A 62013-nucleotide genomic window follows, 5' to 3' on the forward strand; every position below is an offset into this window, starting at 1 on the left:
TCCAGCCAAATCACTTTTCTCCGATGGGTGGACAGGGAGCGAGAGATGGACAGCAGAGGTTTCGGAGAAATTAGTAAATCGCCTTGCGATTTCAACACGCTAGCGAATACAACACGCCTTTTCCCGCAGACGGGCTCCCCATCAGGGGACTAGGGGAAAAAAAAATCCCTAATACTTTTACCTTTGGAAAATTGAAAGGTCTGCGTGTGTATCTGTGTGCGTCTGTGTGTTAGTGCTGTCGCTGCCAAGCCCAGAATTTTGTTTTCTCTCCCAGCATGCGTTGATGACATCACGAAGTGCCCCTTCTTTGTGTGTCAGTGATGTCACCAAATGCAGTGTGGGGGACAATGGAATCCTGAACTCCGGGCGAGGGCGAGTGGGAAGCGGCTGCTCCTGCTGCTGGTTCAGGGCTGAGCCGGGGGAGGGAAGGGAGGACACAGCTGCTGCTTTAGGGCTGAAACAGGTGAGAGACGGGAAAGCTGCCGGGGATTCCTTTTGCCTGGATCGGTGGGGGCGAGTGGGCTTTGGGCTAGGCTCTCTCTTTTTTTTTTTTCTCTTTCTTTTTTTCCCTTATTGCTTTCAAACTGAGACAGGTGAGAAGTTGCTGCTGCTGCCGGAGGGACAAAGCAGGTGAGGCAGGGGAGAAGCTTTGGGGTTGAAACAGTTGTGAGAATAGGAGGAAAGCAAGCAGCTCCCGCGCAGAGCCAAATACCCCCCTCTGAGCCTTAAAGAAAAGCAGCCCCGGGAGCTGCCCCTCTCCCAGCCACCTGCTTCCACCGCGTCCCCGCGGGGCTCTTGCACGGCAGCAGCAGCAGAGACGGGGAGGGCGCCTGTCCCTCTCCCCCCCGACACCCTTCCAGGTTACTTTTCAGAGGGTCTCCATTAAAAACTCACGTCCCCCTCCGTGTGCCCCTTCTTCCCTACCCGGGGGGAAGGGAAAGGGAGGGGGCCGTGGCGGCCAGAATCCCCCTCCATCCCCGGAGCTGGGGCTCTGCCGCCCGCCCCCGCCGCCCCCCGCTCCGCTCCGGGTGCGCCCCGGCCCCGCCGCCCCCCAGCCCCGCTCGGCGGTGGGGGAGGCAGCCAGGGAAGCCATTGCCTGTTTAATAGTTGCTGTTGCAGCACTTCCGCTTCTCTCCCAGCGAGAGAGACACGAGTGGCCAGGCCCAGCCGCACCGAGGAGGAGCAGCCAGACACAAAGGGAGAGGTAGGGGGACGGGGCACCCCCCGCCGCCCTCCCCGGGGGCAGGGGCGAGGGGCAGGGCCGGCCGCGGCCCGGCGATGGGGCGGCAGCCGGCGGGGCAGGGGGGTCGCGCCCGGGGCTGTCAGGTACCGCTGTCCCCCGGCCCTGCGGGCCCGCGGCCGGGGCAGCTCGGCCGGGCCCCCTCCGGCTCTCGGCCGGCGGGGCAGGGAAAGCTCCCCGGGGGCCCGTGGCCCTGGGAGGGAGGCGGCCGTGTGTCGCCACCCCCCCTCCCCCTGGGCCCACGGCTGCCCCTCGAGCCCTTCGCCCGAACTCTCCCGGGGTGCCCTGCCAGCCCCCCCATCCCTCCCGACGGCTTCTCGCCCCTCTCGGCTGCGGACCTGCCCTCGATAGCCCGCCGTGCTCGCCCTCCTCCCCCGTGCCCCCGGGGTGCCCGCATGGACCCGGGCTGCCTCCCCTTGGCCCCCGCTGCCCCCCTCCCTGACACGGCCTCCCCGGGCCCTCCTCTCTGGCCCCTCGTAGGCCCTGGCCCTCCTTCCCCCCACGTTCCCCCGGCACAGACCCTCTGCTCCCTTCCCCCTGCGCTGGCAAATGCCCCTCCGTGCACTGGGCCTCGGTGGGTGCCACCAGTGCACCCCACTCCCTGCTTAGCCCTTCCCCGTGGTTTGCTCCCTTCCTGCCCGCCTCCCGTCACGGCTTCCAACACCCGATCCCACAGACAGGGGTTATCCAGCAGGCAGGGGTTTCCCCACCGCAGGTCACACATCTGCCAGGGTCTTCCCTGTGTTGCCAGTGATGCCCCACTTCCATTTTAGAAGGGCGACGGTCACCCCCCCGGCCCCATCCCTTCCTGCCTCCCCTACGTGCCTCCCGGGAACCCAAGGGACCCGAGCTGTTCCATTTTTATCTTCTACACCCCTAGGCTCGATAGTGGTGGGTGGTGATGGCTCCTCTTGTGTGTGCAGTTTGGGGGAGATTAGAAAGAATTGCTTTGAGCTTCCCTGATCCTCGCAGTTGTCCTCGTTCCAGTCTCCTCTCATTCCGCTCTTGCGTTCTGAGAGGAAGCTTTTAAAGTCCCTTTCCCCCTGCTCCTCTGTGTTAGTAGTGCAGGGGAAGCTACTGCTCCTCCTGCTATGGCTGTAGGGCCTAGATAGGAGAGGGAGACACAGGATCCTTTAAAAGGAGCATGACCCAAACACAGAGCGAGATTGTCGGCAGCCTTTCTCTGTGTGTGTTTGTGTTCACTGTTTGTTCCCCACGCCCCATGGTGTCTCCTCTCCAGGTTGGGGTGTGTGGTGGGGGGGTCGCTATGTCGGATGACGATTCGAGGGCCAGCACCAGCTCCTCCTCATCTTCATCCTCCAACCAACAGACAGAGAAAGAGACAAGCACACCTAAGAAGAAGGAAAGCAAAGTCAGCATGAGTAAAAACTCTAAACTGCTATCTACCAGTGCCAAGAGGTGAGGCTGCAGTCAGTTTTCTCACTGATTTGTTGCATTTTCCCTTCTTCCAAAATTTTATTTTGCTCTGTTCCCCCGCTGCTCCCATTCCTCATCTCTAGCCCTTGTGCTCAACCTTTGTACATGAAGCTGCTATTGTCTCACTTTTTTCAGTGTCTCACTGCAGTGAGTGTCTGCCCAACTTCACTGCTTTCTGGTCCCTCTTCCTGCTTTTTCCAAATATTTTCCTGTCTTTTCTTTCTCTGGGCTGGTATTCTGACCCTCAATTATTTCTGTCTTTTCCTTTTTCCTTACTAGCATTTGTTATGGGAATGGTGTAGGATTGACATTTAGACCTTATTTTTTTCTGTGCTTCTGGAAGCTATATAGTCCCAAGTAAGGCATTACATTTCAACATCCGTTTCCCTCTCTTGTGGTTTGGAGTCTAGAGTGTCTTTTTTTTTTTTTTTCCAGGACTGATTTGGAGATTAATTAATGTTTGTGAAGTTTTGAGTTTGCTTGCTTTGGAGGAGTGCACTCCAGTGCAAGGGGTTTAATATAGCCCCAGATCTTTACCAACAAATACATTATTGTTATTTTTGTCTGCTCATCACTTATATTGAATTTTCTGTGTATGGTTGGATACTGATTGGAATAAATAATCCACAGCAGGCCCAGTTGTGGATATTCTGCTCTAAAATAGTCTTTGCTCACAGCATAGAGTGGGTTTGGGCTTTTTTTAAGAATAAAGTAATTTTTATTCCAGAATAATATGTAGGGAGGGACATCTGTGTAGAATAGTAATTCCAGAACAGCTATGTCAGTCAGTTTTGTTCACTTGGACAGGCTCTTGCAGCTACTCATCTTAAAAAAAAAAAAAAAAAAATTTGTTACCCTTTCGTACTTATTCTGTGTGGCACCTGAATTCAGCATCATCCTGCTGCAGGGAGCTAAACTGACAAATGGAGGTTTTCAAGCAAACTTGCAGTACTTCAGTAAGAATAATAAACCATCTCACTGAACAGCTTTGCCAAGCAGCTGAGAGGTTGTATCAGTAGGTGTCTAAAGTGACTGGGGTTTTATGCAAATGCCCTGTCGTAGCAACTAAGTTCTCTGGCTTTGTAGAATTTAGGCAGTTTGGTTATTCCAGATCTCCACTCAGCAGGTTTCCATGGTAAACTGACATAGATAGTGGCAAGCAGTGTTTACGTGTTGTGCCCTTCACTCTTTTAAGGAGAAGATTTTTAACTGCCTCCTGTGGAAAGGCTGTGGTTCTTGTGTGTGACAAGTGGCAGGAGATGCTGGCTGAGTTTAAAGGAGAAGGAAGGCAGGCTGAATGCTGGGTGGGGAAATCTGGAAGGAAAGCCTGAGTGACAGTAATGGGACTCCAGGGAAGAGGATGATAGCTGTTTGGGCGTTTTGTGGCAAAAACAGTGTAAACCCAGAATAGTCTGGGCCGGGAGGACAGGGTGTTGGCTGAACACAGTGGAGAGAGGGAGCGTCTGGAGTCCTAGGGAGGGGACATGGGGGTGTTGTGTGTCTCTTGAGGGTGAAGAGAAGAGAGAATTGAAGGTGGTAGGATTGTGCAGGAGCCTCAGAAATAAATATTCACCTTCCTTAAAGTGTCCTTGAGAATGGCGCAGTTATTGTCTCCCTCAGGGCTGTGGTTTTTTTTCCTCAGGATGGTGATGAGAAGCTGGGGGAGAGAGGAGGGAGCCAATCTGGCAATGACTGTTTCTCTCAGTCCCGTAAGACAAAATTCCTTTTCAGACTGCAGTTTCCTCTTGGTGCATCACATTTGCAGAGGTTTCCCCTCATTTACAGGCTGGTTGGCAGAGTAAAGCGGACAGTCTTTTCCACTGCATGGTTGGCATCTTTGTGGGAGGGCAGAGCAGTGCACCTGTCTGGGTTCAGTGCACGATGCCTGTCTTCTTTCCTGGCTGTCTCTTTAACAGGGCAGGGTGCCTGTCCTGCCTAGGGAGTTTGGACTGGTGGGAGGCTGCAGCTGAGTGTGCCTCTTATATACTGTGGCAAGCTCACAGTGACAGTACGTCTGCAAGGAGAACTGCTGTCCCACACAGTGACTTACCTTTGTTCCTTCTTGCTTTATTGCCACAGGATTCAGAAGGAATTGGCTGACATCACCTTAGATCCACCTCCCAACTGCAGGTTAGTGTCAATTCCTTACCTGAGGAGGGTGGGGGAAGGTGAGGGGCTCAAGTGTGCTGGTGTGTTGTAATTGCCCTCAGAGGCTCTGGATGGAGCAGAGGAGCGGGCTGTTCAGGTGGCCAACAGTACTTTTGTGAATGCTTGCATGACTTTAAATAGTTTCCAGGTGGAGGTACCTCCAGAGATTGTATGTGTTTTGACCAGTTTTCTGTTTGTTTTGGGGATTGTTTGGATTTTTTAACAATTGCCTTTCAATATGTTACACTGGTTTTTTGTGTGTGTGTTTCAGAAACTAGTGTATAAAGAAGAGTGTGAAAACTTTCTCCTTGTTTGTTTTTGGTTTTGGTTTATAAATCTAATGCTTGACTGCACTAATCTTATATAAATAAGAGTCCTGCCAAGGAAGCAGAGAATGCTCTGAGGTTTTTAGCTCAGAGTTCTGTTGTGAACAGCAGCTGACAGTGAAGAGAAGTGTGAATTCGTAACTCAGTGGGTGCCCCACTGGAACATACATCTTAGCTGATGAAACAGAAAGCAGGAATATTCTGTTGCCCTTTACAAAGCAGCTTGTTTTTAAGTATGTTTTAGAAACTTGTATTGGTTTTTTCAAACAGCTAGCAGGTTGTTTTGTTTCATTGCATGGTGTCCCTGAATATCTTTGCATTTGGAGAGGAGGCAGTAGTAACATCTTTGGTTATACTTGCTCATTCAAGAGAAAAGAGGCTTTTGCTCTGGTCTGTTTGCTGTAGTTGCCAACATATAGCTCTGTTCCCGTCTTCTTGCTGTAGCTGAGGTTTGATGTCTTTTTGATGTTGGTAATAGCAGAAATCAGAGAAAATTATGTTTATAAATAACTGTTTAAATTGGTCATTTTAGTATTGAGTTTCCACCCACAAAATGTGCATGAACCTTTTTATTGAAGCTTTTGGCCACTGTTAGTCTGTGGGGAGGCATTAGCACAAGAGTTAGCCTGACAGGTCCAGAGCCACCCTTTCAGTACCAGTTCCTAGGATCATAATTAATTAAAGGAGAGATTGAATGTGATGTGTGACATCTAATCTGATACTAAGAAGATTTTTGTGCTGTTGGGATGATAACCAACAAGTTTTGAAATATTTAGCTGTGACAATGTTGTTTTAGGGACAGTAATGACTTACCTGAATATTACAAAATTTCCAGTTCTTGGGCTGGAGATGTCTGTCCTGTGTGCATCCCAGCTGTGTCAGGATGAAGTCTGCACGCTTTTCTCTCCTCCTCCAGTTTTAACCTGATTTTCACGGGAAGGAAACACAAAAGCACATCTCAGGCACTGTTACTTGCTCCTAGATAGCTGAGTATGGGTGGTCAAGGTGCTGGGACTTCAAACTGAACTTTGGAAGTCTATCCAAAAGCTGCGATAGTGTGTTTCTTCTGAAGGTTTTTGTAAATGATGCTAGAACCTAAATTTATCTTTTTTTTTATTGAATTAATTCGCAGGTAAAGAGGAACTAGTAGACTACTTGTCAAAATGTGGTATAGTTTTGGTTTTTCCTTTTTAATTACATAGCCATGGAGAATAATGCACTTCAAGACCCACATATTAAGCTTGTTATTTCAGCCTTTGCAAATATTTCTAATGGTAAAAATTAGTTTGTAGTACAAATAGTGATGATTAATCTTCATCCATAGTGGAGTTACAAGTATTCTGCATTCCTTTTGACTTTCAGACGAGTAACAGTGAAGGCTGGCAACTCCTGCCAGTAATGCATGAAACTGGTGTAGTTGTTACTGCCTTTTAATATGTTGATAGGTAGGAAAACGTGAGTGGAGGGGTTTGCTCTGTGTGTGTGTGACCAAAGGAGTTTTGATATTGCTCATCTTGGGGTGAAGTCGTCTTACTTCTGTAAATGCGGTGCTGAGAGCGAGAAGAGCAGCTCTGCTTATGGCTAACAAGGCTCCAGTTGTGCTGTCAAGCACTGGGAGTTTGCCCCTGTAACTGGTTTGTAAAAAGGCAGGCAGGTGCTGATTGCCACAATAGTGAAATTCAGCTATTGCAGTTATGGGGAAAGTTCACCTCTTGTGAAAAAAAGAAATAGAAATAGTCAGTTTATGACTGTGAGGAGATTAAGCAAATGAGAGACTCTGGTTGCTGCATGATGTTTAAGCTTGCCAAATTTTTTTCTTGGGAAGCATGCTAAGTGTCACTGCTTTCCTTTATATTTTTTCCTTTGGTATGAACATTACTGGCTGGCATGCTGTGAAGGAGGTATTAAGTACATAGTTCGAGAACTTAGTTTCAATTTCCTGCCTTTATGACTTTGCTTATTCTAACCTTTCCTCTGACCTCCTGCCCCTCATATCTCTGCTGCCTTTGTGCCTCTACAGACTTTTTTCAGGTGTCACTGGAGGAGAGGCCAGTCTTCTCCTTTTAAGCATCTTGCTCTCTCCTGCAAGTTTAATCTTAGAACTTACATATTCAGGGCATTATGTATGATGCCATGTACTGCCTGTTGTGCTGTCAGTTTCAGGGGTTGCCAAAGCCTCAAGTCACATTTGAAAATGTTTGTCCGAGACTGTATTCTGTGTTATGTTGGAAACATCATAATCTTTTTTCTCTCTCTGGACATCTGTTCTTACACCCCCCCACCACCATCTTGGTATTTCCCCCTGTTCTGTGCCCAGTGCTTGATATAAGTTCATTGTTGGCTGTGCTTTAATTTTTGGTCTTGCTGTTTTTCGATCTTATTTCGGTAATGGGAGTTCAAGATATTTAACACATCCCAGAGTAGCTCTGAGTATTGAAAGATAAAGGTTCAGGTTGTGAATGATTTTTAGTAAGAACTGTTTTACAACATCTTACATGAGGTATTTTTCTTCTTATAAAATGAGACATATAAGATACAATTACAAATAATGACAACCATTTGACATTTCAAACAAAATAGCTTAAAAATAAATGTTTCATTTTTATTTTTGTAGCTTTCAGTGACTGTATTTTCATGTATTTAACCCACAGATCATCTGTTTAAAAAACAAAAGCCAAAAAACCCAAACTCCAAGCACACTCAACACCCTGTGATTGAGCAGCTGTGTGGTTTTTACACATATGTGGGTAATATGAGGGGAAGTTTATTCCAGAACTTCCTCTCTCATCAGTACTTTCCTTGCTTCTGTTTTTTCCATAGCTTGTCTGCATCCCCCAAAAACTTACCTGGGCTTATGTCTCATTGGCTGGTTTATTTCTCATAGTCCTTTTGCGCTTGTGTCTCCTTCCTCAAGCTGTGATTTTGATTTTCACAGGCTAGCACAGTTAGTTGTGCAGAGGTGCAGAGCATGTGCATGGAAACAGTCTTTGTTTGCATTCAAAAAGTAGATTTTTGGACTTGAAAACATTTTCTAAAAACATATATTTAATACATGTCACAAATTCGTGGGTTCCTGCTGGGAGCGATGCTGTCTCATAAGTGTCCTAATGTAATGTGTGTTTGGCAACTACTTCTGAATGGATTTTAGTCCTCTTCATTATTTTCAGTGGACCAGTGCTCTGGAGGTCTTTAATTTCTGCAAGATGATTTGACTCCTGATACTAATACTGAGTTATGAAAGTTAAATATGACTTTCAAGTTCAAAAGGTGGTTAGTGGTTAATATGAATTGGAGAATGACTGTTTGGACCTAAAGTGTTTTAAATCTTTTAAGAGTGTATCTGGTGATCTCTTCTCCTACTTTGTTTTATACCAGACAGTTTAGCTCCTGTTTTAAAACTCAAAGATGATAACTAGGAGCTTCTTACTTTTGGTCTTTTGTATATGCTGGTGACAGAGGAGGTGTCATGCCTTTGCTTTGGGTCTGCAGATGTCAAAATATCGTTCCATCTTGCTATGTAGGCAGCCCTGATTTTTGTTTGCTGTTAAGACTTAGGAGTGGTGTGCAAAAGCTTTCCTTCTATCTCTATGATGAAGTGTCCAAAGCTTTAAGAGAAGTTAATTAAAGCTTAAAGTTCTCTTTATTTGCTTTGTGTCCTTTTTTCAACCTCTGTATCTAAGCAGCTCCTGATGGTAGATCTGCTTATTGATGTGAGGTTATGGAACAAGTGATTTTCTCCATTTTTAGGGGTGGGGAGTTGCAGCACACAAAAACAAGTGACTTGTTCAAGGTCATGCAGGAAGTCTCTGGCAAAGTGGAGAAATGAATGTAAATCTCTTTTGTTTCAAGCTAACTTGCAGCTGAGCTGTTTTGCTGGAACTGTGTGCATCAGTTGCATTATGAGCAGGGCTTTGAATTTGTGCTTTATTGAGTGTCTGGTATTGACTGTATGTAAGCATGGTAATATAATGTTATTTTTCCCATCTGTGTAGAGGGACCAAAATGGATATTAATTAGAATTAATGTTTTTTACTCTATCTTAGCCAAACTGAAACAAGTTTGTCTCCACATGGCTCATTTAAGTCCACATAGGCAAGACCAGCTGTTATTTAAACAAAAATAATTTTCAAACTTTTGCTGAAGGAGGCATTTGCCTGCAGGGCTTACCATTGCTTCAGAGTAAAATGCTGTCACAAATTCATTATTTAATAATAAAATACAGTTGTGTTTCTTGGCACCTTCATCCCAGTTTTTGTAAATTTGCAGAATAAGGACCAGATCTCCTTGAGAGTCTCGTGAAAGTTAGCTGTCACCACTTAATAAATATGTGTCCCAGTAAAGGTGGTGGGGAGAAGTGCTCTCTGTTATAACGTACAGAATATTAATAGTTTTCAAAACTTTGCAATGTGGAATTAAGATTTCTTGGCTGGAGAGAAGTCTGCATAAAATGTGTGGCTCAAAGGCAGTTTTGAATTCAACAGCTTCATATTATAATTAATATATTTCATCTGCATACCATGCAAGTCTGGCATTTGTCTTGCTTACATTTGTTTTTTATGGTGCTTGTAATTTTTTGCAAAAGTATTTTTTCAATACTTTCAACTCCAGTAATGCTTTAAGTGCTTTTGCTTTTAAATCTAGTATATTATCTAAGGATGGATTGTCACTGTTAAACTCTAATATCAGTGTTGTTTTTGTTATTTTTGTGTGTGAAATAGCCCTTCCTGAACACAATCATATTCTATAGCATAAACTTTCCAATCTTACATTTTCTAAGTAACAATTTCATTATGACTTTTTTCCTTAATATGCACAGTCAGATTACTAGGTCAGGAATGACACAAATGCCAGCTTTTGCTTCCTTGTAGAAATAAAAAATTATCACCACCTTTAAGGAAGGTGAAATTATCAGCTTACAAAAGTGGCTTTAGAACTTTTTTTCTTTTTTCCCCTCACGCTGTGTTGATAATGTGAGTGTTTTCTGTGAGAAGTTTCCAGATGTAGGATAGGAAGGACCTTCGTAATTAGTGCTGTGTGTAGTTGAAAAATATCTTTTGTCATATAAACTACCAATGGTTCAACATTCCCTCTTTGCTTTGTTTGGCACATGATCCCTGGAGAAATAACTCTTCCTTTTGAAATGGTGTGTTAACTAATTTAGAGATCCTCTGCAACTGTGTATGGTCTAGCTTGCAAACCATAAAAATAATACATTTCTACACTGGCTGAATTTAAGTATGTGGAGGTAGCAACTCCTGCAGGCGAAGTCCTCTACCCGATGTGCTCAGACAAAGGCTGCACAGGAGCAGTTTCTTTGCTGAGGATCGATTAGTTAATATGACAGGAATTAACTTTTCTGAAGCCACTTCTGTTTTTATTTTAAGTGTTAGAAATGTTTTGATGGCCAGGCTGTTCAGACACTGTGGCAGGAGCTGGCTGATGCGGTGGTAGATTTTGCTTGGCACGTCCTGGCTCGGTAATTCCCAAATGAACTGCATTCTGTGCTCTTGCATGCTAAACATGGAAACGATGAATCTTGAGAGCGGCTGTGAAATTTTATCATGGCTAAGAACAAAGAGGATTGAAATCCCTTCTGTGCACACTCCCTTGTATATCACTTAATTTTGTTATTTGACTTTCAGTTTTGCTGCCCTTGGAGGGCACTGTGCAACTGTGTTTATGATGCTGCATATATGTTTTATCTGACAAATTCTTATGTTTCCTCTTGGTTACACAGTCTTGTTTGGTTTTTCAGTTGTATTCCAGTGCTGCTTGTCTAGATTTTTATATTGGATATGTGTAAAGCAGCAGTTTATATGTCTGGTTTTGTTTTAAGAAACATACACTGTATGTGTAAGATACTCCATAGCTATAAATGGGAAACAATGTATGTGCGCTGTTTATACTTTAGGGTTTGAGTCTAACTTGCCTTTTAATATGAAGACAAAATTACCCGTGGATGACTGGCTTGTCTAGGGGATTGAGGAGGATGGATTTGTGTTTGAAGATTTCAGCAAGAGCAGGTTGCCAGAGCCTTGTGGTTTCTGAAGAGTGGGTTGGTTTTGAGAGCGGGTGTCATTGTGTCTGGCAGATGTTCACTTTGGTGCCACTGTTGGAGGGGGGTTGTGCTGGGGATGGAGACAGAGCTCACCTGCACCTCAGTGGATTAAGGTTATCAGTGAGTTTGTGCATAGTGAAACTTCTGCAGCCTCTACCTGTGCTCTTCTGTAATTGTACATGACAGACCAGCCTTCCATGCTGCACCTTTTCAGAAGCATTTAATGTACTAAAAAAAAGGAATACCATTTTATGTGAATGGGTTAGGAGGTTACTGCACACCTGTGCAGACACATATCCCGCTCAAAGTTAAGGGCTATGCTTTCTCCACAAAACCAAGTGCTTCAAACTAAGTTCAATTAATGATGCAATGTAGTCATTATAAGTAAAATCTTGCCAATCTGTGCATTTATTTGAATGAAATAAATTTATACTTATTTTTCCCTCTGAGGCTTAACAGTGGAGGTCTAAATACTCACTTCATTATATTACAAAATCGAGGAGAGAACATGTATTGTCAAGTACTATAAATAAACTACAACTGTCAAAATAAGCACAGTGCACTCAGGAATTCAGAGGGGGTTTCTTATTTCTCTTGCGAATTTGCAAATTTCAGCAACATGCAATTAAAATTCCAAGGCATTTGGGGAAAGTGTATTGATTGCAGCCATGCATTTAATACATGTTTTTTGTGTGTAAGTGGCTAATTGACATTACAAGGAGGCGTTGCAGAGCTGTATGCTTAACTTCAATATCCAATTTGCAGTGTTCTTTATTAACCTGAACACTGGGAGAAGGAAGTTGGGGGAGAAAAGGAGAGTTGGGCATGTAGACTTTAGCTCGGGGCAGATGTGGTGTTTGAATCTCCCCACTCCCTCCAGTCTCTTCCATAATTTCACAACTGAAAATATGGGTCAGGTAAGATGAAATTGAGCTGTTTTGAGAACTGGGTCCAGGCCAAGTTTTGGCAGTTAATTTGTTTAAGAGAAAATACAAGGTAATTGGATTAAAGAGACTGTACGATTAATAGTGTAGGGTCCTGTTAGATTTCTTTGTTTCTGTGTTTCTGTGAATCAGTGTAGAATTTAGGTCTGAATTCCTCCAGGAGCTTTTAGACTTTTAGAGTCAAAAGTGAGTGTGGACCTAATCAGATAAGTATGTTAGTACTTTGTATCAATGTAAATGACTGTTTAAAAAGATTGCTCATCTCTCCCTTTGAGGCTACTGGACTTGCTGGAAACACAGAGAATTTTGATTTGGTACTGAGAATTGCAAAGCAAAATGGGGAGGAACTTTCTGGAGCAGGTGGACTGGTAATATTTAATGCTTTTTCTGCTGTGGGTATCTATTTTGGACAGTGTGCTAATCCCAGTGTCTCACTGGGAGAAATCAGGAGAGGGGTCTTGGTGTGTTTTCTTTTGATGCCTAGGATCATACAGGAGTTGCACACAGGAATTTAGACCCCCAAAGATTAACAATTAATTCTGAAATCAAAAGTATCTTTTCACAATAGGTGAATTGATTCAAAAAAGCCAAAAGCAACCTATGTCTGGTATGGTCTAAGAACTTTGTCAGATTTATTGGAGGCAGTGATTATTCTACAAGAAAAACTGCCAGGGTAACTGCCTCAAAGGCTTTAGATGCAGTTTGAATATCTTCACTGACATTTTATGGTGCTAATTTAGGTTACAACTGTTGCAGATTGTTGTATGTTTGCAGTTTTCAAGTGGACAACTTCTAGAAAGTTTCAGTGTGCTATTTTATATTCTGAACAAGTGTAGCTGGTCTGGGAAGTGGCCTATAAATGGTGGCGAAAGTAGAATTTATTTCATTAATGCAGTGTTTAGCTGCTGCAGGTGGCTTTGAAAGATTGCTAAAATGTGCACAGTTGTAATGATACTGTTTTAACGTAATTAGATTATACTGTAGTATACCACAAAAGGTAATTTTATCAGAATTTTCTGATCACATTGTTGTAATACTGTATTTGTACAGTATTTTCTGTATGTCTTAGTAACCTTTTTAAAGGAGGTAAATTAGGTGATACATATAAGCCTTTATAGTTAGTGCCCTCCTTGTCTTCCTTGTAAGTTATTTATCCACAAGAATTGTCAACCTTTCTTTTTGATGGGGTAATTCTGAATTTGAGATTCTCATCATATTTTGTAGTGCTTCGAGTTCTGGTGCAGTAATTTCAGATTATAAGCCACACCATTTTGACTAAAATTTTGGTCCAAACCCGGAAATGCGGCTTGTAATCCAGAACGGTTTATATATGGACAACGTTCTGAAAGTTGCCAACCCCGAAGTGAGACCCTGTGGCAACCCCAAACCAAGCTGGAGCCCGACTGACCCCGGCAGAGGCGGGGAAGCCCGACAGTGGCAGTGCAGGTGTCGGGCGGGGACGAGCGAGCCCAGCAGCGGTGGCAGCGCCGAGCTGGGCCACCCGGCCCCGTTGGCAGCCCTGAGCGGCGCGAGGCCGCCCGGCCTCGCACCGAGCCAGTAAACCCCGCGATTCTGTTACTAATTAGCAACTCTGTGAAAGTTGCACGCGGATCCTCGCTGCGAACAAAAGTGCGGTGTACAATCAGGTGTGGCTTATATATGGAGGAAAAACAAAACGTTGCTGACACCCCGGAAGTGCAGCTTATAATCAGTGCGGCTTGTAATCGTGAAATTACTGTATTTGTGCCTCCTTACACTTGGGTGACTGTAGGAGAGAGAAAAGAAGGCTTTAAATACCTATGCTAAGTCTCAAAATATCATGAATCTCACTGAGTTCTCTGTTGCATTAAAGTTGGGGTGATGCTTTCCTTCCTACTTTAAATTGAATTTCAACAGCACCATTGTAACCTAGGAAATCAGGCAGAAAGATGTACAGTAGCGACAAGAATGACCTAGGAGATCTAAGTTTTGAATGTAACTAGTGCCAGGCCTTCAGCTGCCCTGCTGCTTGATTTCAGCTGCATTCCAGGGTTGAAATCTCTAGTGAAATCTTAATATTTTCTTTAGAATAGCATCTTTCCAATTTTTTCCATCCCCTCACTCCTCTTGTGAGGTTAATCAGATTGCAGGTATTGGTAAGACTGGGAGATGAATGAGTTGCAGATGAGGAACAGAAAAGGACATAAAACCATTCAAGGCAGCAAGACTGTACAAGAAGGGACATCAGAGAGAGGTGGTCCATCAGGATGACTGAAGTGATTTTGCACTGGTTGCTGGAATGCTTGCAGCAAAGTTGGAAGTAGAGACAAGACTGATGCTTTTTCTGCTCCAGCAATTTAGCTCTGCTTTCTGCTCCTTGCACTGTGAGGCATCCTCCTCTTGATGGGGAGGACCATCCATGGGCCACCCTCTTCCTAGGCATGAATAGATTTTTGAAACAGTAAACCATACAAGCTGCAACAATAGTTTTTCTGTGGTGATTGTTTTACGCCCCCACTTAGGAGATGAAATATTAATTTAGTAATAAAGTGAATGCACTTTTATGATCTTATAGTGGGAACAACATACTATACCTTGACGAGTATGTGTAACAGGCACCCCACTGTATCTTTGCAGACCTCCTGGAACTGCTACTTGAATCACATGTGACTCTTGAGCCATGTCGTCCTGGAAGCACATTAGTGAGGTGTGAGGAATGGGGAAAAAAAACTGGGGAAGTAATAGCAAGCAAAGAAGCAGAGGGAGTGAAAGGTAGCAGAGAAATGGAGGAAGAGGGCAAAAAATGGAGAGAGAAACAAGTGACTCGATCAATCCCAACCAAACAGACTAGTATTAAAGATAGGAAATTGCAAATTAATTTTGTTGAAGGCCCTGTGAATCTCAATATCCTTAAGGAACACACCTTGTTTTTGTAGCAACTAGAAGAAAAGTATGGCAAAAGCTGTTACTCAGTAAATTCCATATTACTGGAAATACATATTCACTGAAACTGTTAAAAGATCATTTTAGAGCAGATAAGGTCCTCCTGCCTAGTAGGCAGTGAGGTTCTGGAAACTCTTCTGCAGGAAGTTGTGGAGGCAGACAGTATCAGCATGTTCAAGGGTGGGCTGAACAAATTCATGAGCAACAGGTCCATAAACAGATACAAAGAGAAAAATCAGGCATGTACCCTTTAGCACCCTTAATCCAGTGGGTGTGGATTCGGAAGGAGTACAAAGGGAATGGACTACAGAGAGTGTCCACCATCACCTATTCTGAGGAGTAGGCTCTTACCACTGCCTGCAGTAGGGTGCCGAGTTAAATGACCCCAAATGGTCTTTTTAGGTTCTATGTGGAATACCCACAAAATGACCTCCTTCCCCCACCCCATTGTCCCTCATTCCACTCCACTAACTTCAGGCTCTTTTCTGTTTCCTTGTTCCAATTGACATGGCTTTTAGCCACAGAAAAATGCTCAACTTCTGCCCTTCTTGCCTCTCTTCTTTTTATGCTTTGCCCTTTAAAGCAAGCTCTTGTTTCCTGTCACTTAACCACTTCTCCTTGCTTTTGTGAGGGATTAACCTTCATGCATTTGTGTTGCTGAATGTAGACTGTAAACTTTTCAGAGTAAAGCACTTCTTTAATTTTTGTCAGTGTTGGTAAAGTGATATGTAAATTTCTGTCTATGTTTAAATGTTCCTTAATAATGAAGTAGGTTTAGTCTTTGGGCTTGTAGGTGTCACTCTATCTTCCCTTCCCCAAAATCATTGTGCTTATGTTGCAAAATTGCCTTTTTTTTTCCCTTATCTGATAGATGTAAATAAGTGAGTTGTTTTATTCAGCAGCTGTTGTATTATCTTGAATATGTGATTTGGTTATTTTCCAGTTTAATGCACACCAAGGTTATCACAGCTGATACTTTGTGATGCTACTACTTTGTAATAGGATAGTGTATTTTGAGATATATTAGTGTTGGGGCTTTTTTCTTCCAGGATAGTGACAGAGAAATAATGAAGCTGTCCAACACTAATCTCTTCCTTTGGTGTCTTTGTACTCCTGCTTCACCTTCCACCTCAATATCTAGGAGGACTGTAACTATTTGTTCGGGAAATATGAGTTAAAATGCACAGCTATTACATGTGTTGAGACATTCCAGTTTCAAGTATTTAGTATTCAGTGTGTGTACTCTTAATGACTATGAATATTGTGTTACATATGATGTTTTGTAATGTATCGGGTATGTGTTGTGAATTATTTTTCCCACAAAAAACGCAGATTTTCTAACCCCATAGACTGTGCACTCTCTACTTTCTGCATTGCATTTCAAGGATTTTGACTGGTATTTCATAGAAGAGTCTTATTTATGAGGAGATGTAAAGTCCAGACAAATAATTTAGCATTGGGATTGTTCAGATGCACATTTCACTGCATGCTGAGTAGTGCAGAACTAACCATTTAGGATGTATTTATTAACTAGCACTGGATTTTGTCAGGAAAGGCTGAAAAGTAGGGATTGAATAGCTAGCAGAGGCTTGTGTGGTAACACCTTGCAGTGAGGATACAAGGTGGCAGGGTGCAGCTATAAGTGGTAGCAGCAGAGTGAAGGGCTGTGGGTAAGTGGGGATGTGCCATGACCTCTTCATGGCTGGCTGAACAGCTGGGTGAGATTTGTTAGTGATTCCTAGCTGGACTTAGAGAGGTAAGGGTGGAATGCTGATTTAGCTTTGGATCTGGAAAGGAGAGCTATCTTTCACCTACCGAAGTCTGTTCTGTTTGCAACAGTCTTCACCGAACAAATGAGGAAAAAAAGGATGGAACTAGAGTTAATGACTGAACTGTGACATACCAGGAAAGAGTGAAAATACAGGGTGGGATTAGATGTAACTCTTAAAATCAGGGAACAAGAGAGAAAAATTGTATATTACCAGATCCCTTTCCACTAATAAATCTTACAGTATCTTGCAGAGACTGAGCAATCTCTATACTTTTCTAGGTTTTCCTTTCCTTTGTCATAATCCAGTTTGTTCAAGTCACCAGTGTGGTGTTAAGTTCTGGAAGAAAGAGCTAGAGTGCCTGTTCTGGCCCTTGGGTCTCTCTGCAAACCATCTCAGCCTTGTCAAGAACAGTGCTGGTGTCTCCTGCCTCCTTATCCTTCTGAGCTGAGCATGTTCAGGTCCTTTCTCTTTCCTGATGGCTGCACTGATCCTTCAGCAGTAAGCCATTACATCTGTCAAAAGTCTGCAGCCCATGCTTACAGAGAACTGAAGAGGCAAGGTTGTGCTGTTGACAAAAATAAAATGTATATTAGGAATTTAAAAATAAGCAGACATAACCATCCTTGTTTTATTAATTTACTTGCAAATGAAGTAGCAGTGATCAGCTAAACTACTGAATGTGTATATAGATTTGTTTTTTAAATTGGCAAAGTATCTGGTCATGAATCAGAATAGCTTGATGAAAGGGAAAGAGGAAAGTGGTTTTAAAGTACTTAAATGGGCAAATGGGATAATCCTGAGTTGCAAGGTAATATAGAAATTGAAATTTGTCATCCTTCTTTATGTTGTACTCCTTGGTCATTGGAAAAGTATTTTATTAGCTTGAAAGGTTTCAAGTCAAGAGGATACATCTAAACTTCACTTGGGAGTTATGAGGACATTTGACTGTGTAGAAGGTGAGCCTCTATGAACATTATCCAGCAGACAGCTGTATGCCAGGCAAGTGAAAGATTCTTTGGTCAGTATTTTTACTAATCCTTCTCTCATGTACACACTGAATGTCATCTAGAAAGTAATTTAGTTGCTGTTTCAGCAAATTATTTCTTTTCAGAGGGAGAATCTCTTTTTTTTTTTTATATTAAAATAATCTAAGCAAACATTATAGTTCCATTGACTTTCCTGAAAGATAATGTGTCATATCCTAATGACACACTAGGTCCAGTGTTAAATTTCAGTCCTTGCTAGAGATGGTGAATGAACTGTGTCTAGAAATAAGTGGGTTTGCATGTCCCTGCTTATATTACTAGAGTCCAAGGTCACTAAAACAGTTCTGTAGAGTTTAATGTACAGTATGTATTATTTACCCTTTTTTTTTCTTTGAAGTGCCAAGCTGTTCATTGAACTGTGTGCACGGTTCACTGTTTTATATACAGGCAATGATTTTCTCAGCTGGTTATGCATAGAGGGTAAGCATTTTTTGTCCTTTTTTATTATTTATTAAGTATGCTGAGACAACTGGATGGAAGAAAGCATTCTTGCCTTTGGCATCTGAAGGAAATATCTCTATTTTTGTTTAATGTGCTAAACAGGGCTATTTTCTATTATGGGTTGTATAATATGATTATGAAGTCATCATCTCTTCCAGAGGGTAATATATGTGATCTCTGGTCAGTACAGAGAAACATACTTTTCACCTTTCTGTCTCTTTGGACCTATTACTTGTTGGACATAATGGTCTTTCTAAAATTGCTTAATTGTTCCAAAGAGATCATTTGTGTTTACTCAGTTATTGCCATTTGATGCTGCCTCACTACACACTGCCAAAAGTCCGTGGTATATTACATTTTTATTGTTATGTAAAGCAGCTGTAAAACAAACTGTGGTTGCGTAAGTGTATTTAAAATCTTTGGTATTGGCTACTTTATTTTTTCCCTTTATGTCTCTATCTTTTATATTTATAGTTTTGCCACCACAGGGAGCTAATGAAAAGCATACATATAGACTGTTAAAAAAAAAATTAAGGTAATACTGTGCACAGATTCACATTGCTTCCTTACTCATATCTATTATACTGTTTCTCAGTATAAGAAAAGATAGGAAGGACATGCGGTGCTGAGGTGTTTTTTGGTGGGAGGATTGGGAATTTTGTCTTTTCTTTGCATTGCTTTGGCTGTTAAAGTCCTCCGATTTTAGGAGACTTCAGGAACTGTAGACCTAGTGGCCATACAACAGACAAAGGAAGAAGATAAACGTATGTGCAGTAAGACATTGATCTAGTTGAGGGTGGGTCTGTTTAACTCCTTTTCTTTAATACTTGCATGCCTGTGGGCAGTCAGACCCATGTGCATCCTTAGCACATTCACAAGGTTATGAAAGGTGATATCTCTTATGTGTTCAAGTTTCTCTTTACAAGTAGTACTGAAGAAAACAAGGGCTTAAATTGTCCTGTATTTTTGATTCTTTCTGTATGTCTTTCAATATGTAGTATAACACTATGTCTTGTAGGAGTAAAATTATGACATGGATACATTTAAGGGTCTGACTTTCCACAAAAACTATTTCCAGTGAGAATACTCCTTGAGATGATGAGTCTCTTGGTCATTCTTTGCTCTAGTGGGAAAAGTGTGTGAAACCAGCACAACAACCACTGGGCAACCTGTCTTACCATTTCTCATCCATGCTGGTCACAACTGCTAAGACGTTTTTAATAGGTAGGCTTTTTCTTAGTTTAAGCTGTTTTTCTGCTTTAATTGGAGCTTGCACAGCTTAGATCTTGCTTTCCAGTCTTTTCAGAAATGTACCTGAACTCAGTCGACACTGAACCAGAGCTGCCTTCCCTCTGTAACCTGGGCTGGGGAGACGTACCTACTTGGTGGGGGTCTGTTCTACATGGATTAAAGGAACAGAAACTATAAAGATTAAAAGATGCTCAGGAGGGGAACGTGTACTTGGATTTTGCCAGCAGTTAAAAGTAAATCCCTTACAGTAAGGAAGACTCTAAATGGTGCCTCTGGTGTTCTGCAGTAGTTGCATTGTTCAAGAAGACTGAACCACTATCAGACTTCTTTGAAATTATGAACAACTTTGAAATGATGAAGTAGGTTTTAGCTTGATTTTTATTTTGCCAACCATTTCATTTTGCAAATTATGAGGTAATTCGTAGTAATTTGCACATTTTAAAACTCCTAGATACTATCTAGGACAACAGCTCTAGGGGAGCAGTGTTGAATCAGATCTGCTTTTTGTCAGCAGTGTGTTTAAAGCATGTATATGTGTGCAAACACATATTTTGCATTCCCTTACCACAGTGCAGTTGAAGTTTTGAGGAAGTAGGGGTTTTTTTTCTTCACTTTTTCCCTCCTAAATGTGTAGAAGTAGCTGTGTGGAAAAGAATTACTGTAAGATCAAGTGTCCTTTTCTTCAGCATTTAATTTGACTTGTAGAAATTGACAGTGTGCGTTTTCCTAAACTACAAGCATTGCATCACCCAGGAGAAGAAGCACACGTAGGAAAGTCTCTTAGGAGTGTCCAAAACAGACTCCAAGGGATAACACTGACTTGCCAGTTAATACCAATGGTATAAAAGGTAAAGTCAAATTTTGTTACTGAGAGGGGATCAGTGCTGCCATAATGTATATTGTTGTCATTATTTTGTAGCAAAAATGGTAATACAATTCTAGATCCACTGTAATGGAATACCCTATAGGAGTGTGTGTGTTCATGTGTCACTGAACAGAGTGAGTACATCTATGGGGGTGTACAGGTTTTCTGTACTCCAGTTTTAAACATGACGTAGTGTCTGTATGATCAGAGCTGGATATAACAGGACCATTATCACACAAATTTGTTAAAAGATGTATGATGCTTTTAGAAAATTCAATCTGAATGTTGTCACGCTCAATCAGGACACCTCATTTTCTGTATCACCTACCTGGGTTTCCTTTTTGTATCTGATCCTGTCATCAAGTAAGAACTAATTGTGCTCTCATGCCCTTGGCTAATCATAACAGACTAGTGGCTTTCTTCCAGTCTTTGCAATGCTTTGACTTGGAAAAATGAACTTCTAACTGTATAAGAACACTATTTATTTATTATCTGTTTCACTGTTGAAAATACACCTTTAAAAAAAATCTGATCCAAAGGATATATATTGTCAACAAGGGTTTCTCTGCTCCAGAAATTTGTTTTCAAGTCCTCAAAACCGGGCAATGTAGGTGAGGCCTTTTCATATGTATCAAGTGTGTGCTAATGAATCTAAAGATCAAGGATCCCATCATCCTGCAGAATGAAGCATTGAAGTGTGTATTTTTCCTTCAATTGAAGTGTTATTTCCATTAAAATAAATGATGAAATTTGGAATCAGGTGTAGTAAGATGAAGTGCAGGCTGGTAGTGGATCTAAGGGTAGGCAACCTTTGTATTTAGAGACCAGTCCTATAGCTGAAGTAACATAAAAGCTCTCATTTCTCTGAATTGTCCTTTCCTGTCCTGCAATAACTAAATCAAGCAAGGTTTCCACTGAAATTGTAACACCAATGTCATCAGTCTGCAGTCTGGTGAGTTGCCTCTGAAACCTACTTCCGCCAGCTTTTACAAATTTGATGCCTCTACATGGACATCCTTATTTAATAAAGTGTTTTGATCAAAGTAATTCTTTTGTTTGATGCAGCTTACACCCAGATAATGGTAGTTACACACAAATACAGATGTACACACTTTCTGTGTCCAGAAATGTCATTGCAAAATGATGGCATTGATCCCTTTTTAAGCTGTTCATCCATGACCCTGATAATGGTACCTGAGAACTTGCTTATGCTCACAAAGGAAGCTGCAACTGTTGACTGTAATTACTTCTACAGTGAGATTTAAAGTAGTATGCTGAGTATGTGTGATACTAGAGGTTTGGGTGACATTACATATACAGTTCTGTTTTTTTGCTTTAATTGTCCCTCTCCCTCACTAGCATCTTCAGGCATACACGCTGTACTTCATTTGGTTAGTTTGTGGTTCCTTGGGGTGGTTTGTTTGGTTTGGTTTTTTTCCCAAATATAGACACACCAGCATCAAATAGGGGAGCATTTTTAATGCTTTTGGTATTTGTTTTCTCATTTTCTGTCATAAACCTTAAGCCTAAAGTTCATAGGTTTGAATTTCTTTACTTTCTCGCTCATCTTTCTCTCATTCTCCTAGTAGATAGGTAAGCTTACTCTGGAAGAATAGGCATTTACTCTGTCTAGAAGAACACAATCAGGATGAAATACTTCAGTTATTTAACTGCTAACTTCATGCTGCACTGAATTTTAGTGTAAGACAAAATAAATTAGAAACATCTGTTTTCTTTTTCTCATAACAGAAGAACTAAAAGATGTTAGGTTGAAATCAAAGATGGCAAATAGAAGAGCAATGAAAAAAAGGTATTATATGTGTATTTCACACATATAATTAGTCTCTGGAACTTACTGTCATTGGAAATCATTGAGGCAAAGAACATAACAGAATTTGAAACAGAATTGGGCAGGCATGTGGCTACCATCTATGTTCAAAGTCAGTGTTATTAATTATGGTGATTTGGGAGCAATATTAAACTCAGATTCCTAGGTTTAAGCAAGATAACCTTGAGATGTTGTATCAGAAGAGCATGGTGGAGGGATTTTTTTTGGGACTGGGGGGAGTTGTTTGTTTCTTCCAATTAAACTTGCCTATAGACTAAAATCTGCTTTAATTCTGAGCATTACATTGAAATCTTAGTCCAATTCCAGCTTGCACAAAGAGTGTTTTTTTCCCTTCCTTCCACGTACACATGTGCACACCTCTCTTGTATCTCTTTGGGATCAGAAATCCTGCTCCCATACTGGCTTTGTCCCTTTTCATGCTCCTTTTCCACATCCCTTTCCATATCGGGTCATCCTAGAAATGACTTTTGTGCATCGTGTCTGATCAGGTTGCAAAGGGAATGCCTGTGGAAATGACCTACAAAGTGAGCAATAGAATCCGAAGGCTTATAAATGATTAATACCTACACAGAGCAGAAGCTACAGTGTTGATTAAACTTGAGTGTGCTGTAATGAGTGAAATCACTATATTTCTGTTAAGGAAGTGATGATGGTAGCAAGCTCTTTACTATGGCTTGCTTTTTAATAAGTGGCACTTCAGGTTACAGAATTAATTCCACAGAGTGGAAAAATATCAGGAGTGAAGAAATATGTGAAAAGACTAGACTATTATATTTGACATTTATGCCTGCAAATCTCAGCAGGACTTTAAACTACACAGTTACTGCATGTTGGGGCTAGGGAGGAGAAATATCTTGATATGCTAAAGATTTTTTTTTTTGTTAAAAAAAAAAAACCTCCAAAAAACCCAAACCCAAAACCACATAACAGAAAAACCCAACACAAACCCACAACTGTAGACTCAGAAAGAAAAGAAAAAGGTGGTTGAGCAAAAACTAATAGAAACAAAAATTAGAAATAACTAGGCTTTAGTCAAAATATTCCTGGCCTCTAAATTCTCATATTGGGAGTGTAGGAAAAGTAATTTGAATAAAAATGTATCTTTAAACAAAAGAACCTTAAAGAGGAGTTCAACTCTCTGCCAAGCTCTGTGCTTTCCTTAAAAGGTTCTGCTCTTCTGTTACTATCTATAAATTAATGTCAGTTTAATGACAGAAGCAAAGCTTGTTTCATGTTTTGAAGATGCTCAGCAGCAGCATTGATTGATAACAAACTTTTAGACTTTGCTCTTCTGTAAAAAAGTACAGTATCTTGTCTTCTCATGGGATGCAGGTGGAACAAGGATACTTTCAAAAGTGTTCTTTGCTGACAGTAGGAATTAGGAATGCCATAATTACTGGCTGGGCTAAGTGTGATGAAGCAGCCCCCCAATCCAAGTGCTCTGCAGTGATCTGGCTTTTGCAGTAGCTGCTGGCTTTGTTGGGAGCGTTTTGCTGAATTCCCAAGAGATTTCTGTGCCCTGCATTGCATATGAATTAGTCCTGTTGAACTTGATGGAATTTTTGCCATTGACTTCAGCTAGCCCAGACTGATACAGAAGTACTTGCTTGTAGAAAGAGACTTGACAAATATATGCTTACAGGATAGATCTTTAACAGTGTGTGGTTTGCCACAAACTTTGAAGTAGGAAAAGAAACTTGCTCTTTCCTGGCCTTGTGCTCACTAGGGATATTATCACCTATGGTAATAAGTTCTCCCATTTTGAAAAAAGGATCTTGTGAATGAGAAAAAGGCTTAATTCAAATACACACAAATTAATGGCTCATCTCTCAGCTTCTGTGGAATGCTGTCTGCTTAATCTAAAAGAGTATGTTGGAGAAGTAAGTGGATTGTGGAGAGAGATGGAATTTATTAAAAAAGGAACTGGAGGACTTATCATGTGAAGATACAGGGATTGTTTCCTGAAAAAAACCAAACCAATAAACCAAACCAACAAACATAGCATTTACAGAACACACCAAGTTGGAAGGGACCTACAAGGATCATCAAGTCGAACCCCTGGCCCTGCGGAGCACCATCCCCAAGGATCACACCATGTGCCCAACAGTATTGTCCAAACACTTCTTGCACTCTATCAGGCCTGGTGCTGTGACCTCTTCCCTGGGGAGCCTGTGCTTTTTCTTTATTTTTTTAACCTCAAGAGAAAATAGAGAGGAAGGTTTCTTCCCTCTTCTAAGACAAGAACAAAGGCATGTGGAATGAGATTAAAAGATAGTGAAATTTAATTTGTTGACTTTTTACAGAATGAAATGCTGTATTACGTTACTGAAAGCAGGAATTAAGCAAGCCTCAAAGAGTGTCAGGCTTCTCTGGAAGGCAAAATCAGACAGAATTACTGCAGCTTATTAGTAATACTGATTTCAGAAGGAAAACATGGATGCCTGGTGTTGAGGCTCAAGCAGTAACCACTGCGGGTGTTGCTGTGGTGGAGGAAAACAGAAGGCTTGGCAGAAACCTTCTGATGCCCATCTCTGACCTATTTGACACTGGAAGCCAGTGAGATGCGAGCTGTTAAACTAGGTGGACTTCAGATCCAACCTGGTGGATATGTAGTTCTTCTGATAAGCTAGTAGATAAAATTTACACTTGACCTGCGATCAAAATCTTAGCAGTAATACTATCTCTAGTATGCTAATGTGTGAACTGAACTTTATTTTAACATTGTTTTCTAGGAGGAAAAATGTGTTTAGAAAAAGTCTTTATAAGTCATGTTGTAAAAAGGTTTGTGCTGTGTGAAACACTCATATATGTGTGTATGTATATAACAAAACTACTGTTAAGAGTGATTTCTGAAAGCATTTTCTGTTATGTTTTTGTCAAATTAATATGTCTCTTAGAGAACTGAGTTGTAAAGCACAAAACAAGGACTCACTTTGGTGTTTTACTCCAGTACTTAAGGTTGACTTTGCCTGATCAGATTTCAAGTTTCTAGTAACATTAACTCATGGCTTGAAAGTTGCATGAGTTTTGTGTATATTTATATAGAGTGAATTAAAAAAAAAATTAGTGTTGATTGGTTTGCTAATCTATTAACGATACTGTCATTGAGATGACTGTTTTGTGAGTGATGTGTTCTATTCTTCTGACATGTACAAGCTCAGCAGAAGTTATTTTCAGCTTTTTTACCTTAATTGGGAAAAAAGTTGGCTCATCATAATCTGTAACTACATTTGATTAAAAACCCAATATAATTAAAAAAAAAAAGGATAAGTCACTTTTAATGATGAACATGTCAGCTACCTTTGGAAATTGCCTATTCTCACTAATTTGTTAAGCAGGCTTTTTGTGTGTACTCTAAGAGTTTTGTTTACTGGCCTTTCTGAACCCAGGTCTTGACATAGAAACTTAAATGACAAAATACCTGCTTATTATTTTATCTTGAAAGTTCAGATGGGGTTGTCTAGACTGGATAAGAAATTTTCCAACATAGCATGAATAGTGTAACTATATTTACATTGTAAACGTATTGCTGTTTGAACATCTTTATTTCACAAGAAATACTTAAAATACCTTTTAGTAACAAAAATCAAAGCTAATTAATCTGGAGTGACTGGAAACAAATCACTTTTCTTTGTACTTAGAGAGATTTTTTTCCCTTCCTTCATACCTGAAAGCCCTGCAATTTGTAGCTAGTGAGAGATTTATTTCTCTTATGTTGTTATGTATGTAAAATTGCATCAAGCATGTGTATTAAGGCTGGCAATTCTTCCAGGTTTTTTCACAGTGGTGTTCTTTTCATACCACTGTGTGCTATTTTGCTGTTTTCACATTTGTCCCTAATTAGAAGCAAGATGTTCAGTTTGTGTTGAAAAACTTTATAGTGTAGTATTAGGTGCAAACTGCTCATCTGTCTCTATGTCAGTTTTGCAGTTTCCTGGGCATTTATGGAAATGGTTACAGCATAACAAAAGCAAGGCTCAGCTCTCAAAACATACGCCTAATCTTGTCACTCTTGCTTCAAAGTATAACTTGTAACAATGCTGAGGTTAGAAGGTTAGAAAACGTGTGCTGTGCTCTCTCTCTGAGACACTTGCAGGTTTCTGTGACGTGTGCTCTCCTCCTTCTGCCTCTGCAATTTAAAGCTTCCTGCTAGAACTACTGCCAATTAAAATGTTGCCACCATCCAGTGAAGGAATGCATATTTTAGAAGTTTTTTGGTAAATTTCTTGGATTGCACCAGAAGTTTGTGAGAAAACATCGTTCTTTTTTATTGACTCAAAAGACCTCCATGGAAGTGTGAATCTAGCATGATTACTTTTTTTTCATGGCACCGAAAAGTTTAAATTTAGTTTAAGCTAAGAATGTCAGTGATCAGCTGAAGAAACAAGTTTCTAAGCCATGTGGGACCAGGAGTGATGTTGAGGAGGATGCCTGAATTTCTTGTGCTCCCTTGCAATTCCCTGTTCCCCGGCTGCCGTGGTTCCCTGTCAGCAGAACTTGACTGCCACATATGGGAATTGTCTTTCAGCTTATTAAATTGTTGCTAAGTCATCTCTCTTTGGTGGAAATTAGGGAGGAGAAGGCACCAAGTGTTGGCTTGTGTGAATGTAACGTGTTTTTCATAAGAGGTGTAAGTGATATCATGCCCTAAGTTGAAACTGTTACTGCCTGTCACTTCATTGCTTCATTGTCATTAATGTTTTCTTATTTGGGACATTTGCATATTTCCAAATAAAAGGGTCATGAAGTAAAGGTATTGGCAACTTTGAAATTCTTCTATGAGTTTTTGCATTGCGTGGAGAAGTTGCTTAATATCAATTGCCAAATAAGGTTCTGGAGAAAAAAAAAAAGATAATTTCTGAAGGACTATATGTGTTCTTCAAGTTAAAGCATGCAAGTTGGCCATAAAACTGTATACATTATTTAAAAGCCCTGCTTAGTCCTCTTGTGGCTTCTAATGTGGATTAAATTTAATATTTCTTATGCAAACAAAAAATTTTTTAAAAGTTTGCAAAGTCACTGTTTAGGCTATCCTTATGCATGTGAATCTGCTGTAGAAAAATCAAAGTTCTGTTTTTCTTATTAAATCTCCTTTTAGATTTTTGGGGGTTTTTTTAAGGTTTATCCCTCTTATCAGCTTCAAACTATTTCTATCTGCTACAGTAAATGTTGGCTAGCTATTGTGACTGGCTCATGTTATTAATGGGAACAACTTGCAGTGGTATATAAACAATTTTTAGTGGCTGCTATATAGTTGGCTGGCAGCTGTGCTGTATTATAGTGTAGGTAATATTTTTTTACTTAAAACAAACTCTCATCTTAGATTTCTGTTTCTAGTCTGTGCATGCCAGAGTTTCAAAATTCAAAGGCAGTGTTTTCAAATTACTTTAACTTTTCTGCCAGGTAATTTTGATAGTTTAGAACCGTGAAAATCAGGAAGGAGTTGCTGTGGATAGTACAGCAGAGTTGAGAATATTTTGTTGCTGTTTTGAGAAGAGTAACTAAATTTTGAGCTGTTATTGGCTGGTTGTGTGGTTTTGCTGTTAGCACCCACAGTGAAATAGGTTCATTCAAATGCAGTGATCTTGGTTTTTTTAGTGAGTGGCAAGGAAAGGAGGTTTAATGTAAGTAAAGGAGAAGACATTGAGATTCGACTTCTGCCGTTCCTTTCTGCCGTTCCTTTCTGCCGTTCCTTTCTGCCGTTCCTTTCTGCCGTTCCTTTCTGCCGTTCCTTTCTGCCGTTCCTTTCTGCCGTTCCTTTCTGCCGTTCCTTTCTGCCGTTCCTTTCTGCCGTTCCTTTCTGCCGTTCCTTTCTGCCGTTCCTTTCTGCCGTTCCTTTCTGCCGTTCCTTTCTGCCGTTCCTTTCTGCCGTTCCTTTCTGCCGTTCCTTTCTGCCGTTCCTTCCTTCCTTCAAGACATACTGTATTTTGTTCAGCAACATAATGTTATCTTGGATGATTGGCTGATGGATTGTTCTAATTTGTAACATGTTTTTAGGGGCAACTTGGTAGGTAGGTAGATGATGGACAGGTAAATCAGTTTAGGAGCATGTGGTACAGGAGCAGATTTTTTTTCTTAGGTTATGTTCTCTTGAAAACTTAAAAGTTGCATGTAAACTAGTAATTTTAAAATACTACTTCATCTGTTCTGAGTACAGAATTCCTGTCATTCAGTGCAAGGGAGATGGTAGCGTATGACGTTGACTCCTCTCTTTCAATTAGCCCTTTTCCTCCCCATAGAAGTGAGAAAGTTAGCTCAAGGAGGCAGTTGAGTGAAGCCTTAAGAACCTTGTCTTTGAGGAAGCTCAGGAGTCTTGTTTGCTTTCAATTTTCGTCATAGCAGAGGCATCTTACCAAGCGTTACACATCATCTTTAACTTTCTGGGACTGTTTTTTCAAGCTGGTTTGTTGCTGCTGTTGCCCTTTCAGTTTAACTTATTTAGGGAATGCATTTCTTGATCTACACAATTATAATGAAATCAATAGGGCAAATGGATGATAAAGCCCAAAATAAACAGTCCACTATGTTACCTTGGTGCTGGATAGGTATGCTTATTAAAAAGGTGGGATCCTCTATTTTTTTTTCCCTAATAGGATAAGCAACTTGTGAAGCTACAGAAGCATCCAGATCAAATTTATTACTTTTACAATTGATGTACTGCTGGGCTCCTAAATATTTATGCTGTACTGGGGGCCTTTATCTGCTTGGTGAGATCACCTTCCGTATTCTCGCAGTGATGAGAACAGGACAGGAGATGGGCATGATAGACAGAAACACAGATGTAGGTCTCAGCTTGATTCTGGAATGGCAGGTTAATTGTAGTAGATTTCTGTTTTCCTTAATGGATAAAGCACAGTATTTAGCAAAGAGACCAGTTATCATTCAGTGTAGCACTTTTAGGGCTTATGGAGGGGAAGGGGATATTTTTGAACTGTTTAGTTGTCAGAGCAGGATAGTTTCCCTTCCATATACGAAGAACCTGTTATATCCCAGTAAGTGCCAGGATGAAGTAGGTCTGTTTTCTTTTCAGGAGTATACCACATTTGAGATTAGTGACATAAGAACTTTCATATGTGTTAGTGGTATCGATTGTCTTTTATTTGTCTTTAATTATAGGTCTGTCAGTTTGATGCTAGGCAACCAGTTTAGGGTATGCTTGCTTCATGCAACCTTTAAAATTACAGAAATAAATGGGTTCGCTAGTTATATTTCTACACCAATTTCAACATACTTGTTGGAGTATGAAAAGGCTCCTTAAAATGGTGTAGTTGCAGAAATAGTGCATTTGTGAAACTGCCTGTTTTTGCTTACTAACTGTAAATTACACACCTGTGCTATAAATACATAAATAATTTGGAAATAAGGTCTGATGATGTGCAATAATTTCTGTCCCTGTGTTGGTAGTTGAAAGTCAACAGACAAATGGAGAAAGGAAACTGATTTTAAAACAACATGAGATTATGTTGGCAGACCACAGATTCTACCATCACATCTTCTTGTCATTTTAAATGAGATGTTGCTAATTGTTAGGTGTGTCAGATTCTCTATTACTCTTTCCCAATTTGTTTTATTGTTTCTTATACAGGGTATTATTTATGGGACATGTAATGTCACATATAAGCTGGGACATTTTAATTTATTTAATTTTTGATCACGGCTGCAGACTAAATCTATGAGAAGAAAAGAAAAAGATTTGCATGCAAAGAAAATAATTGCATTGATTACTTAGTCTGGCATTTTCTGTATTTCCATGCTGTACATACTAAAGCCTCAGACTTCCAGAAACAGCCTTTCTGCAGTCATGTTTGACACTGAAAATGTTCCCACATGTATGTAGTGGGACAGACTTCCAGTACTTTGCAGTAGAGAAGGCTACAAAGAAGCCACTGGAAAAAAAACCTGAAACCCTTGAGAACTGAGCAGACTGGATTTATTTTCAATTTTGAAACCAATGCTAAATTGATTAATTTCTCTTGAACCTTTTTATAAGGATTTGCTCCTAAATTGGAGTGATTATTGTTAAACTAAGTAGAGCTGCAGCACACTCCTTAGAATATCATAAGTCTCCTCCTGACCTCCCTGAGGTCAAAACTGAGATTTTATTTTAAATCTTTGAAACCTGATTTAAAAATCAAACTCTGCAGTAAAATTGTTTAAGAGGGTTGACCTTTTCACCAGTATCTTAGTAGTAACTTCACAGTAATATTTTGCAGGGAGTGAAATATTTCAGGTAAAAGTCCTAAGTTTGCAAGTACCCCATGGCATTTCTGTTCGAAAAAGAATGAGATCTTGGCTGTGGTAACTCTTGGTTGTTGTGTGATCTTATTGCCAAGTGGTTTTTATATAAATTGGAAAGCGTAGTCTTTTTTTTTTCTTCCTACAAAGAAATCCTCCTGATCAGTTTTTCTTGAAGTCCCATAAATCCCTGCATTACACCTTATCAGCTCCATTATCAGAGCTATTTAGTTATTTAGTTCCTCTTTTAACCTAGTAAGAAAGTAATTCACTGCACCATTTATCCTCCAGTTTAAGATTTGTGCAATTGTTCAAACCTTCCTAATTTTGCATTAGGCTGATACTTAAGGGAAAAGCTTTCCCAGGTGCTAAACCAGAAATTTTGTGCATGAAAATGTAGAGAAGAATGATATTGTTTCTAACTCTGTTAGAAATGTGGTGGGATTTGTAAGGCACTTATGCTTGTGCATAATATTGTGACTGCATTTTAAACTGAAGACAGAAAACAATACTTTCAATGACTTGCAAGAAAAATAATAATATTTTCAGGTTTGTACTTGAAAACCATATCCCTGAACGTGAACTAGGAGAATTAAGTTCTATTTTCAAAATTTTATGTTTGGATTACTGTAGCAATATTATATTCCATTTTGCTCACTTACCTCTTTACCACCTTTGCTCCCTTCTTATGTTTTAAGTAAAGCTGGCTGCAACTTTTTCTCTTGCTGTCTTTTCCCGCTGTCTGTCACTGAGCCTGCAGGAATTTCACCTGATATCAATCCATCATTTTTCTGTTAATACAGGGGAGCAGCTTGGTTGTGTGTAATGACAGTGGGCAAAAATTGCCACTGATTCACGTAGGCATGTGGTAATTCAGTATGTTACCTTTAATTTACCATGGTTGCCCAGGAGTGATTTTCTTGTGTTGTAATTATTTTTTTCCTTTATCTTCCTTTAATTTCCATTCTGTGACTTAAAAATGAGAGGCGTCTCACTGTTAAACTACTTTCCCAAAAAAATAGCAATTGAATGGATGGCCCTGGATATCCTTTTAACTACAGTAAATTCATGAATACAAGCCGCACTGAGTATAAGCCACATCTCTGGGTGTTGGCAAATATTTCGTTCTTTGTCCATAAATAAGCCGCACCTGAATATAAGCCGCTCTGTCGTTCGCAGCGAGGACCCGCGTGCAACAAAGTTGCCAAATACTAACAGAACTGCGGCATGGCGGGGGGTTTACTGGCTCAACTAAGGCTGTGCAGGCTCGGCCCGCTAGGGGCTGCTGACAGGGCCAGGTGGCCCAGCTCGGTGGTGCTGCTCGGGGCTGGCCGCCACCTCTGGGTTCGCTCGCCCTGGCCCCGCTCCCGCCGCGGCACCGGCCGGGCACGGAGAGCGCGCCCCGCTCCCGCCGCGGCACCGGCCGGGCACGGAGAGCGCGCCCCGCTCACGCCGCGGCGCCAGCTGGGCACGGAGCACCCCCTGCTCCCGCCACGGCGGCGGAGGGCGAGGGCAGAGATCCCCCCTCTCCTCTCTGAGCCGCGGCAAGGCGCGGGGCCCCCCCGTCTCTCCCCCGGGCTGCGGCAGAGGAGGGAAGGAGAGAACTCTCCTGCCTCTCTCCCTGCCCCCCGTGCTGCCTGCAGGGAGCCAGGGCAACAGAGTAACACTGTAACAATCGCAAACTGCTATCTTTTCCTGGCAGGTACTTGGCTCGACGCCCTGGCTGGCACGTCTGGGGTTGTAAATGTCAGAAAATTATTCACATATTAACCGCCCCCGAGTATTAGCTGCACTTCCAGGTTTCCACCAAAATTTTTGTCAAATTGCTGCGGCTTGTATTCGTGAAATTACTTCTGTTTTGACTGTTTGTATTTCTTCCTTATAACTGTGTAATGTTTTAATACTTATTTTATAATTTAAAAACCTTTGTAAATTGTGTATAAAGGTCTTTGGATTGTATTGTAGCAGACTTAGCATAGTGGGGTCCTGCCTATGAATGGAACGTCTTGGTGCTATGGTAATAAAAAAAATAATAATAGATTTTGGTAGCTAAAGCCTGTGTGGAAGGTGACAATTTATTTCTAAAATTAGAACTGTGCATTAATATGAAGGTTTTGAAATGATGTTTGGGCCAAAGGATTAGCTGCATTTTGTTTTGTTGGTTTTCACTCTGTCCTTCAACGCTCGCGTTTTAAGACAACTTGCTTAAAGATCTGTAGAGCAAAATTTCTTTGAATGGGGGATTGGGTGTTTGTTTTCAATGGCTAAGATGGATGAGCTGTGCTGCTTCTTTGTAAAGGCGGCACCTGCCTCCCCCAGTATTTCTGGGGTACTTTTCCTATCTCTATACCAGATTCAGCTTAACAATGTAAGTGAGCAAGTTCAGGGTGGACCCACCTGGTGAGCTACAAGAAAAGAAAGTATATTTATCCTGACTTCAGGAGTGGGGGGTGGGTTAGTTAGGAAAATCAAGGTGCAACAGAACTTGATATGAGAATGATATGCTGCCTGCTTGGCATCCAAAACTTCTAATGTGTTTTGAACTTGCATCTTTGGAGAAGAAAGAAAGGCAGGGGAAAAAAGGGACCTTCTAACATTCAGCTATTTCCTAGAACTGCATAATAAGTCCATAACTAAGATGCACTTCCGTGTTCAGCCAATAGAAAACAAAGCAACAGCAAAAAAAAATTGATACCGTTGTCAGGTTGTAATGGTGCAATTTTACTTTGGAAATCATTAGATTCTCTGCCTCCGTGAAATTCCCATGTGCTGTTAGTATGTTGTTTGCTTTCTTATTTGAGGTATGTCCCTTGGAAAAGGTCAGCTCTGCAGTGTTTTTAGAATTTACGTTTATTTTCCTCAAGTGTGCAACTTCAAAACAACTTAGCTACTAGCATCAGACTCTTCATGTTTAGGGCAAAATAACCTCAAAAATAGCACCTAGGGATATGGAGTAGTTGGTGTATGAGTTCATGGGTTTGTTGCTTGCAGTTTCAACTGAAATATATTGTAGATTTTCATTAGGTGTTACTTCTTTCATCATACCATGGAATTGCCCTTCTTCTCATCACCCTGACAGACTGCAGTCTCCGACACTTCTAAAGTACTCTGCTAAATTAGTTAGCTTTTAAAAGGAATATGTGCTGCTTTGGTAAATCAGGGTATTAACCTAGTGTCTGTAGGATCAACTATTTTGATTTATGACTTCAGTGATCTGCTATTGTCTTTTGTATCTCAAAGAAAAGAAATTAAACTATTTGCCAGTCTGAATTTTCACTAAAGAGAGCACTTACATTGTCATTGAGTCAACTCCTAGAAAGGACCAGGTAGTTTCCAAATGAACTAGCACATTTACATAAACAATGACTCTTTCTGATTCATTCTCCTGGAAAGTACCATCACTGTGCTCCCAGGGATTTTCGTACATTGGCTATATGTGTGAACACCAAAAAGTCCTGCCTTTCCTCCATGGCATAGGCATATTTTGAGTGATTTGTCCAGGGTGCCAGGGCAGAGGAGGAAGCTGAGTTTCTAAGTGCAAAATGTCAGGGTGGTATTGTGTATTTCAGACCTGTGATGGAGGTTGTATCTGACTGGCTTAATATGAAAAAGCCACAGGCTGGGTGTCCTTGCAGACTGTCATTTCAGCTTTTTCCATTTGTGAAATTGAGTGTGTGTGCACGGGTGTGTGTGTCTTCTTCCTGAGCACTGAATCTGAGACCGAGTTCTGTGTTTACAGTTACTCAGTACTGCAAGGCATCTGCACCTAATTTGCCTAGGCATCATTCTGCTCCCCAGCCTCTGCTCCAGGCGTTTCTAATTTACCTATTGGATTTTGAAGTTGGGAAAGAATAGGGCGCCTGCCAGCGAAGAGAAGCAGAGCAAGATCAGGTTTTTCCAAAGCAGCGCAAGGCTGGTTAGGACTTGGCCCATGCAGGACTTTGAGCTTGGTCTCGCTTGTGTTGAGACTTTCTCCCTGCCTTGCGTCTACCAGGTGGTAATGCTTTGCATTTTCCTGCTTCTAGACTTGGAAAATTCGATATTCCTTGAACAATATTTTGGCTCTGGGAGGTTTCCCAAGGAGTGTTTCTGTCATAACGTCTGTCTAGGGGATAAGCCAGCATCACTGGGAACAATCAGGATCAGTTGTTACAGCAGGTGCAGTGCATCTTCACTGAATACATCACTGTTTTTCCAAGAGAGATCTCGGTGGCACTGCAGTGTAACACATGCTGCTTGATAGAATAATAAAGGGTTGGGATCTTTTCAGTTTTCTTTCGGATGTCATTTTTCATTCTGAATTGCTGGTCTTTTATTCACTTCTTTCTTTGGAAGTGAAGAGGTTGTGGGCTGCTGAGTTAATACAGAAAGTTGTTGCTCACATACTCTCCTCTTGCAGTGGAAACAATTTCTATTTAATTGGTTAAAATTGTCTTCCTAGTGATCATATGTTGGACAGCTTCAAAGTGCTGTATTAGTAGATCTAGACACTTAATTTGAACAGTGGTGACACATATCAGGCAAGGTGACAGATGTGCCAGTGAGCCCTGTGTCCGTGCATCAGTGAATTTCTTTCTGAAGCAGATAATTGCAAGGATTTTAAACAAAGAATGTAATCTTTAGCCTTTGACAGTTTCCATATCTCCACCAAAAGTTAATACCACTGTTCTTACACTGTGGTCGAGTATTGTCACTTTTCTATTATGCTCTAGGTCTTCATGAGCTGTTTGATATTGCTAATCCTAAGTTAAATCTAAGCAGTATCATACTTGAAGCTGACTTGCATCTTCCTCTTTCAGTCTTTCTTTTATAAGAAATCAATGTTAATGTGTAAAAGTTGGACATGCACAGCTATTTTACTCTGTTAATTGAATTATGAAAAGCTTAAAAGGAAAGCTTTAGCACATCATTGTTAAAGGCTACTGATGTCTTACAAAGATGTTGCACTCTTAATATGGCAGTATATTACTTGTGTGCAGTGATAGCTCTAATTGAAAACCTAATAGGATACAAGAGAATACTAAGACTATTACTAATGATAATATATTTTTTAAGTCTGTGGGATTTTTTTTTATTGACAGTCCTTTGGGCTGAAGCTGGAAATAAAATGCGTAATGTTGAGCTATTTCTCACTGGTTCAGGGGGCTGTATTCAGTGCTAATCGCACATCACATTTCTTGAGTGCTGAAGTGCTCTCCGTTGGCAGTTCTGGTGATATAAATTCCAACAGTAAATCGGTGCTAACGAAGTTCAAGTAGCTGTTCCCGTTCAGTAGCTCCACCTTTAGGGGAGGGAGGGAGGGGAGGATGATTGCCGGCACAACTTGCAGTAATGACAGTGTGTCAGTAGGTTGCTAATAGGTACATAAAGAGGTGATTCCTTGGAGTGGTGGCTAAGGGTGCCCCAGAGAGTCCTTTTCAGTAAGTTTGCACAGTTAAGTTGGTGTCTTTCCAGAAGCAGAGCTTCCCGTCGAAATAAAACGCTTTTCCAGTCTAAGGCACAAGTGGTAGCTCGAGAGTACTGAGTGCCCAAATATATGGACCTGCATAGGACAGGGACAAGTCATTAAGGTGGAGTGGGATGCCAGGGGTGTTCAGGATGGAATGGCTTTTACTTTAATTTAATACTGATCTTGAGCTGTATGGGGCTTTGTGTTCTGGAGAGAAAAATCTTTCCCTTGTGGCTGGTGCATCATTTGCAGAGAATCTGTCTTCCTTTACTGCTTTCTTACAGGCTTTCCTTTCCCTAGAAGCATGCTTTTAGTCATAACTTCACAACTGTTGAATTATCTAGCACCAACATATTGTGAATTTTTTTATTAGGTTAATCTGGGAAAACAAAAACCAAAACAAAGCAGGTTTGATAACATTAATTCCCTTTCTCTCTCCTGATTCCCCTGCTGTCGAGAACATATTCATCAGTACTGGGAAGAGCAAGGGAGAAATATTTCTCTGATCACTGTTGTTATTATGACAATTTATGTCCTTGCAATTGTATTTCTGTTGGTAACATTGTTATTAACACACAGTGATTACTCTGGTTCCCTGCATGTTAATCAAATGCATATTGTCATGACTATATTGAATTTATTGTATTGCCTTCCCTCTCAAGTAGTACTGTTCCATGATTATACTGATATCAAAAGAACCTAGTTTTTACCTTCTGTTTTAGAGGAGCCTTATTAAAAGAAAGAGGAAAGAAGAGCAAGGCTAGTTTTCATTATATTAGGAACATTAGGATCCATCCCCTTCACAGCAAGGGGAGAAGCCATTTCTGAAGCCATGGTACATCCGTGATGGAAAAAGCTGTGTCAGCACCTCCTGTTATGCAAAAGGTTTTTCCAGCTCTGGCATCTTACAAACAAAATACTACCATGGCAGTACAGAAAGGAAGAGGCAACAAAGGAGTCCTACACCATTACTGGCTTTATAGGTTGAGCTGTACTTAGAAATAGTCAGTCATATATGGCACACTACTGAGTACAACTGTCTGAAGATATCAGTAAAACTAATTTTACCAAGCAGATGTTTGATCTCTGCCGCACCTTTAGTTTATACTGCATGCAGTGAGCTGTTGGCAGATTAGGCAGAATCTCAAATAAGCAGAGCAAATTTGCAAAAGTGCTGTTTTAATTTGACACAGTGATTTTAATTCCACCTAAAAAAAGCAGTTCCACAATTCAGGCAATATCAACAAGGTAAGATCATGTGGCCTCGTCTTAGAAATCAGTGCAGCGAAATGATAAAAGTGTAGAAAATTTTGGCATTTCAGTGTCATCATTAATTTATCTTCCCTCAATTATACTATGAGCCTTTGCTTAACAAGAAGGCTAGATATGTTTTAAAGAACACATAAGATTAATAAAATGAACATAGATACTTAAATTGTTTAGTATGGTCTTTAATGGGGTACAGTTTTATTAAGATTGAGATGTAAGAGCCATTTCTGAAACACAGTAGGAAATTGTTCTTTGAAACTTAGCTCTTGTGTTGTATTGATAGTGTAGTATGTTTCAGAGTAGTTCTGGGCAATGCTGCGCCTTGTAACTGTCGAGAGAGAAGATGGAAACCATACCCCACCTCTAGTTTCTCAGCTTTGCTAAACAGTCTGGAATGCTGGTAAGTTCAGATAAGATCTCGGAGTGTTTGAAAGCATTCCATCTTCTTTTAATCCCTGTCTCTCCTTCAGGTGGTGTATGAAGAGTAATACTGAAATATTTCTTTCATACCATACTTGAAGAATGGAATAAGTCATATTTATTTGAACTGTGGTAGCATTTCTAAATGATTTTATTTTTTATCTCTTAGCGCTGGCCCCAAAGGTGATAACATCTACGAATGGAGATCAACCATTCTAGGACCTCCAGGTTCAGTCTATGAGGGAGGTGTTTTCTTCCTTGACATCACATTTACACCAGAATATCCCTTCAAACCTCCAAAGGTAAGAGACCTGTAGCTAATGTCTTAAGTCATGAGTGCTAAACAGGAATATTATGTAGTGTTAATGGAATGCAGCCCATTTGAAATCCACTGTTCTTAAGAACAAACTTAAGCTCATTTTAGACATTACAGGAGTTTCTATTAGCTAATGTTAACAGCTTTTCCAGTCCTCTTGATGATTATTTTAGAGCTTGTTTCCTTTCTTCCTGCTTATGTTTATAAGAAGTGCTAAGCATTTAGTGCAAGCACTGGGACAGGACTCAGAAACAGAGAAGTAAATAAACTTGAGGAGAAATGCTGCAAATACTTACTTCTCAAACAACTCGTGTACTGTAAGCATAAGTTACATGTGTTTTGGCCACCAAAGTAGTATTTAATTTTTCAGTTTTGTTGGACACTTGTGTTATTCACCTATTTGCACAGTAACAAACTTTCTGTAGGGGTGTTATATTTGTGAGGTTCTTACATTCCAGTGTTGTTGTGTTCCAGTGCTCTAAGGCAAACACCAGTGCAAGTGAGTGTTATCTGGTGGTTCCAATATGTGGCCACAGGAAAAGTGTTGGGTTGCAAGAGGTGCTTGTGTATGCACTTGGTGTTTGTCTTGTATCTGAAAGCATTTATGTGCAGGTTTAACTTTCTACTTAAAAGTTGTTTGATTGATGAGATACGTACCAGTGGCTGTACCAGCTTTCAGACTTTGGTCCAGTCTGCAGCAGAAAGGACTTCTTCAGGCCATCAGTCCATCTCAACAGAGCAGTACTTACACAAGACAAATTAATACAAGCTTGCCAAATTAAGGAAACTGCCTGTTCATGCTCACATAACTTCAGGGTTTCTGGTAGTACCAACAGATCCTTAAATTCTACCTCTAAGATAGGACTTCAATTCACAAACAGTGTGGTCTACCTTGAGACATCTCTAGTGCTTTTCTGCTGACATCTGTCCATCTCTTTTTGGAGATTCTCTGGCAACACAGATTTTTTTCATGTCAGGATTTAATTCACTTTAGAATAGGTTTTGTTTGTTTGTTGTTTTCTTTTGTTTAATTTGCTGAATAATTCGTTGTTCAACCAACTATATGCAGTTTATTATGTTGTAATGCCCAGTAAGCATTTAAAGAGAGGTCTTTTGTTTTTCCATGTGTGCTTTGTTACACCTTTGCTTTCTGTGCTACAGGTCAGAAGCATTTTATCAGCCTAGGCTTGTTCAGACCCATTATAGACTCCTGGAATGGTTTGGATTGGAAGGGGCCTAAAGATCATTTACTTCCAGCCTCCTTACTGTGGGAAGGTATGCCTTCCACTAGGCCTTCCACTGTTGCTCAAAGCTCCATCCAACATGGCCTTGAACATTTCCACGGATGGAGCATTCACAACTTTTCTGAGCAACCTGTTACAGTGCCTCACCACTCTCACAATAAGGGTTTTCCTTCTAATATCTCACCTAAATTAACCCTTTTTCATTTTAAGGCCTGACTCCTTGTCCGTGTCCTTGTAAAAAGTCCTTCTCCAGCTCTCCTGTGGGGTCCCTTTAGGTATTGGAAGGCTGCTCTAAGGTTTCTCTAGAATGTTCTCTTCTCCAGGCTGAAGAAGCCCAACTCTCTCAACCTCTCTTCATAGGAGAGGTGCTCCAGCCCTTTGAATGTCTTGATGGCTCTCTTCTGGACTCAGTCCAACAGGTCCATATCCTTCTCATGTAGGGGGCCCTAGAGCTGGATGCAGGGCTCCACAATTGTTTGTGATTGTGAGCTAGAGGTTCAAGGACCTTGCACATTGCCTGTTGAACTTCATGAGTTCACAGGCCCACCTCTCTCTGTTCCTTCTAGGCTACCTGTCCTTACTTCCACTTTCTGTGCAGTTCCTTTGTGTGTTTGAGTTTGTCCAGGAGCTCCTTGTTCATCCATGCAGGCCCCTTACCCTTCTCTGACAGATGGATCCCATCAGTGCTCAGCAGACCACGTTCCAAACACAAGTCTCGTGGTCTAAGTAGTCAAATCTCTGGCTGTGGCACCAGTCCCATAACCATTTGTTGGTTTGCTAGATTTGACTAACCCTTTTGAACCCTTTCCTTTTGACCAGGAGGATTGATGAAAAAACTACCCATGCCCCAGAGTCCTTTCCTGTTACTCCCAGGACTGCCTTATTTGGCTTTAGTGTTTTTTCTGATATGATGCATGTTTCCGATCTCAGAGCAGGAAAGTGGTTCTGTGGGGACACCTCATTCTTTGGGGGGAAGTCTCTTCCTTCAGGTCCTTCCCATGGCAAGCTTCCATTCTTCTGCATTATTGGCCTCCCTCCCTTTCCTGTGTGCTGGTGGGAGTTTTTGGTTGTTTGGCCATAGGCTGTGGGTTCAGTGGAGTTTGGAACCAGCTGCGCTCTAACTCTTCCTCAGCAGCCCTGATGCCACACAGGCTTCCCACTCCCTCCTCCAGCTCAGCCAGCTGCTGCAGGAGGTCCTTCATCTGGACAACACCTTTTGCAGGCAGGCCTGCTGGCTATCCTGCCCAGGAGAAAGGTCTCAGCACTGCCTGCAGTCTGAGGCTCACTCTGCAGCCTCTTCCTTCAGCAGCTCTATCTGGGCAGAAGTGCCTGCCACTGGCAGGGTGGATGGTGCAGACACCCCAACCAGAGTTGCAGCCCTTGCTCTCAGATGTTTTCTCACCATGCTGCTTCGAGGGTCAAGTCAGTTGCCTTGCTGCCAGATGTAGGGGCAAGTAGGTTGCCAGTAACTACTAGAGCTACTGAGACAGCCCTACATGTCATGTTTCCCCATGCAGAACCAAATAAACAGTTATGTCAGTCCAGCTCAGCCCTGCTTTCTGCTCAGTGACTGAGATCTCTTTATCTTTGGATCTAAACCCTCACCCAGATGAAAAGAAGGGTGGGATTAAAACACCAAACCACTTACTGAGGCCTTAACAGCAAGTTCAGTGGCAATTCACTGTATTGTAACAATTCCATTTAAATGGAGTCTTTTATCTAGCAAAGTCCAAGTTGGTTAACAAACCAATGTATGCATGGAAGTCAAATACATGTAGCTTCCGTCTCATTGAGATGGTATATAGGAGAAAGCACGGTGGTGCTGTAATAGAACACACTTTTTCTACTTGGGCACTTCAGATTGAAATGAAGAACCTTCCTTTGAGAACCAAAGTGGCTCCTGTATTAAAATCTCCAATAGTGTTAATCAATGGCAATGTGGAAAATACGATTATCATATCACTCCCGCTTCATTCCTGCTATTTTGTTGATTTCAGACTGTCCAACCACTTGCAGTAGTGAGTAAATACTGTCTGTGGATCATGTTTAGGAGGTAGGCTAATGTAATTACAGTAGCCTTCCTATAAGTGCATTTTAGGGCAAGAAATAAAGAAATAGCTAGTTGAAACAAAACCCAATGTACAGTAATTTCACGACCATAAGGCGCACCAGACTATAAGGCATACCTCCCGGGAGTCGGTAAAATTCGTGACTTTGTAGATCAGATAAGGCGCATCGGACTATAAGGCGCACTTTTTTTTTGCAGCGAGGCTCCCCCCCCAGCTCCCTCCACGCGGTTGCTGGACGAGGCTCCGCCTCAAGCCGGCAGCCATTGGCCCCCAGGCCCGCCTGTATCCAGCGGGGCTGGGGCATGGCCGCCATCCCTCCGTGCCGCCTCCACGGGGCCGGGGGGTGCCTGTGTAGGGGCCATGCCGCCTCCACGGGACCGGGGCATGCCTCTGGAGGGGCCGTCCTGCCTCCATGGGGCCGGGGCGTGCCCGCTGCTGCTCCACCCCGCCTCCACCTGGCAGCCATGGCCCTGCCGGCTCCCCCCATGGCTCACAGGTCTCACTTCCGGGTAGGCAAATTTTTTTAACTTTGTCCATCAGATAAGGCGCACTTCCAGGTTCCGGGGAAAATTTTAGTCAAAAGGGTGCGCCTTATAGTCGTGAAATTACTGTATATCACTTAAATGATAAGCACTCACAGAACAGTAGAGTCATTTTAAAATAGAGTAGAAAGTACAGTAATTTCACGATTACAAGCCGCACTGAGTATAAGCCGCATCTCTGGGTGTTGGCAACATTTTGTTCTTTGTCCATACAAAAGCCGCACCCAATTATAAGCCGCTCTGTCGTTCACAGCGAGGACCCGCGTGCAACAAAGTTGCCAAATAGTAACAGAATCGCGGCATGGCGGGGGGTTTACTGGCTCGGCTTTGGCCGTGAGGGCTCAACCCGCTCAGGGCTGCTGACAGGGCCAGGTGGCCCAGCTCAGCGGGGCCGCTCGGGGCTCGCCGCCACTGGCACTGGGCTCGCTCGCCTTGGCCCAGCACTGCCCTGTGGTGACAGGGGGGCATGGAGCCCGCTGGCACCCGTGGCGGCAGGAGGGGAAGGAGCCCCCCCAGCTCCCACGGCAGGCGGTGATGGCAGTCTGCCTGCTCCTGCGGCGGCGGCAGCAGGCGAGGACAGGAGCCCTTCGCCTTCTCCCCAGGCCACAGGGCCAACAGGAGGGAGCTCTCCGCCTCCCCCCCAGGCTGTGCTGCCTGAAGGAGGGAATCCCCCGCCTTCCCCCCCACCGTGCTACCTGCACGGAGCCCGGCTCCACCCGCCGCAAAACAGAGTAACCAATTTGTAACAATCGTGTAAAGCCAGGTTTTACTGGCAGGTGCTCGGCTCGGCACCCTGGCTGGCACTTCCGGGGTTGGAAATGTCAGAAAATTATTCATGTATTAGCCGCCCCTGAGTGTAAGCCGCATTTCTGGGGTGGAAGCAAAATTTTAGTCAAAATGGTGCAGCTTGTAATCATGAAATTACGGTAATTTTAAAAGCCTTGATCTCTGAAAAGATGAAGGAAAAAGGAATCGTAACCCTTGAATCTTCCTTGGTAATAAGCCCTATAAGACCAGTGGAAGAAAACCTCGATGAATCTTTGGTAACTCCTGTGAGGACAGTTCCTGCTGTGGTGGCCTGCCCAGTGGTGAAGTGCCTGTAGTTGAGCAGATTTCATAACCTGATAATGAAATGTCATTAAAAGATTTACTTTCTAAAATAAAATTAGGTGAAAATGGTCATCCTGGCAAGCTTCCAAGCCCTTAGGAATATGTGTGAGAGAAGATGTTGAGGCATAAACACTGTGTGGTTGATGAGCATCTTAGAAGTGTGTGATGAAGGATATACAGGTGTAGCCTTTGAGAACTGGGTCTAGCTCCAGCTGAGGGTTTGATCCAGTATGTTGGAGCAAATGTTCTTGGAGAGGATGTTGCTGTAAGAGAGCTAAAAGACTGTGCTAGAAGTGATATTTAAATTCCTGTGAGGATATGAAGAGGGACTGCACTACTGTGCTTGAGGTTGGAGAAATGAAAGATCTTTAAATTTGACTTGGAAATGCGTTGCATAGTACAAGGAACTTCAGTGGGAGAAATCTGATACAGGGACAAATACTCTCTTTCATGTCCTAAATATGTATAATGGAGTTCTTTTGCATTTAATTGAGCATTCTATACAAAACCTTGAAAATGCTAGTGTTAATCTGTTCTCTGCTTTTTATGCTTTCTCATTTTGTGTTGTATTCTGGTTTTGCCTGTGTTTCGGATAGCAAATGAGTCAGGCACGTGCTAGGTGTGCCTGAATTTAGCAGAATCCAATAAACAAGTATAATTAGAATTTAAGAGTTCAGTACTTGTACTATTACAATGGACATTTTCCCAAGAGTTACATTATAGTTGGGTTAGGTTTCATTTACCGAGCTGAAAACAGTAGCTTGTGTTGACCTGGTGTGTGTGCTTTGATCATTTGTATTAATAACCTCTAACCACTTCCTTCCACCCACTCCTATTCTGCTGCTTGTGTAAATTAACCTCTGCTATCACTTCAGGGTAAGGTTGAAATTAGCTTCTTTTATGTCTTTTCAAAAGCTGTGCTTAACTCCATGTAGTTACTGCATTAATGTAATCTCAGGTGGGACATTTCCAAAGGATTGTTCAGTTACACTATATTTTTCTGCTATTCCACATGCTGTTCTCTTTGCTACCTTCTAAGTAACTCCGTTTCTTTTGATTTTGGTCTGAATATACTAGGTTTATGTGAGATTTTTTTTCCCTCTTTAGAGTGTAATGAGCATTTACTTTAAATATTTTTGTTTGTTTTCAAGTGGGCCTCCAGTTTCTCCCTCTTCCAGTTCCATTTGGTTTCCCTGCACTGCTGGCTTTTGTGCCATCAGCAAAAATTGTGAATGGCAAACAGCTGGACTACATGTGTCTAACACCATCTTAGTACTGAGTTGCTGCTAAAGTGAAAACAAATCTAGATTTTTTTCCACAGTGCTTGGTAGAGTTCTTCTAACTGGAGAAAACTGTTTTTAGTGCCATGGATGTGTCCCTTAAGGATTATAGCTTAAGGTGTGTTAAGGAACCAGGCTGTTATGCAAGTATATGGGAGTCGTCTTTCATTTTCACTCTCCCCTCCTTCATGAAAAATAATTTTAAAATAAATCTTACTCCTAAAGGCAAACAGCATTCATGCTTTGTTATCAGTTATTAGTCAGCTGGACTGAGAGACTGTCTATAGAGTATTTAGCTTTTGTGTTGTGAATCAGGATTAACAAATTTCTGTTGCAAATTAGAACTGTTGACCTATGTTAATTTAGTCCTTATTGTATCAACTTGGAAATACTCCATGCTTCCCCTTCTGGAAGTGTTTAAAATGTCAAAATTGTTACCTCCCCTACAGTTCGAAACCTTCTTGGAAGGAGACCAAAGGTGCAGGTCAAACACAGAAATCCTGAGCAAGCAGCAGGGCTGGGCTGAGGGCTGGGCTGAGGGCTGCTCAGGAACCCAAGGCAGAACCATTGCCAGCAAGTGCAAATGCCACGAACGTGTTTTGCCCTGAACAGTGTGGGTTGGGGCAGGTACAGCAGAGGCAGATCCGCCCTCTGCTCAGGCTGCTGCACGTGGACTTCCACATGACTGCAGGGAGTAATTGCTGCCTTTCCTCCGAAGATTAGATGATCTGGGAAACAAAGGTCATTTAGGTTTCTTGTCTGCTATACCTCTAAGACTCCCTAGGTAGAAAGCATCAGGAGTTCTTGGAGTGGCAGCGTTTTGCAGAAGGTGTGGGAGGGTAACACATCTCTGCTCTCTTGCAGTCATTTTGCTATTTCCCCCATAATGTGCAAATGTGCTGGGATTTGGGGTTTCCTTTGTTTGCTTCCTGTTTTAATCCAAAATCCAAGCAGCTCACAAGAAATAAAACATAAAATCTCCCTAAGCATGCAGTGTGGGTGTCTCCTGTGTGACAAGTAACTGCTTTTGCCAGTCCAAAAATAGCCTATGTGCTCTGTGCACTGGGAGCATTCTTGGAAACACTGCATGGATTCAGTGCACAGGGACATGCCAGTTACCAGGGTTCTGTAGCTATGTCCCCTGTGCCTGTTCCCCAAGCCTGGCACATGGAACGAGGGTCACAGGCAAATTTTTTGTATCAGAAAGGCAGTAGAAGAAAGAGGATTGACTGACAAGTTTTGTGTGTGGGCTGGTTCCATCTTGAGAGAAAGCACTAGTGTGTTCTTGTCATTCTGCACGCTTACCAAGCGTGTTTTGCAAATACTCCTGTGACCTATAAACAGACAATAAAATTTCTAGGTGTGGACAGCTGACAAATTTAGAGGATTTAGGATATGAACCCACCAGCCTTTATTCATGCACATAATCCTAATCCATGCAAATTGCGCCCAGTTTGTTGTGGCTGTTCACCCAGTGAGTCAAGGGAAGGCCTCTCTGCAGGTCCCATGGTGTTGTTCTGAGAACGGCTCCTGGTGCTTGTGTTTCCCTTTCCAATAACTTCTGCAAGCTACCTAGCTCAGTCACATCATGAAAATAAGTAAATCTCATTTCCACCTTTGCTGAGCCTCTTAGAAGTGTTGGAAGCTGTGATTCCAAGTGTCTTTACCTGTCTGGAGGATTTTACAAATCCTTGGGAGTTCAGAAGGAGAAAAATACTGTTGTCAGGGCCCCGGGTCCTTTTGTCGCTGGGAACAAAAAGACAAAAATTAATTAAAAAAAAGAAAAAAAAAAAGGTGAAAAAAACTTAAACCCACCAGCACGTGGGTTTTGCGTTGACCGTGGAAGTTGCCTCCTGAGACTGTAACTCGTTTTTGTTGTAAATGCGGCTCTTTTTTGTTTCCGCCGCGAGAGGGCGGCGGCGGCGCGGGGAGCCCGGGGCCCGGCGCTGCTTCGCTCCCTGGCTCGGTGCTCCTGCCCTGTCCCTCCCCGCAGCCCGGCACCCCCGCTCACACCCCTCTCTTGCAGGTAACCTTCCGGACAAGGATCTACCACTGTAACATTAACAGCCAAGGCGTCATCTGCCTGGACATTTTAAAGGACAACTGGAGTCCAGCGTTAACCATTTCTAAAGTTCTCCTCTCCATCTGCTCCCTCCTCACAGACTGTAACCCCGGTAAGTCCACCTGCAGCCTTGCATTCCTCCCAGCGCCTAAATAACGTGGCCATCCTCATTCCATTGGTAGGGCGGGCTCAGCTCATGCCTCTGGTGGAGCTCATTTCCCTCTCCAGGGCAGTCAGAGAGGAGCTGGAGGTTGGTGGAGGGGAGATATACCTTACCAGCCTGCTGTTCCCTGCTCCTCAGACTGACCCATGGGGAAAAGAGCAATCCTTCTGCACATGAAAACTCCTTCCCCTTCCAAACCCAGTCTTCACTGGTCTGTAGGGCTACAGTAATTCACTGATGGAGCTTGAAGAGCCACAAACAGTTTTGAAAACAGGAGGTTGACCTTTTACTTTCCATCATCCATTTAAAAGAAGTGACCAACTATGCCGCAAGTGGTCGTCACTGATGCTCTAACCCACCCACCTCCACACAACTTATCTTCATTTCCAAAGTCATTTTACAGATTGCATTTTTATATGTCTAAAGAGGAGAGAAAGGCCAGATTTCACAGTGTACCAAACCCCTACTTGAGATTTTGTTTTTCCTAGAAGGCAGCTTTACATGTTTACAAATACACTTAGCATGAGTATCTCAGGCACCCCTAGAAGGAATAAAATAAACCTGAAATGCATGAATTGGTAAAAACCCTCAGTAATGCAAAATATGACTGGATTGTTGTGTCTTAAACTTCTTAAAACTTTATTGGCATTTCACACTATTAAATCACAGATTAGTACATCACCATAAATACACAAAATCAGAGAAGATACAGATTATCAATTCAGTATGTTTAGGTTGTTACAGTGTACCTTACCTGTGTGTTTGCCTTGTATGAAATTCACACTTCAGCTTTATTTAGAAGTTTTTATTCAGTAACTTGTCTGAAATAAGCTGTGTGTTTCCTTTTCAGCTGACCCCCTGGTTGGAAGCATTGCCACTCAGTATATGACTAACAGAGCAGAGCATGACAGAATGGCCAGACAATGGACCAAAAGATACGCTACATAAATTGGATTTTCGTCAAACTCTTACATTATTTGTCTGTGATGGAAAGAGCTGCTTATGATTTTGAAGGGGTGGGGGGAGGGAGGGTGCTGGTAAAGAGTAGGGTATTTCTATAACAGATTTTATTCAGTCTTTTATTTCCTAAGATTTTGTTGTTGTAACTTAAGGTATCTTGCTACAGTAGACATCTAGGATTTGGAATAGCATACTTTAAGACTGTAATTAGTTCAGCAATATTAGCTCACATATAGTACCGAGAAGAATGTAAACTTCTTAGACTTCTTTGGTTTTCAGTTTGCTTGCAATATGTAAAAGATTAAAACAGCTTAATTTTGTACAGGTACATTGGTTGACATTTATGTAAAAGTCCTTTCAAGACACACTGTTTTTGCTTTGTGTTTGTTTGGGTTTGAGGGATTTATTTTGTTCTGGGTTGAGTTTCCTTTTTTTTTTTTTTTTCTTTTTTTTGTAAAAAGATGTTGGGATTGTTTTTTTCCCTATGGAGGGCACATTGGTATTTAACAAATCCTTTCTAAAGACTGTCATCTCATGATCTGTGATATGGAGAGGTGGATATATGGCCTCATATATGAAATGAGAAGTAGTTAATGTATTATTTTATAAGCCAATCTATCTTTGTGAAAAGAATAAAGGGTTTAATCAGGACTTATGGTAACCTGTAGTGAAATACCTTAAGCTGTTTAACTGTAAGGTGTGGAATAGGAGTCACTCAGTGGATTGGTTGTATGTTGTGGGCTACATAAGTCTGCATTTGTTACTGTGCTAATAAAAAGATGTTTAAAAAAAAAAAAAGAAGAAGGAAAGATTTCTGCTTAGTCCCTTGCTTTGTCATTTTGCCAGAATGGTGTCTCTGTATGCTTTGAAGGATTTATGCTGTGGTTAAGGACAAGGAGATCCACAGGGGAGTGCTATTTTAGGAAGACAGTTCTAGATAACCATACAATGAATGACAGCATAAAACCTTCATAACCATTCACTAAGTGTTGTGCAGGGACCTGGACATGAGGAGGTTACTTGCCAGAGTCCACGGTAGTTATTTTTTAGGTTAAGTTTTCACAGACTTGCTTCTGCAGAACTGGCATGTTGTTTGAAAGGACAACCAGAAAAGTGTAAGCTATCTGGAAGGGAAAGAGGCAGGAAGTAAAAGGAAGAAAATAATGTCTTGATGCTTTTCTGATGGGGTGCTCTATTCACACTTGGAAGAGAAGGAATCATGTCCTGATAAGGTAGTCAGACAAGACAGTAAAGGAGTATCTGTAGATCCTTTAACTACCTATAAAGATTATCTCCTAGAGACATAGTGTTTACATTGAGGTGTGTAGCAACAGGGCAATTGGTGATGGATATGGCATTTCTGACCACTCCCTTAAGGTAAAGGCCGGAAGCACAGATTCATTTTCACATGGCAAGTGCTTCACCTCGCAACATCCTTGTGAGTGCTGAGTGGTTGTCTGTGCTCTCAGATTTGGTACTTTAAAATAAATTCTGTATGTATTTCATTTATATACTTCTCTTCCTATCTAGACACAGAGCAAATCCAACTTGGTGCAAAGTAATCTGTTAATTAGAGGTGTCCTTTCCTTTGCTGGGTGGGTAGTAGCACTGAAATCTCATCTGGCTGAACCGCTGTCACTTGACACAGTGCATGTTTTGGTGTATGAGCTCCTTCAGCTGTTTGTCTGTTTGGTATATAGCTACATCACCCTAGGAGCATCTCTGGTAATCTTTCCCTCTCCTCTACTGAATAAAGAGGTAAATGGCTTCATCTCAGTAGGTTTTTGCCAGCTTGTTGCTTTGTGCCACCACGACATGTCAAATTAACTGTTGTAACTGGTGGGGGCGACTGATTTGTGGAGTGTTTATTCAGCAGGATAGAGGCTTTAGAGGAACAGAGAAAGATGGTTTAGTTTTACTAATTTGTTTTTCTTCTTTATAATAATTTTTCTCCATAATCTTGTGAAGGGACTGTGGTTTTGCAGAAGGTAAGTGATGCCAGTGACGTAGAACAGAGTTTGAGTTCACTGGAGCAGTAAGAACAAAATAAATGTTCTCCCCATTAGCTGCTACGTTATACTCTGTACTTTGATTATTCACCCTATGTAAAACTCTACTACAGCAAGTTTCATTTTTACTCAGTACCAGCCACTGTGTGCATGTCATTTGCAGAGGAGACACTAGATTTTCCATCACTTGTCAGTAAAACACTATGATATTTAGAAAAACATCAGAATAAGTTTATGAAAGAAAACAGTGGGTGGTGATGTTTTGTAATCTAAATGCCTCAAATGATCTAAACTCTAAATTTAGCCAAATCAGAGAAAATGTGTTTGTGTTTAGGTAGTCTATTTGGAAAAATGGCCGTAGTCATTTAGAAGATACTGTTTCTCTTGCGCGTCTTAAAACATTGTCAGGTCCTGGGGAGTCCAGTGGAGTGAGCGAGCAAGCTACACTTGCACTGCACAGCTCTGGCAGCCTACAGGTGACATCAGTCTTGGCAGAAGAATTGGCAGCATGAAGGAGAGTCTGCAGCATGCAGAGCTGGACAGGAACCAGTCATCCCCATTCTTTCCATCTCTAGGCATTTTAAGTTAACTCTGACTTGCCAGCCTTCACTGCCTTCCTTGCCTCTAGGGTCAGCTTTAGTGATCTGCTGTTAATAGACATCTTCACTCACTTTGATTGATCCAAGGGTGATTAAAGTCCCTTCCAGAAGAAGGGTTCTTCAGAGCTGAAGAGCAACATGACCCATTCCTTGGTAAGAGGTCGCAGCGAGGAGCTGAACCACTGCTGCTCTGAAGTCACCTCCACTTCACAAGCATGCAGGCAGATAAGGAGTCTTCTGGGCAGGGAGAAGCCTGGAGTACACGTGTGTTCAGTAGGAAATGAGTGAGGAGGGAGTGTCATCCTGCAGCATCACTGGGGACAATTACTATTACTGGCCAGATGGGGGGAGGTCATGTTATAGTGCTTACTCAGCTGCAGTGTTGCAATGGAAACAATTGTATGTTCCTAGCAGGGCTTGCTCATTCATAATTGCTCTCTTATCTTACTCCTTGGCCACAGCAATTCAAACTATATTGAGCAAAGCACATAAACAGTTTCGTCTACCTTCATTATAATGGTAGGGATTCCTGCTTAATTTTTAGTGAAGTGTATACTGCTCTGACATTAATAATGCTGACAGACTTTAGTAATGCTGACAGTCTTTATTAATCAGTATTCAGGAAGAACAATACTATGAGCTTAATTGTGATCATTAAGCACACTATTTAGCAGTTATGATATGACAGTGCAAATATTGCTTGTGGTTTTGCTGATTCACAGTGAAATTCTCAGTATTTGTTCAAAAGAGGATTAATTTAGTGGAAAATGTAGAAACCGGGTGCTTCACTCCCTCTCCCTGCTCTTATCTTCAAATACAAAGAAAAGCTAGCATCAATTAGTACAGGAGGTTGTTAGATGCCAAAAACTGGCCCTTGTCTCTGGGAAAAGTTGCTCATTCTGTCGCTCTATACATCCCCTTTTGTTCAGTTTACTGCCAGGCTGGCCTGGGACAGCAGCTTCCTGCAGCACACAGGTTTGCCAGTGTTGTGTCAAACACAGCACATGCAGTTGTGCTCCTGCAGCCAGACCATGTGCAGCCATGAAGAGTGGGGCCATTTGTACAGGTATTTCTGGGCATTTCCCACAGGGATGTCTCCAAAGAGGCAGCCTCCTGCACTCCTTAGCCCCCACCTGCAGAGCCACACAGTGTTTTGTACCAGTTGTTATCTAGCCTAGGGAGGGTGGATTGCTGCAGCTTGCCTTAGCATCCAGGTAAGCATGCCCTAAGCAGAGCCCAGCAATACCTCCTGCATACAAAATACAATATATAATTCTCAGTAAAATCACCACCTATGGGAAAGTGACTGATTTGTTGTGGACATGCTGGAACAAACCCACAGCTTTGTTGTCCTTAGGTTGTTGTTCAGTCTGAGTGCTCTGAGAGCTTTTCTGGTTTCTACAAATGAATTCCTGAGCTGAAAGCACTGCTTACTAGACTTCATTGACAAGGTACATGTTGGGGTATTTCCCAGAAGATATGGGGGGTGACTTTTCTATGTTTTTTTTTCCCAGGTTTTTTTTTTCTTCTAGACACTAGCAAAACCTCAGTGGCTTAATCTGATAATTTTCTCCTGTTCCATACCCTTCTCGTACAGCAAGACACTGATCTCAGCCTCTTGCAGCATCAGAAAGCCCTGTGGCCCTGTTTAAGGTCAAGGTAAAAGAACTGTTGCCATTTCAAATATATCACCTTTCCAAATTGAATGCTTTATTGCAGCTAATACTTTTTGTGACTACAGGCTATAGATCTGCAAGAGGATTATATGCTGGTAAGCTTGTTGATTTGTCCCTCAACATGGCTGTATCCAGGCATAGTAAAAGCTCCTGCTAGAGAGGTATCCATCTATCCCTTCCTCCTCCAAAACCCTGGTTGCAAAATAACCGCTCTCATAAAGTGCTTTTTGAGGCTTTTACCACCAGCAGCTTTTTCAAGCCAAGTGTGTGAGAAGGAAGGATACCTCTTAGCTATAAACTTGCTGATTTTATTGCTGAATGACATTATTGCTTCAAGTGAAACTGCAATAAGCAAATGGCACAAAAAGGACTTAGACTGTGACCTGGCAGCAGGAGACAATGCTAAGCTAGTCTAGTTTTCACAGTTATTCCCTTTGCTCTTCCTTCCAGGCAAGGGAAATGTTGATTTGTTCTGTGACTGGGACAGCTTGCTAGCTAAGAAGGTGAAGGGTTCAAGCAGTGTTTTCCGATCTGTCACAGTCACTTCCCACAGTCTCACTTTCTCAGCCCTTGCCCATTGCTGTGCTGCTTCTGTTTCCACTTGCCTTTGGTCCAGGAGGTCAGTTTTGTTTCCCAAGACAATAACTGCAACCTACAAACCAAACAAGAGGGTTAGCGTTATACCAAAACCATCTACCAGCCACAATCCTTTTAAACAGCAGGCAAGTAGCAACATAGTTCAGACTTGTTCTGTAACAGCACTGGCACAAGGTAAGTTGCATGTAGTTTGGAAGATCAGAGTCTGGGATTTGAATTAGCCTCATCTCCTTATGGATTGGAAGCTTGTTTTAATCATAGGATATGCAGGACTTCCCCTTCTCACCACCCCACTCCCCACCCCCAATGACTGCTTGAAGGAAAACAATACCCAAGAGATCCAAAGTTAAACAGCCCTATTCTCCACTTACTTGGCACTTGAGCTGCCCTAGACAAATGATAAGAGCATGACATCCAAGTAGGTCACAGCAGCAGATGCTCGAGAGATGAAAAAAAGCACTGCAGCAAAGAAAGCCTGGATCCCTCAGTGGTGGATTTTGCCCTGTTTGTTTCTTTCCCAAGCCCCATCCTGCAATATAAATAAAGCCAACCGTGCCAGCAGCCTGGTCAGGCTGGGCTATGGGGCCCCTCTCCCAGCTCAGCCATGCCAGCTGCCTAGCCCCAGGCACCAAGAGGCACCCGAAGGACTGAAGGGGACAGTCTGCTGAGAGGGGCAGATAAACACCAGCAGTGTCCTCGGGGGAGCAGTTTCGAGAGCAGCTGGTTAGCTAAGGAGAGCAGTGCAGAGGTATCAACTCAGATCTGCAGTTGTAAGGATCCATCCAGTGACTTGTGCATCACCCAGATACTCCAGCATGGCTGAGTTCAGTAAGTGCATGAAGCTTTCCCAGTACTTCAGCTCTAGGAAGTGCCAAAGGGAGTGCTGGCCACGTGAAGCTACTGCTCCTCCTTATTATAAGTTAACTGTTTTCTAAAAATGCTTTACCAGCACCAGCTCTTAGGGGAAATCATGCCTACATTTTTAGTTCAAGGTCCTTAGTCAAATTCTGTTTTCATCTCTACACTAGTGGTTTAACAAAGATGAAGTGATAAAGTCCTCTCTGCTGATGATTTGTGAGGTTTGCTGTGGCCACGCCTGCTTGCTCTTTCCTGTTCATCAGGCTAACTCTCCAGAATGCCTTCTGCTTCTTTCCAGCTAGCGATGTTCATCCTGTTCCTGTGAGGTCTGAGGCCTCCCTTCTTTTCTACAGCAGTCCACGGTGCTTGGAAAAATGCTGCTTAGGGGGTTCTTTCCCCCATCCGTGAGGGTTTTGAAAGAAGCTATAATCTTCATGTGTATTTACTGCACGCTCCAGCTGAATTTTAGCTATGGCAAAGCTCTGTCAGTGTAACAGAACAAAACCTCTATTTAGTATAAAATTTGGCCAGGCTTTAAGGTGTGTGCTGGAGAGCTGCCACAGCCAGCAGAGGCAAGGAACCAGCCATCAGTGCTTTCTGTCATCTGCCACACAACAGGGGACTGTGCCACTCAACGAGTTGAGGTTCTGCCAGCTCAAAAGCACCGTGTGTGGAGATACATCCCCAATTCAGCACAGAATTCATTCTAGCGGAATCCAGACTTTAGGTCACAGAATCATTAATCTGCTGATTACCAGTCACCTTAAGGTAGGACTCCTGGTCTTACCTTGCACACCTTAAAGCCTATTTTTAATGGAAATAATAGGAATGAAAACTATTTTATCCATCTTACTGTGGCCACCACTTTTTAAACTATGTTATCCTCAGTCAAAATCACAATTTTATGCTCTCTAAAAGGATAAGCAAATTGGCTATTTTTTAAAATACCTGCATGCAATGAGAAGAGCTCTGACAGGTAACACAAACAAGCAGGACACAGATCCTGTTGGGGCTGTGACTCCCTCTCTGCATTACAACATGCTGGATAGTACCAAATCAGGGCCATCACAAAACACAGTGCCTGGGAAAAATTTCCTGCTTGTCCACCTTTCCTTGCCCTGCAGGGGAGTTATGCTTGAATCCTGCATCCCTGATATACGTGACAGTCTGCAGCTCACACCAGCCCTACCACCTAACATACCTCTCCTGTGACTGCACATTCGTCTGCCATCAAACTTGAGCCTGCCTTCCTCCACCACCCTGTGTGCTGTCAGTACAAAACAAGTTACATTTTTGCAAAGTGTCTCCCTACCATTATCCAATTAATTCTTCATGCAGTTTTTTTGTCTTTCAAACAGCATAAAACAGGCATTTGGAAAGCTGTAGGCTAAAGACATTTAACAGGGAAAACTACTCCAGAATATAGATACTGTAGGAAAAGCTGTAATGCTAATGCCACATGCAAGTTATATTTGTTTAGCTAAGCTGGAACATTGTCAGCTGAAAACACTAGCTGCTTTCTAAGGGAAAATAGAACAGTCATTTCACACAATTGAATTGATTCAATATGGTTGTTAAAATACATTAAAGCTGCTTTGCCAATTGACTAATGTCTGGGAGACCCATTGTCAATTACACTAGTTTGTAAGCCATCAAGTACATGAATACAAAACAAACAAAGATAATGCTCTTCGTTATATTATTCTATGCACTTGACTTCCCCTGTACAATATCTAAAAAAACATGAGTTGCACTGCTGTAGACCATATGTTTTATTAGTCATAAGTGTCCTGGCTGATGCATTCAGCTGAATGAATTTTAGCTGTAGTAGAGGAAATAAGGAGGAAAAAAAAAAAAAAAAAAGAAGCATTCTTTTGCATGACCTGCTTGGCATGTGAATTAAGCTTCCCTGGCACGTGAAGGCCTCCTTCTTGCTGGGTTGCCCGAGGCTGCGGGTACATTCATTTTCCTTTGTACACGACGTTTACAGAAACAAAAGCTGGGCTTTGTGACCTTAACTTCCTATCACTGATGCAGAATTTAGCCAACCGTGCATTTACCTCCTTTTTGTCCCTGAAGACGTCGATCTCCTTTTTGAGCAGTTCGACTCTTTGGAACGCTTCGAGGCTGGTCACGGCGTACACCAGGACAAAGCCATCAGCCACAGAGAAATAGTGCTTGGGCAATTCCACGCCCTCCTGCAGACCCCTGGTGTCATAGAGCCGCAACTGTTCCTTCACGCCTCGGTCTGTCTCCACCGATGCCAAATACACATCTTCCATCGTGGCACCCTCTTCTAAGCCTGTTTGGAAACAAGCAGGAATGTTCCACTGCTTTAAGTACAGCCTCACTATAAGAATTCTTTGCAGTGCAGCAGGATTTTCCCCCCACAGTAGCTTTGAGTGTGTGTTTTACAGAGTGACTTCACCATTTTACAGAGTGACTTCACCAGGCCTTGACCTTGCCTGGCATCTTCATGGAGGGCTGTATTCATAGATGACTGCACTAGCTATTTCCAATAGTGACACTGTAAATACATTAATATGTAAGCACATGATCATGCCTGTAAAATTAATCTATACAACAGGCACATTCAGAATAGGATAAGATATATGCTTTCCTCCCAAGTTTTCCAAATTCCAAACACCCAGTTGTACCAGTTCTGTGCCAAACATGCTGCAAAACGAGGCTGCCCAAACATACCCTTTTGGAACAACAGCCAGGGAATACCAGATAGTCAAGTACTAACATCTTAAGCATCCTCATAATGAGGCAGAAGCAGGAGCCAAAGGAATAATTCTGGAAATGAATGTGTATTGGTGGTACAACTAACCAATACGTGAAATTAAGCCAGAAAGGGAAGGGGATGTTTGCAGGCAAACAAAGTTGCATAGTATATTTACGCAAATACACAGTGAGTTTTTTCCATCCCCTAGGGATTTAAAATGACTCAGATGGCTGATAGGAACAAGTTCATTTATTGCAAGGCAAGAGCATGCACAAGGTAACAAGCTTTCATATATGTATCACCTGTTCCACCCTATTTGCATACTGACCTTCCTTCCCTCCTCCTCTCCACACTGTAAGTGTGAAGTAATTCCAGGTAGTTTGATTTGAACTAATTTAAATTATTTTTCCTAAGCCAAACCTGAAAACACATAAATCATCTTAGCTTTGTGTTTCTTCTGGATGCAGGTGCATAAGGTTACAGGTCAAAACAATCTGTGTATAGTGTAGCTGGGTCACTTTCTGAGTTGGTTTTAAGTATTCATATAAGCCCTCTGCAACGCACGTTTTTTGCCTCCACTGCACTCCTACATACAATTGTTTGCTGTTGCAGGACTACAATAATGAGTCCTGCTTTATTCTCTTTGTCTGCCAAAAAGGGACCATTTTAGTGTATTGTTTAAGAAAACACAAAGGATTATCTGGCCTATGAAAATAAGGATTTTGCTATATTCAATGACACTATTCACAACACTTCACACTGACAAGCTAAAGCATTCCACCCACGCTGATGGTTTCCCATGATGTACGCAGCATTCCTGTGCGTGAAAATGGCATAAGCTGTTCGTTTTGCCCCCTCTGTGCAGTCTTCATAGCTCAAACTCTTATTAGGTTTCCAAAGATTTATTTTGCCTCCAAATACAGCCATGCTAATGTGAAGAACAGAATGACAAAGCAAATGTTTATAAAAAGAGGAAGCACAAATGCATCCTGTGTGATTGAAGAATGTGTTAAAGGGGCATTTTTAAAGACTTAGGTAGTAACAAAGTCCTTTCTGGATACATCACTGTTGTTTAGACACAGCACTATATTCTCGCTCTGCCTTTTTGCATTGTACAGACAGGTCAAGGAAATACCTGAAATCAGTAAATATGGCTTTGGCAAGAAGGAAGGACACATAAGTACTTAAGTTTTCTTTTTAAAAAGCAACAAGTAATATTGTACAGTAATTCAACAGCTTTAATATATCCACATTATCCTGTGACAATCTCTTCCTAATGGCATTAAAAGCAGCAGTGAAAAGTATGTCTTTAACACCTTATTTAAAAACGAAGAGAAAAATTTAAGACCTGGGACTTAACTCAGCAGAATAGAGCAACAAATTTTGATGCCAAATAGGGGGGGGTCACTTAGGAGGGAGTTGGAATTTATGCACCAGTATCAGATTCCAGAGGTGAAATTTCACCTACATGTACTGAGGGAGGGAATATATGCAAGCAGTTTCCTAAGTAAACATAGATAATTTTTAGAAATACCTGTGTCACCTTATTCTAGGTCCTCCTCCTAAAGCCCAGACCATGTACCAGCCACATCTTGCTGACAATGACTTTTACACTTCTTGTTAGTAGCATCCCATTCAAACACTTCCTAGGTCTTCATTCAAACATGGGTCAGGCAAGTTGTTGTAAGAGAAGCAACACTAGTCAGTGTCCCAGAAAGGTTCTGGCACTATCCCATCCTCCCTGCCACAAAGATCCTGATTCTCCTTCCCTTCACTGGCATCCCCAGGCATCCTTCCACCATCTCTACCTGGGTGGGCAAGGGAAGCTTGTGCTGAGAAGTTACTGTCCTGCAGACTGCTGCTAGTTTGAGTAGTTTTTCCATGGAGCAGTGCACTGCAGTAGGCCAGCTTTCAGGTTCAGAAGTTAGAGGGGTGAAGGGGAGCTAACAAGATAGTGCACACTGTCATGCTTCCTTTGATGACTAAAGATATAGAAAAGTTGGAGAGGGAAAGGAGGAAGAGACAGAAGTGAGACCACTCTCTAGCACCTACTCAGCTGGTGAAAATCTTAGGAGAGGCAGAGTGGTCTTTGTTTTTTACTGAGTGCTGCCACAGAGGAACTGCAACAGGAAGCCTCAGTCACAAATTGGGTGTTGTTCCAACCCCTTGTGGCTTCCCAATGAGGAAAAGAAAAGGCTCAATATACTAATGAATACTGCACACACAGGCTAGGCACAGCAGATAGACTGCAAATACCTAAGTAAATCAAAATTTCAAGAGGGATGGAATTTCAAAAGTAGCCAGTCGGATTTTGAACATTAATGCAGTACAAATTTTATGTCCTCTTGAGTACTTTTGAAGATCTCCTGTGTAATCTCTTTTTGCCTTTTTTCCAGAGGAATTCAGCAAAGACCTCCTAAAACCTGCTACTCCTGTTTGTAAGCTGCAGAAAAACACACTTTTCTTATTTAGATTTTAAAAGACAGTGTATCAGAGGATCCCTGACTTGGGAAAGAGCTGGACAAACCTCAAGAGGAGCTAATCTGTTTAGATTTAGCTGCTGGGGAAGTACTGGTCCCACCAACAAATAGGAAGGTTGTGACCCTCATTTACATACATTCAGTTCCATTTTCGTCTATTTCTAAAATGCAAAGCTGACTGCACCTCTATCACCAGGTGGTTTTAAATTAAGAAGTGAAGATGTAAAAAGGTGTCTCTGCCCATGGCAAGCGGGTTGGAAGGAGATGATCTTTAAAGTCCCTTCCAATACAAACCAATCTATGGTTCTATGAATGCATAATTAGTTTAATTAGCCTCCACATCCACAGTGTGAAAGCCAAAACCCCAAATCCCTCCAGCTGGAACAAGAGAGGCAATTTCTCTCATTTCTCATGCCTTCTACCATAGTGATATATGGTGTTTTCATTCCTAGCTAGTAAAAGGATCTCAAGTAGCTGCTTATGAATAACCTGACCACACCAGCTATTTACACAGCCAGGAGGCAGAGATAAGTTTTCTACAAGGGACAGTTCTCATCTCCTCCTGTTGAGCTGATAAGCTTTAGTACAGGCTGAGAGGCCAGAAATATTTTAAGGGCAGAAGGATGACTCCTTCCTGCACTATCACTGAACAGGAACACTGTTTAAGGAAAAACATCCATCCTCTTTACACACATGTCCTGTGCCAAAGCTAAGCCTCCTAACCTGGTCCAGAGAGGTCAGGCCAAGCAGTGCCAGGTACCACTGGTACTTAGTGGGAAAATCTTCTGCTGCCAGTCAAAGCTGGCTTTTCATGACTGAGGAAATAAGACTGGCCCCTCTTTCTTCAGGACAGCAAGACAAAGTGGAGGACGAACACAACACTTAAGTCACAAAAAGGGAGCTCATCCCAGGTACCAGGCAATCACAGAATCAGAGAATAGTTAAGGCTGAAAAAGATTTCTAAGATCATTGAGTCAAACTGTTCAATCAGCATTGCCAAGCCCAACACTCAACTATGTCCCCAGGTGCCATATCTATATGGTTTTCTTCCAGGAATGGTGATTCCACCACTTCCCTGGGCAGCCTCCTCCAATACCTAAAAACCCTTTCAGTGAAGATATTTTTCCTAATATCCAATCGAAACCTCCCCTGGCACAATTTGAGGCCATTTCCTCTTGTCCTATTGTTTGTTACTTGCGAGAAAAGACTGACCCCCATCTGGCTACATGCTCATGTGTCTTGGAGTGACTTTATAATACTTGTATTTTCAAATTGTCTGTTGGTGTTACATACTGAATTCTGCAACTTTAAGACTGCTTCCAGGAGTGAAGAGAAGGAAGAAGTGCAGAGTTGCTATCAGAGACTGCACTTGCTCCCCCACATTCTACACACAGACTGTGTTGTCTGCAGTGGATGGCAGGAGAGAACTGCTCTTTACTTTCAGTTAGTTTTTCCAACTAGCTGAGGCAAAAAGGGGTCTCCTGGACTGTGGTTTTTTTTGTTTTGTTTTTTTTTTCCCCCTTTTTCTTAGAACTGTTTGAGCCTGCTCTGGACTAAAAACCCAGAAGAGCACCAGGAGCTCACATCTGTAGCTCACCAAGCCTGGCCTGGGCTGCAGCATTTCCCAGCACCAAAAAGACTAAAAACAAACTAAGGCAGGCAGACTACACTCACAACAAAAAATCTCTTCTAAATTTGCCATCTCTTCAAAACCGTAAAAAGTTTTACTGCTTAGTATTACTCAATTTCATACTAAAAAATACTTTGTCAATTAAATAAACAATTTTTTCCCACTTCTCTCTAAAAATTTTTTTCCCCCAAACTAATTAAGAACCCCCACTCAATAATTTCCTCCCAAATTTGCTCTAAACCAAGACATCATGTCAGGTATCTGCAGAGAGCAATAATGTCCCCCTTTGGAGCCTCCTTTTCTCTGGGCAGAACACCCCCAGCACCCACAGCAGTGCACCAGACCCTTGCCTTCTTAATTTCAGCTTAATTTCCCTTCTCTGGACCCACTCCAGCCCCTCAACATCTTTCTTGTACAGAGGATCCCAAAACTGAACACAGGATTCAAGGTGCTGCCTCATCAGTGGTGAGCACAGGGGGACAATCACTGCTCTGGCCCTGCTGGTCACACCCTTTCTGATACAGGCCAGGTTGCCATGGGCCTTCTTGGCCACCTGGGCACACTACTGTATATGTAGCATACACGTATCCTTAACAACTATTTGCCCTGACCTATGGCAATATGGTCCCTACATGACACAATGCTAAATCTGCACCCATTTCAAACATTTCGTTTTGTTCGTTTCTTATTCCTTGTATTAGTTTGGCAAGAGTGTCTGCCATGCAATAGCTACATTATTTTACATGGCTCTGAGAGCATCTCTCATCTATTTGTCCTCTCCTTTTCCATCTTGGGACACAAGGCAAACTCCCTTGCAGTTTAAAGTCTAGCACAAAATCCAATACCAGACATCGTTGCTCACATGCTACAGGGACACAGATAGTCCCTTTTTGGCTACTTTTTCCTCTTTGACTTCAAACAATCTTAGTGTGTCTGCAAGACTGTTAGCTGCTGACCATGTAAGTAATCGTGGCACTTAGGGACTTCATCCATGTCAAGTCAGGGGAGTTGAAGGTGCATGTTTTTCTAGGAAAAGAAACAGTGCCACTGGGTTTACAGTACCATCACCAAGCACACAGCCAGGAGCACAGGCTCAAAGCCAAGGGCTTTACACAGCAGCACGAAACCTCCAAGGACTCTAATCACTTCCCTGACACCAGCTGTGCCACCACTCCTTTTTACAGGAAAGTCAACAGGAGGCACTGAGCATTGACAGACTCATGGCTGATTTACAACCAGGAGGCTGCCCTCGTGACAGTGGCTGTGACATCTCGGAGAATGGCAGCAGACCTTGTGCTCTGAGCCTCCAACCAAGTCCTAGCATTCCTCTTGTCACTGAGAGGAGGATGTGCCTGCCATGAGAACGGAAAGACTCCCTGTGTTGGCTCGGCCATCCTCCCCAGGCTCCTGGGCCCTTGGAGTGGATGCAGAGCTGCTCCTGACGTCAGTCAGGAAGCACAGGTTTTGAAACAGCTTGTGTCCATGTTGCCATGCCCGGTGAGCTTCCTTGATGGTTGGCTCTGAAAAGGCTTTCAGCAGACACACTAGTCCCTTCTTGCCTCCAGCCAAAAAGGCCCACAGCCAAGATGTACATGTCGGCTTTCTGGAGCTCACAAGCTTTAGGAAACAAGGATCAAGATCCTGTAATAGTGTTTCAGGTGAGGAAGGGGAACCCCACTGTGCAGTTTAAAGCAGCTCAGCTAAGGAGCAGACAAATTCACCACTCCTCAAACTCTGTCCTTGCATAGTGAGACCCTGAAAATGGCATCCTGCCTCTGCAATTCAGGAGTTAAATCAATACAGAATGGAACAGTAGCTGAAGGTCTTCTGGGAACCATTTCCACCAGTTCATACTCCAGGCACCCTCTGCCACAACTGCCTATGTACTGAAGAAAAGGCAGGGATGATGGTGACCACTCAGCAGGACTGCCAAAAGTACCAGCTTATGGGTACATCATCCCAAATGTGATTGATGGCCTGTGCAGGGGATATCAAAATTGCTGGGCTGTAGCCACACA

The 62013-nt window shown here is 42.1% G+C and overlaps 2 protein-coding genes across 5 annotated transcripts in view; one reads left to right on the forward strand and one right to left on the reverse strand.

Moving 5' to 3' along the window:
- The first annotated feature begins 268 nt into the window (after nt 1–268).
- UBE2E1 (ubiquitin conjugating enzyme E2 E1) lies at nt 269–48216 on the forward strand. 3 transcript variants are annotated; one of them, XM_042779086.1, is made up of 8 exons: nt 269–463; nt 594–630; nt 1140–1204; nt 2481–2659; nt 4757–4807; nt 37842–37974; nt 46260–46407; nt 47309–48216. In XM_042779086.1, exons 1-8 carry the CDS (start codon nt 284–286, stop codon nt 47404–47406), a joined length of 891 nt encoding a protein of 296 aa, XP_042635020.1. In that variant the 5' UTR covers nt 269–283; the 3' UTR covers nt 47407–48216. The 3 variants fall into 3 exon arrangements, with proteins under 3 accessions (XP_042635020.1, XP_032909270.2, XP_032909279.1); XM_033053379.2 differs by lacking the exons at nt 594–630; nt 1140–1204; XM_033053388.2 differs by lacking the exons at nt 594–630; nt 1140–1204 and having other exon boundaries at nt 2571–2659.
- Nucleotides 48217–51714: 3498 nt separating this feature from the next.
- The window catches only part of NKIRAS1 (NFKB inhibitor interacting Ras like 1), a 13902-nt gene continuing 3603 nt past the window's right edge, over nt 51715–62013 (reverse strand). For both annotated transcript variants that reach the window (XM_033053413.2, XM_033053424.2), the window contains exons 3-4: nt 55218–55459; nt 51715–52354 (exon numbers count right to left, since the gene is read on the reverse strand). In XM_033053413.2, coding sequence (XP_032909304.1) covers nt 52115–52354; nt 55218–55459 — 482 coding nt within the window. In that variant the 3' untranslated portion in view covers nt 51715–52114. The remainder of the gene's footprint in view (nt 52355–55217; nt 55460–62013) is intronic.

This window comes from Catharus ustulatus, chromosome 1 (assembly GCF_009819885.2).
Source record: "Catharus ustulatus isolate bCatUst1 chromosome 1, bCatUst1.pri.v2, whole genome shotgun sequence".
Classification (NCBI taxonomy): Eukaryota; Metazoa; Chordata; class Aves; order Passeriformes; family Turdidae; genus Catharus; species Catharus ustulatus.

Coding starts and splice junctions, on each gene's coding strand:
- UBE2E1 (XM_042779086.1), top strand. CDS start 284: ATGACATCACGAAGTGCCCCTTCTTTGTGTGTCAGTGATGTCACCAAA. Junction 631..1,139: donor CTGCCGGAGGGACAAAGCAG/GTGAGGCAGGGG, acceptor CTTCTCTCCCAG/CGAGAGAGACACGAGTGGCC. Junction 46,408..47,308: donor CCTCACAGACTGTAACCCCG/GTAAGTCCACCT, acceptor TTTCCTTTTCAG/CTGACCCCCTGGTTGGAAGC.